This window comes from Nerophis lumbriciformis, linkage group LG05 (genome assembly GCF_033978685.3).
Source record: "Nerophis lumbriciformis linkage group LG05, RoL_Nlum_v2.1, whole genome shotgun sequence".
Classification (NCBI taxonomy): Eukaryota; Metazoa; Chordata; class Actinopteri; order Syngnathiformes; family Syngnathidae; genus Nerophis; species Nerophis lumbriciformis.
The window spans coordinates 18,964,820-19,036,908 of record NC_084552.2 but is presented as its reverse complement, the minus strand read 5'-3'; positions in this window follow the sequence as shown (position 1 = coordinate 19,036,908).

Sequence of the window (72,089 nt, the reverse complement as noted above, 5' to 3'; positions counted from 1 at the left end):
TGACTGTTGTTTGGCCTTACGCGCCAAACGGCAGCTCAGAGTACCCACCCTTTTTGGATTCACTCGAGGGAGTACTGGAAAGTGCTCCACCGGGTGATTCCCTCGTTCTACTGGGGGCCTTCAACGCTCATCTTGGCAACAACAGTGAAACCTGGAGAGGCGTGATTGGGAAGAATGGCCGCCCGGATCTGAACCCGAGTGGTGTTTTGTTATTGGACTTTTGTGCTCGTCACAGATTGTCAATAACAAACACCAAGTTCAAACATAAGGGTGTCCATATGTGCACTTGGCACCAGGACACCCTAGGCCGCAGTTCCATGATCGATTTTGTAGTTGTGTCATCGGATTTGCGGTCTCATGTTTTGGACACTCGGGTGAAGAGAGGGGCGGAGCTTTCTACCGATCACCACCTGGTGGTGAGTTGGCTGCGATGGTGGGGGAGGATGCCTGACAGACCTGGCAGGCCCAAACGCATTGTGAGGGTTTGCTGGGAACGCCTCCGGAAGAACTTTGAACATGTCACGAGGGAGGCGCTGGACATTGAGTCTGAGTGGACCATGTTCCGTGCCTCTCTTGTCGAGCCGGCTGTGGCCCCAAGGAGTTTGGTGCCTGTCGTGGCGGTAATCCTAGAACCCGCTGGTGGACACCAGCAGTGAGGGATGCCGTCAAGCTGAAGAAAGAGCCTATCGGGTCCTTTTGGCTCATGGGACTCCAGAGGCAGCCGACAGGCCAAGCGAAGTGCGGCTTCAGCGGTCGCAGAGGCAAAAACTCGGACATGGGAGGAGTTTGGAGAAGCCATGGAAAACGACTTCCAGACGGATTCGAAGCGATTCTGGACCACCATCCGCCGGCTCAAGGGGGGGGAGCAGTGCACTGCAACACCGTGTATGGTGAGGATGGTGCGCTGCTGACCTCTACTGCAGCTGTTATTGATCGGTGGAGGGAATACTTTGAAGACCTCCTTAATCCCACCAACATGTCTTCCTATGAGGAAGCAGTGCCTGGGGAATCTGTGGTGGGCTTTCCTATTTCTGGGGCTGAGGATGCCAAGGTAATTAAAAAGCTCCTCAATGGCAACGCCCTGGGGGTGGATGAGATCCGTCCGGAGTTCCTTAAGGCTCTGGATGCTGTGGGGCTGTCTTGGTTGACAAGACTCTGCAACATCGCGTGGACATCGGGGCCGGTACTTCTGGATTGGGAGGGGTGGTGGTTCCTCTCTTTAAGAAGGGGAACCAGAGGGTGTGTTTCAACTATCGTGAGATCACACTCCTCAGTCTTCCCGGTAAGGTCTATTCATGTGTACTGGAGAAGAGCCTACGCCGGATAGTCGAACCTCGGATTCAGGAGGAACAGTGTGGTTTACGTCCTGGTCGTGGAACTGCGGACCAGCTTTATACTCTCGGCAGGGTCCTTGAGGGTTCATGGGAGTTTGCCCAACCAGTCTACATGTGCTTTATGGACTTGGAGAAGGCATTCGACCATTTACCCCTGGAAGTCCTGTGGGGAGTGCTTAGAGAGTATGGGGTAACGGACTGTCTTATTGTGGCGGTTCGCTCCCTTTGCAAGAGTCAGAGCTTGGTCCGGCAATGCGGACCCGTTTCCAGTGAGGGTTGGACTCCGCCAAGTCTGCCCTTTGTCACCGATTCTTTTCATAACCTTTATGGACAGAATTTCTAGGCGCAGTCAGGGCGTTGAGGGGATCCGGTTTGGTGTCTGCAGGATTAGGTCTCTGCTATTTGCAGATGATGTGGTCCTGATGGCTTCATCTGGCCAAGATCTTCAGCCCTCACTGGATCGGTTCGCAGACGAGTGTGAAGTGACTGGGATGTGAATCAGCACCTCCAAGTCCGAGTCCATGGTTCTCGCCCGGAAAAGGGTGGAGTGCCATCTCCGGGTTGGGGAGGAGATCTTGCCCCAAGTGGAGGAGTTCAAGGACCTCAGAGTCTTGTTCACGAGTGAGGGAAGAGTGGATCGTGAGATCGACAGGCGAGGCGGAACGGTGCGGCGTCTTCAGTAATGCGGACGCTGTATTGATCCGTTGTGGTGAAGAAGGAGCTGAGCCGGAAGGCAAAGCTCTCGATTTACCGGTCGATCTACGTTCCCATCCTCACTTATGGTCATGAGCTTTGTGTCATGGCCGAAAGGACAACATCACGGGTACAAACGGCCGAAATTAGTTTCCTCCGCCGGGTGGCGGGGCTCTCCCTTAGAGATAGGGTGAGAAGCTCTGTCAACCGGGAGGAGCTCAAAGTAAAGCCATTGTTCCTCCATTTCGAGAGGAGCCAGATGAGGTGGTTCGGGCATCTGGTCAGGATGCCACCCGAACGCCTCCCTAGGGAGGTGTTTCGGGCACGTCCGACCGGTAGGAGGCCCAGGAAGACCCAGGAAACGGGAAGCTTATCTCTCCTGGCTGGCCTGGGAACGCCCGAGGATCCCCCGGGAGGAGCTGGACGAAGTGGCTGGGGAGAGGAAAGTATGGGCTTCCCTGCTTAGGCTGCAGCCCCCGCGACCCGACCTCGGATAAGCGGAAGAAAATGGATGGCTGGATGGATGGAGTTATGTTTATATAACTGTCATAAAGAGTAAAACCTCATTTTTGTATTTGTAAACCTTACCAAAACAACTGATTTTAGTAAAACTCACACAGATTCAATATTACAGGCATTTTTAGACATTTTGCTTATTTGGTGTAGGAATTATGATGGAATACATTGTTTTTGCTTATTTCGCATTATCTCAGGATTTTAAGAACTTTACTGTCATATTGAGGAAAACAAATACTTTTTGTGTTTGCAAGCCTTAAAAAAGCATATGTTTCGAGTAAAACTCACAAGAATGCCTTATTTCAGGCATTATTAGCCATTTTTTATGTGTAGTTTAGGCATACTTGCCAATACTCCTGGATTTTCCAGGAGACTCCCGAAATTCAGCGCCTCTCCCGAAAACCTCCCGGGACAAATTTTCTCCCGAAAATCTCCCGAAATTCAGGCTGATCTGAGTGAGGACAGCCTGTATTCACGTCTGCTTTCCCACGATAGAAACAGCATGCCTGCCCAATCACGTTATAACTGTAGAATGTTCGAGGGCGAGTTCTTGGTTTCTTATGTGGGTTTATTGTTAGGTAGTTTCATTAACGTCCTCCCAGCGCGGTAACAACACAAAACAACAGCAGTCACGTTTTCGTCTACCGTAAAGCAGTTTGTCTGCCGTAAACAGCAATGTTGTGACTCTCTTTAAACAGGGCAATACTGCCATCTACTGTACATGCATATGTGACAATAACATCCAGGGCTTTTAGAGAGTGCAGTGCACAACTGAGCACACAACAAGGAGACAAAGCAGAAGAACGCGGAAGATACAGCCATGGCAACGCCGACGACGAGTAAGATGAAGAAACACGCTTATAAGTTCCAAGCCGCAGCTGCGATTGGACCTGGATAGCCTCCGGGACGAAGTAGTGGAATACCAAGTGCTTGGCAGTGAAGATCTTCCTCAGGAAGCAAAGATTGACCGGTTTTTGGCCATGCTCGGGAGGGATGGAAAATTCCAGACTCTCGTGCATTTGATGAAAGCACTTTTGTGCGTGCCACACAGCAATGCATCATCAGAGAGGGTGTTCAGCATGGTTATAACAATAGTGACAGAGAATAGAACAAGGATGGACAATTCAACCCTTAACTCAACAATGAGTAGATGAGTGTTATGTGTGTGTATATGTGTAAATAAATGAAAACTGAAATTCAAGTATATATATATATATATATATATATATATATATATATATATATATATATATATATATATATATATATATATATATATATATATATAAATAGCTAGAATTCACTGAAAGTCAAGTTTTTCTTATATATGTGTGTGTATATATATATATATATATATATATATATATATACACACACATATATAAGAAAAACTTGACTTTCAGTGAATTCTAGCTATATATATATATATATATATATATATATATATATATATATATATATATATATATATATATATATATATATATATATATATATATATATGAAATAGTTGACTTGGTGAATTCTAGCTCTAAATATACTCCTCCCCTCTTAACCACACCCCCAACCACGCCCCCACCCCACCCCTGACCACGCCTTCCCCACCCCCACCTCTTGAAATCGGAGGTCTCAATGTTAGCAAGTATGAGTTCAGGAGTTATGTTTAAATAACTGTCATAGTGAGTGTGGCAGTTACACTGTCATATTGAGTAAAAAAAACTAACTTGTGTCTTTGCAAACCTCACAAAAGAAAATGTTTCTAATAAAAATCACAAAGATACATTTCTTCACGCATTATTAGACATTTTTCATGTGTGGTTTAGGAGTTATGTTTAAATAACTGTCATATTGAGTGTGACAGTTATACTGTCATTATGTGTAAAACCTAATTTTGTATATGCAAAGCTTATAAAAACAACTGATTCTAGTAAAACATAGATTCAATTTTACAGGCATTTTTAGACATTTTACATGTTTGGTTTAGGAGTTTTTTTTGAATACATTTTTTATTGCTATTTTCGTTAGGGCAAGGCCGACCGGCAGGAGGCCACGGGGAAGACCCAGGACACATTGGGAAGACTATCATTCAAGTACCTTGGGGTGTGGGTGGACAATAAGCTGGACTAGACTGTTAACACAGACCACTTGTACAGGAAAGGACAGAGCTGTACTTCCTGAGGCGGCTGTCCTTTGTCCCACACGCCATTAGACTGTACAACTCTTCTCTGGGGGGAGGGGGGCTACTAGGATGACAGGGGATGCAAATCAATAAGAGTGCAATATTTTTTCAAAACATGGTCACTACTGCCTAGTTTCTCTTGTTATATTCTTATTTTACTGTTATATTTTTATTCTCATTGTTGCTTTTTATTTTTATTCTATTGTAATTAGTTTCTATTTTGTTTCAATTTATACCCCCATTATTTACTTTTCACTTTTTACAATTTTGTACACTACTGCTGGAATTTAAATTTTCCTGAGGGAACTCTCCTAAAGGAATCAATAAAGTACTATCTATCTATCTATCTATCTATTTATGTCTCCTGGCTGGCCTGAAAATGCCTCGGGATCCCCCGAGAAGAGCTGGACGAAGTGGCTGGGGAGAGGAAAGTCTGGGCTTCTCTGCTTAGCCTGCTGCCCCCGCAACCTGACCTCGGATAAGCAGGAAGAAAATGGATGGATTTAGTATGACAGTTATACTGTCATATTAAGTAAAAAACTAACTTGTGTCTTTGCAAACATTACAAAATACATTTTTTCTATTAAAACTCACAAAGATACATAACTAAAGGCATTATTAGCCATTTTGCATGTGGTTTAGGACTTATGTTTAAATAACCGTCAGATTGAGTGTGACAGTATACTGTCATAGTGAGTAAAACCCATATTTTGTAATTGCAAACCTTATGAAAACAAATGATTCTAGCTATATATATATATATATATATATATATATATATATATATATATACTCACATGGATACAATATATATCTAGCTATATATATATATATATATATATATATGTACTCACATGGATACAATATTACAGGCATTTTTAGACATAATGCATGTTTGGTTTTGGAGTAATGTTTATATAACTTTCATATTTAGTATGACAATAATACTGTCATATTGAATAAAAAAAACTAACTTGTTTCTGTACAAACCTTAAAAAATATTTTTTTTCCAGTAAAACTCACAAAGAGACATTTCTCCAGGCATTATTAGCCATTGTGCACATGTGGTTTAGGAGTTATGTTTAAATAAATGTCAAATTGAACGTGGCAGTTATACTGTTATTATGAGTAAAACCTAATTTTTGTAAATGTTAACCATACCACAATTCCTGATTCTGGTAAAACTCACATAGATTCCATATTACAGGCATTTTTAGACATTTTACATGTTTGGTTTAGAGTTGTGTTTGAATACATTTTTATTGCTTTTTTCATTAGGGCAAGTCCGACGGGCAGGAGGCCGCGGGGAAGACCCAGGACACATTGTGAGTGAAACCTAATTTTTGTAATTGTAAACCTTACCAAAATACCTGATTCTGGTAAAACTCACATAGATTCAATATTACATGCATTTTTAGACGGATTGCATGTTTGGTTTTGGAGTTATGATTATACACCTTTCATATTTAGTATGACAGTTATACTGTATATTACCACTGAGTAAAAAAAACAACCTAACTTGTGTCTTTGCAAATCGTTATTCTAGTAAAGACTTAGACTTAGACTTAGACTTTCTTTTTATTGTCATTCAAATTTGAACTATACAGCACAGATAAGAACGAAATGTCGTAGTGCAGGATAAAAAAGCAATAAGGTGCATATTTCGATAAATAAAAATATAAATACTATATATATGTATATATATATATATATATATATATATATATATATATATATATATATATATATATATATATATATATATATATATGTATATATATATATATATATATATATATATATATATATATATATATATATATATAAATATAAAATAAATATATATAAATATATATAAATAGATAAATAGATTACTGTGCAGATAAATATATTGCACTTTTTCCACATGTGCCCACGTTTATGGGTGTATGTTATATTGTTTTTTTCATTCCAGCAAGTTAATTCATTTTGAGGGTAGTTGAGGAGATAATTTAATTATGATGCGTTCAAGAGTCTTACGGCCTGAGGGAAGAAGCTGTTACAGAAGCTGGAGGTTCTGCTTCGGAGTCTGCGGAACCTCTTTCTAAAGTCCAGCAGTGAAAACTGTCCTTGGTGGGGGTCGGAGGAGTCTTTGCAAATTTTCTGAGCCCTGGTCAGGCAGCACTTTTTGCGATCTCCTGGATAGGAGGAAGAGGAGTCCTGATGATCTTTTCTGCCGTCCTCACCACTCTCTGGAGATACTTCCAGTCTGAGGCACTGCAGGCTCCAGTCCAGACAGAGATGCTGTTGTTGGTCAGCAGGCTCGCTATAACAAAGATACATCTCTCCAAGCATTATTAGCTATTTTGCATTTGTTGTTTAGGAGTTATGTTCAAATAACTGTCATAGTGAGTAAAACCTAAATTTTGTATTTGCAAACCTTTCAAAAACAACTGATTCTAGTAAAACTCACACAGATACAATATTGCAGGCATTTTTAGACATAATGCATGTTTGGTTTTGGAGTTATGTTTCTATAACTTTCATATGTATGACAGCTATACTGTTATATTTATTAAAAAAACACTAACTTGTGTCTTTACAAACCTTACAAAATATTGTTTTCCCAGTAAAACTCACAAAGATACATTTCAACAGGCATTATTAGACATTTTGCATGTGTGGTTTAGAAGTTATGTTTAAATAATTGTCATATGGCGTGTGACCGTAAAGTCATAGTGAGTAAAACAAACTAACTTGTGTCTTTGCAAACTTTACAAAATATAATCATTCTAGTAAAACAAACAAAGAGACATTTCTCCAAGCATTATTAGCCATTTTGCATTTGTTGGTTAGGAGTTATGTTTAAATAACTGTCAAAGTAAAAAACACCTAATTTTGGTATTTGAAAACCTTACAAAAACAACTGATTCTAGTAAAACTCACACAGATACAATATTACAGGCATTTTTAGACATAATACATGTTTGGTTTTGGAGTAATGTTTGGCGCAGTGGAAGAATGGCCGTGCGCGACCCGAGGGTCCCTGGTTCAATCCCCACCTAGTGCCAACCTCGTCATGTCCGTTGTGTCCTGAGCAAGACACTTCACCCTTGCTCCTGATGGGTGCTGGTTAGCGCCTTGCATGGCAGCTCCCTCCATCAGTGTGTGAATGTGTGTGTGAATGGGTAAATGTGGAAGTAGTGTCAAAGCGCTTTGAGTACCTTGAAGGTAGAAAAGCGCTAAACAAGTACAACCCATTTCTTTATATATAGTAAGACTATACTGTTATATTAAGTAAAAAAAAAAATAACTTGTGTCTTTACAAACCTTACACAATATATTTTTTCAAGTAAATCTCACAAAGAGACATTTCCCCAGGTATTATTAGCCATTGTGCGTGTGTGGTTTAGGAGTTATGTTTAAATAAATGTCAAATTGAATGTGGCAGGTATACTGTCATGAGTAAAACCAAATTTTTGTAATTGTAAACCTTACCAAAATACCTGATTCTGGTAAAACTCCCATAGATTCAATATTACATGCATTTTTAGACGGATTGCTTGTTTGGTTTTGGAGTTATGTTTTTACAACTTTCATATTTAGTATGACAGTTATACTGTCATATTGAGTAATAAACAACAACTAACTTGCGTCTTTGCAAACCTTACAAAAGATCATTATTCTGGTAAAGACTTAGACTTTCTTTTTATTGTCATTCAAATTTGAACTTTACAGCACAGATAACACAATTTCGTTACATAAGCTCATGGTAGTGCAGGATAAAAAAAAGCAATAAGGTGCATGTATAAATAAATATAAATAATAAATAAATATATATATGAAATAAATAAATATACTTAAATATATATAAATAAATAAAAAGATTACTGTGCAGATAAATATATTGCACTTTTTCCACATGCACCCACGTTTATGGGTGTATGTTATATTGGGTTTTTTTTTTATTCCAGCGAGTTAATCCATTTTGAGGGGAGTTGAGGGGATAATTTAATTATAATGCGTTCAAAAGTCTTACGGCCTGAGGGAAGAAGCTGGAGGTTCTGCTTTGGAGGCTGCGGAACCTCTTTCTAGAGTCCAGCAGTGAAAACAGTCCTTGGTGGGGGTGGGAGGAGTCTTTGCAAATTTTCTGAGCCCTGGTCAGGCAGCACTTTTTGCGATCTCCTGGATAGGAGGAAGAAGATTCCTGAAGATCTTTTCCGCCGTCCTCACCACTCTCTGGAGAGACTTCCAGTCTGAGGCACTGCAGGCTCCAGTCCAGACAGAAATGCTGTTGGTCAGCAGGCTCTCTATAACAAAGATACAGTTCTCCAAGCATTATTAGCTATTTGCATTTGTGGTTTAGGATTTATGTTTAAATAACTGTCAAGTGAGTAAAACCTAAATTTTGTATTTGCAAACCTTACAAAAACAATTGATTCTAGTAAAACTCACAGATACAATATCACAGTCATTTTTAGACATAATGCATGTTTGGTTTTGGAGTTGTGTTTATATAACTTTCATTATTAGTATTACAGTAATACTGTCATATTGAGTAAAAAAAAAACAACGAACTTGTGTCTTTACAAACCTTACAAAATATTTTTCCCAGTAAAACTCAAAGATACATTTCTACAGGCATTATTAGCCATTTTGTATGTGCGGTTTAGGATTTGTGTTTAAATAACTGTCATATTGAGTGTGACAGTAAAGTCATAGTGAGTAAAACAAACTAACTTGTGTCTTTGCAATGCTTACAAAAGAAAATGTTACTAGTAAAACTCACAAAAGATACATTTCTTCATGCATTATTAGAAAATGTTCATGTGTAGTTTAGGAGTTATGTTTTAATAACTGTCAAAATGAGTGTGGCAGTTATACTGTCATTAAGTGTTAAACCTCATTTTTGTATTTGCAAACCTTACAAAAACAACTGATTCTAGTAAAACTCACATAGATTCAATATTGCAGGCATTTTAGACATTTCACATGTTTGGTTTAGGAGTTGTGTTTGAATACATTTTAATTGCTTTTTTCGTTAGGGCAAGTCCGACCGGCAGGAGGCCACGGGGAAGCCCCAGGACACATTGGGAAGACTATGTCAGCCGGCTGGCCTGGGAACGCTTCGGGATCTCCCGAGAAGAGCTGGACGAAGTGGCTGGGGAGAGGGAAGTCTGGGCTTCTCTGCTTAGGCTGCTGCCCCCGCAACCCGACCTCGGATAAGCGGAAGAAAATGGATACATTTAGTATGACAGTTATACTATTATATTGAGTAAAAAAAACAACTAACATGTGTCTTTAAAAACCTTACAAATTATATGTTTTCTAGTAAAACTCACAAAGATATATCTCCAGGCTTTATAAGCCATTTTGCATGTGGTTTAGGGGTTATGTTTAAATAACTGTCATATTGAATGTGGCAGTTATACTGTCATTATGAGTAAAACCTAATTTTTGTAATTGTAAACCTTACCAAAATACCTGATTCTGGTAAAACTCACATAGATTCAATATTACAGGCATTTTTAGACGGATTGCATGTGTAGTTTTGAAATTATGTTTATACAACTTTCTTATTTAGTATGACAGTGATACTATCATATTGAGTAAAAAAAACTAACTTGTGTCTTTGCAAACCTTACAAAAGAACATTTTAGTAAAACTCACAAAGATACATTTCTTCATGTGTAGTTTTGAAGTTATGTTTATATAACTTTCATATATAGTATGACAGTTATACTGTTATATTGAGTAAAAAAAAACTAACTTGTGTCTTTACAAACCTTACAAAATATTGTTTCCCAGTAAAACTCACAAAGATACATTTCTACAGGCATTATTAGCCATTTTGTATGTGTGGTTTAGGAGTTATGTTTAAATAACTGAAATTGAGTGTGACAGTATACTGTCAAAGTGAGTAGAAAAAAAACTAACTCGTGTCTTTGCAAACCTTACAAAAGAAAATGTTACTATTAAAACTCACAAAGATACCTTGCTAAGGGAGAGACCCGCCACCCGGCGGAGGAAACTCAATTTGGCCGCTTGTACCCGGGATCTTGTCTTTTCGGTCATAACCATGACCATGGGTGCAGGATGGGACTGTAGATCGACCGGTAAATTTAGAGCTTTTAATTCTGGCTCAGCTCCTTCTTCACCACAATGGATCGATATAGCGTCCTCATTACTGAAGACGCCGCACCGATCCGCCTGTGGATCTCATGTTCCACTCTTCCCTCACTCGTGAACAAGACTCCTAGGTACTTGAACTCCTCCACTTGGGGCCATCTAGTATGTGCCATCGCCTCCTCAACCTGGAAATGGCACCCCACCCTTTACCGGGCGAGAAACATGGACTCGGACTTGGAGGTGCTGATTCTCATCCCAGTCGCTTCATACTCGGCCATCCAATGAGAGCTGGAGATCCTGGCCAATTGAAGCCATCAGGACCACATCAACTGCAAAAAGCAGAGACCTAATCCTGCAACCACCAAACCGGATCCCCTCAACGCCATGACTGCAATTCTGTCCATAAAAGTTAACAACAGAATCGGTGACAAAGGGCAGCTGGTGGACCAAGGCTGCCATACACTGATCATACAGGGAGCGACCCGCCACAACCAGACAGTCCGATACCCCATACTCTTGTCTTTGAGCCGGGGGGACAACAAGAATTGCCACCCCAGCCTCTCATTGCTTGCAACGCCATAGTGGAAGAGAGTCCAGCCCCTCTCGAGAGAACAGGTTCCTGTGCGTCGAAGTGAGTCCAACTATATCTAGCCGGAACTTCTCCACCTCGCACACCAGCTCAGGCTCCTTCCCTCCCAGCGAGGTGACATTTCACGTCAGAAGAGCTAGCTTATGTAGCCGATGATCGGACCGCCAAGTGCCCTGCCTTCGGCTGCCGCTCAGCTCACACTGCACCCGACCTCTATAACCCAGCCCATGAGTGGTGAGCCCATTGGAGGAGGGAACCACGTTGCTTCATTGAGCTGAGCCAGCCAACAGGCGCTTGCCATCGTGCCCCACCTCTGGGCCTGGCTCCACAGGGGAGCCACGGTGACCCGCGTCCGGGCGAGGAAAAATCTAGGACCTCGATTTGTACTTTTCATGAAGGTCTTTGAGCTGCTCTTTGTCTGATCCCTCACCTAGGACCTATTTGTCTTGGGAGAGCCTACGATTGATTGATGCCTGAAATAATGCATCCTTGGGAGTTTTACTCAAAACATATGCTTTTTTAAATCTTGCAAACACAAAAAGTAGTTTTTTACTCAATATGACAGTAATGTTCTTAAAATCCTGAGATAATACGAAAAAAGCAAAAACAAATGTATTCCATTATAATTCCTAAACCAAACATGCAAAATGTGTAAAAATGCCTGTAATATTGAATCAATGTATGTTTTACTAGAATCAGTTGTGTTTGAAAGGTTTGCAATTAGAAAAATTGGGTTTTTTTCACCATGACAATGTACACTCATTATGACAGTAAATTAAACATAACTCCTAAACTACACATCAAAATGAGCTAATATTGCCTGAAATAATGCATTCTTGTGAGTTTTACTCGAAACATATGCTTTTTTAAGGCTTGCAAACACAAAAAGTAGTTTTTTACTCAATATGACAGTAATGTTCTTAAAATTCTGAGATAATGCGAAAAAAGCAATAAAAATGTATTCCAACATATTTCCTAAACCAACAATGCAAAATGTCTAAAAATGTCTGTAATACTATATCTATGTGAGTTTTAATAGAATCAGTTGTTTTAGTAAGGTTTGCAAAAACAAAAATTAGGTTTTACTCTTTATGAAAGTAAACTGTCACAATCAATATTACAGTTTTTTAATCATAACTCCTAAACTACTAATGCAAAATGGCTAAAAATGTTTGAAATAATGGATCCTTGGGAGTTTTCCTCGAAAAATATGCTTTCTTAAGGCTTGCAAACACAAAAAGTATTTTTTTTACTCAATATGACAGTAATGTTCTTAAAATCCTGAGATAATGCGAAAAAAGCAATAAAAATGTATTCAATCATAATTTCTAAACTAAACATGCAAAATGTGTAAAAATGCCTGTATTATTGAATCCATGTGAGTTTAACTAGAATAAATTGTTTTAGTAAGGTTTGCAAAAACAAAAATTAGGTTTTACTCTTTATGAAAGTAAACTGTCACACTCAATATGACATTTGTTTAATCATAACTCCTAAACTACACATGCAAAATGTCTAATGATGCCTCAAATAATGCATTCTACGGAGTTTTACTCGAAACATATGCTTTTTCAAATCTTGCAAACACAAAAAGTAGTTTTTTACTCAATATGACAGTAATATTCCTAAAATACTAAGATAATGCGAAAAAAGCAATGAAAATATATTCAATCATATTTCCTAAATCAAACATGCAAAATGTGTAAAAATGCCTGTAATATTGAATCCATGTGAGTTTTACTAGATTAGGTTGTGTTTGAAATATTTGCAAACACAAAAATTTGTTTTTTTTTCACCATGACAATGTACAATCAATATGACAGTAAATTAAACATAACTCCTAAACTACACTTAAAAATGAGCTAATATTGCCTGAATAATGCATTCTTGTGAGTTTTACTCGAACATATGCTTTTTTAAGGCTTGCAAACACAAAAAGTAGTTTTTATTCAATATGACAGTAATGTTCTTAAAATTCTGAGATAATGCGAAAAAAGCAATAAAATCTATTCCAACATTATTCCTAAACCAACAATGCAAAACGTCTAAAAATGCCTGTAATATTGAATCCATGTGAATTTTACTAGAATCAGTTGTTTTAGTAAGGTTTGCAAAAACAAAAATTAGGTTTTACTCTTTTTGAAAGTAAACTGTCACAATCAATATGACAGTTTTGTAATCATAACTCCTAACTACACATGCAAAATGGCTAATGATGCCTCAAATAATGCATTCTACGGAGTTTTACTCTAAACATATGCTTTTTTAAATCTTGCAAACACAAAAATTAGTTTTTTACTCAATATGACAGTTACATCCCTAAAATCCTGAGATATTGCGAAAAAAGCAATAAAAATGTATTCAATCATAATTTCTAAACTAAACATGCAAAATTTGAAAAATGCCTGTAGTATTGAATCCATGTGAGTTTTCCTAGAATCGGTTGTTTGAAATTTTTGCAAAAAAAAAATTAGGTTTTTTTCACCATGACAATGTACACTCAATATGACAGTAATTAAACATAACTCCTAAACTACACTTAAAAATGAGCTAATATTGCCTGAAATAATGCATTCTTGTGAGTTTTACTCGAAACATATGGTTTTTTAAGGCTTGCAAACACAAAAAGTAGTTTTTACTCAATATGACAGTAATGTTCTTAAAATTCTGAGATAATGCGAAAAAAGCAATAAAAATGTATTCCAACATAATTCCTAAACCAACAATACAAAATGTCTAAAAATGCCAGTAATATTAAATCCATGTGAGTTTTACTAGAATCAGTTGTTTTAGTAAGGTTTGCAAAAGCAAAAATTAGGTTTTACTCTTTATGAAAGTAAACTGTCACACTCAATATGACAGTTTTTTAATCATAACTTCTAAACTACTCATGCAAAATGGCTAATAATGTTTGAAATAATGGATCCCTGGGAGTTTTCCTCGAAACATATGCTTTCTTAAGGCTTGCAAACACAAAAAGTATTTTTTTTTACTCAATATGACAGTAATGTTCTTAAAATCCTGAGATAATGCGGAAAAAAAGCAATAAAAATGTATTCAATCATAATTTCTAAACTAAACATGCAAAATGTGTAAAAATGCCTGTATTATTGAATCCATGTGAGTTTAACTAGAATAAATTGTTTTAGTAAGGTTTGCAAAAACAAAAATTAGGTTTTACTCTTTATGAAAGTAAACTGTCACATTCAATATGACATTTATTTAATCATAACTCCTAAACTACACATGCAAAATGTCTAATGATGCCTCAAATAATGCATTCTACGGAGTTTTACTCGAAACATATGCTTTTTCAAATCTTGCAAACACAAAAAGTAGTTTTTACTCAATATGACAGTAATATTCCTAAAATACTGAGATAATGCAAAAAAAAGCATTGAAAATATATTCAATCATATTTCCTAAATCAAACATGCAAAATTTGTAAAAATGCCTGTAATATTGAATCCATGTGAGTTTTACTAGATTAGGTTGTGTTTGAAATATTTGCAAACTCAAAAATTAGGTTTTTTTCACCATGACAATGTACAATCAATATGACAGTAAATTAAACATAACTCCTAAACTACACTTAAAAATGAGCTAATATTGCCTGAATAATGCATTCTTGTGAGTTTTACTCGAACATATGCTTTTTTAAGGCTTGCAAACACAAAAAGTAGTTTTTATTCAATATGACAGTAATGTTCTTAAAATTCTGAGATAATGCGAAAAAAGCAATAAAAATGTATTCCAACATAATTTCTAAACCAACAATGCAAAACGTCTAAAAATGCCTGTAATATTAAATTCATGTGAGTTTTACTAGAATCAGTTGTTTTAGTAAGGTTTGCAAAAACAAAAATTAGGTTTTACTCTTTTTGAAAGTAAACTGTCACAATCAATATGACAGTTTTGTAATCATAACTCCTAACTACACATGCAAAATGGCTAATGATGCCTCAAATAATGCATTCTACGGAGTTTTACTCTGAACATATGCTTTTTTAAATCTTGCAAACACAAAAAGTAGTTTTTTACTCAATATGACAGTTATATCCCTAAAATCCTGAGATAATGCGAAAAAAGCAATAAAAATTTATTCAATCACAATTTCTAAACTAAACATGCAAAATTTGTAAAAATGCTGTAATATTGAATCCAAGTGAGTTTTCCTAGAATCGGTTGTTTGAAATTTTTGCAAAAAAAAAATTAGGTTTTTTTCATCATGACAAGTGCACTCAATATGACAGTAAATAAACATAACTCCTAAACTACACATAAAAAAATGAGCTAATATTGCCTGAACTAATGCATTATTGTGAGTTTTACTCGAAACATATGCTTTTTTAAGGCTTGCAAACACAAAAAGTAGTTTTTTACTCAATATGACAGTAATGTTCTTAAAATCCTGAGATAATGCGAAAAAAGCAATAAAAATGTATTCCAACTTAATTCCTAAACCAACAATGCAAAATGTCTAAAAATGCCTGTAATATTAAATCCATGTGAGTTTTACTAGAATCAGTTGTTTTTATAAGGTTTGCAAATACAGGAATTAAGTTTTACTCTATATGAGAGTATAATGTTACATTTAATATGACAGTTATTTAAACATAACTCCTAAACTACAAATGCTAAATGGCTAATGATGCCTGAAATAATGCATCCTTAGGAGTTTTACTCGAAAAATATGCTTTTTTTTAATCCTTGCAAACACAGAAAGTAGTTTTTACTCAATGTGACAGTAATATTCTTAAAATCCTGAGATAATGCGAAAAAAGCAATAAAAATGTGTGTAATATTCTTAAAATCCTGAGATAATGCGAAAAAAGCAATACAAATGTGTTCCATCATAATTTCTAAACCAAACATGCAAAATGTGTAAAAATGCCTGTAATATTGAATCCATGTGAGTTTTACTAGAATCATTTGTTTTTGTAAGGTTTTACTTACTATGACAGTTATTTAAACTCTATGTATCTTTGTGAGTTTTACTAGAAAAAATATATTTTGAATGTTTACAAAAACAAAAGTTAGTTTTTTTTTTACTCAATATGATAGTATAACTGTCATACTAAATCCATCCATTTTCTTCCGCTTATCCGAGGTCGTGTTGCGGGGGCTGCAGCCGAAGCAGAGAAGCCCAGCTACTTCGTCCAGCTATTCTCGGGGGATCCCGAGGCGTTCCCAGGCCAGCCAGCTGATATAATCTTCCCAATGTGTCCTGTGTCTTCCCCGTGGCTTCCTGCCGTTTGGACTTGCCTTAACGAAAAAAGCAATACTAATGGATTCAAACACAACTCCTAAACAAAACATGTAAAATGTCTAAAATGCCTTTATTATTGAATCTATGTGAGTTTTACAAGAATCAGTTGTTTTTGTAAGGTTTGCAAATACAAAAATTAGGTTTTACACTTAACTTTATAACTCAATATGTGTGGCAGTTATACTACCACACTCAAAATGACAGTTATTTAAACATAACTCCTAAACTACACATGACCATTTTCTAATAATGCATGAAGAAAGGTACCTTTGTGAGTTTTAATAGTAACATTTTCTTTTGTAAGGTTTGCAAAGACACGAGTTAGTTTTTTTTTACTCACTTTGACAGTATACTGTCACACTCAATTTCAGTTATTTAAACATAACTCCTAAACCACACATACAAAATGGCTAATAAAGCCTGTAGAAATGTATCTTTGTGAGTTTTACTGGGAAACAATATTTTGTAAGGTTTGTAAAGACACAAGTTAGTGTTTTTTTACTCAATATAACAGTATAACTGTCATACTATATATGAAAGTTATATAAACATAACTTCAAAACTACACATGAACATTTTCTAATAATGCATGAAGAAATGTATCTTTGTGAGTTTTACTTAAATGTTCTTTTGTAAGGTCCAGCTCTTCTCGGGAGATCCCGAAGCGTTTCCAGGCCAGCCGGCTGACATAGTCTTCCCAATGTGTCCTGGGGCTTCCCCGTGGCCTCCTGCCGGTCGGACTTGCCCTAACAAAAAAAGCAATTAAAATGTATTCAAACACAACTCCTAAACCAAACATGTGAAATGTCTAAAATGCCTGCAATATTGAATCTATGTGAGTTTTACTAGAATCCGTTGTTTTTGTAAGGTTTGCAAATACAAAAATTAGGTTTAACACTTAATGACAGTATAACTGCCACACTCAATTTGACAGTTATTAAAACATAACTCCTAAACTACACATGAACATTTTCTAATAATGCATGAAGAAATGTATCTTTTGTGAGTTTTACTAGTAACATTTTCTTTTGTAAGCATTGCAAAGACACAAGTTAGTTTGTTTTACTCACTATGACTTTACTGTCACACTCAATATGACAGTTATTTAAACATAAATCCTAAACTGCACATGCAAAATGGCTAATAATGCCTGTAGAAATGTATCTTTGAGTTTTACTGGGAAAAATATTTTGTAAGGTTTCTAAAGACACAAGTTAGTTGTTGTTTTTTTACTCAATATGACAGTATTACTGTAATACTAAATATGAAAGTTATATAAACACAACTCCAAAACCAAACATGCATTATGTCTAAAAATGACTGTGATATTGTATCTGTGAGTTTTACTAGAATCAATTGTTTTTGTAAGGTTTGCAAATACAAAATTTAGGTTTTACTCACATGACAGTTATTTAAACATAAATCCTAAACAACAAATGCAAATAGCTAATAATGCTTGGAGAACTGTATCTTTGTTATAGAGAGCCTGCTGACCAACAGCATCTCTGTCTGGACTGGAGCCTGCAGTGCCTCAGACTGGAAGTCTCTCCAGAGAGTGGTGAGGACGGCGGAAAAGATCTTCAGGAATCCTCTTCCTCCTATCCAGGAGATCGCAAAAAGCGCTGCCTGACCAGGGCTCAGAAAATTTGCAAAGACTCCTCCCACCCCCACCAAGGACTGTTTTCACTGCTGGACTCTAGAAAGAGGTTCCCCAGCCTCCGAAGCAGAACCTCCAGCTTCTTCCCTCTGTCCGTAAGAGGCTGTTCACCTTGGAGACCTGCTGCGGATACGGGTACGGCCTGGCGCGAGATTTACACCTTCTCTCTTATTGTCACATATACATGTACAATTATATTATCCCCTCAACTCCCCTCAAAATGGATTAACTCGCTGGAATAAAAAAAAACCCAATATAACATACACCCATAAACGTGGGCGCATGTGGAAAAAGTGCAATATATTTATCTGCACAGTAATCTTTTTATTTATTTATATATATTTAAGTATATTTATTTATTTTATATATATATTTATTTATTATTTATATTTATTTATATATGCACCTTATTGCTTTTTTATCCTGCACTACCATGAGCTTATGTAACGAAATTGTGTTATCTGTGCTGTAAAGTTCAAATTTGAATGACAATAAAAAGAAAGTCTAAGTCTTTACCAGAATAATGATATTTTGTAAGGTTTGCAAAGACGCAAGTTAGTTGTTTTTTTACTCTATATGACAGTATAACTGTCATACTAAATATGAAAGTTGTAAAAACATAACTCCAAAACCAAACAAGCAATCCGTCTAAAAATGCATGTAATATTGAATCTATGTGAGTTTTACCAGAATCAGGTATTTTGGTAAGGTTTACAATTACAAAAATTTGGTTTTACTCATGACAGTATACCTGCCACATTCAATTTGACATTTATTTAAACATAACTCCTAAACCACACATGCACAATGGCTAATAATACCTGGGGAAATGTCTCTTTGTGAGTTTTACTAGAAAAAAATATATTGTGTAAGGTTTGTAAAGACACAAGTTAGTTTTTTTTACTCAATATAACAGTATAGCTGTCTTACTATATATGAATAAATAAATAAATGGGTTGTCCTTTTATAGCGCTTTTCTACCTTCAAGGTACTCAAAGCGCTTTGACACTACTTCCACATTTACCCATTCACACACACATTCACACACTGATGGAGGGAGCTGCCATGCAAGGCACTAACCAGCACCCACCAGGAGCAAGGGTGAAGTGTCTTGCTCAGGACACAACGGACATGACGAGGTTGGCACTAGGTGGGGATTGAACCAGGGACCCTCGGGTCGCGCACGGCCATTCTTCCACTGCGCCAAACATTACTCCAAAACCAAACATGTATTATGTCTAAAAATGCCTGTAATATTGTATCTGTGTGAGTTTTACTAGAATCAGTTGTTTTTGTAAGGTTTTCAAATACCAAAATTAGGTTGTATTTACTTTGACAGTTATTTAAACATAACTCCTAACCAACAAATGCAAAATGGCTAATAATGCTTGGAGAAATGTATCTTTGTTTGTTTTACTAGAATGATTATATTTTGTAAAGTTTGCAAAGACACAAGTTAGTTTGTTTTACTCACTATGACTTTACGGTCACACTCCATATGACAGTTATTTAAACATAACTTCTAAACCACACATGCAAAATGTCTAATAATGACTGTTGAAATGTATCTTTGTGAGTTTTACTGGGAAAACAATATTTTGTAAGGTTTGTAAAGACACAAGTTAGTGTTTTTTTAATAAATATAACAGTATAGCTGTCATACATATGAAAGTTATAGAAACATAACTCCAAAACCAAACATGCATTATGTCTAAAAATGCCTGCAATATTGTATCTGTGTGAGTTTGACTAGAATCAGTCGTTTTTGAAAGGTTTGCAAATACACAATTTAGGTTTTACTCACTATGACAGTTATTTGAACATAACTCCTAAACAACAATTGCAAAATAGCTAATAATGCTTGGAGAGATGTATCTTTGTTATAGCGAGCCTGCTGACCAACAGCATCTCTGTCTAGGCTGGAGCCTGCAGTGCCTCAGACTGGAAGTATCTCCAGAGAGTGGTGAGGACGGCGGAAAAGATCATCAGGACTCCTCTTCCTCCTATCCAGGAGATCGCAAAAAGTGCTGCCTGACCAGGGCTCAGAAAATTTGCAAAGACTCCTCTCACCCCCACCAAGGACAGTTTTCACTGCTGGACTCTAGAAAGAGGTTCCGCAGCCTCCGAAGCAGAACCTCCAGCTTCTGTAACAGCTTCTTCCCTCAGGCCGTAAGACTCTTGAACACATCATAATTAAATTATCTCCTCAACTCCCCTCAAAATGAATTAACTCGCTGGAATGAAAAAAACAATATAACATACACCCATGAACGTGGGCGCATGTGGAAAAAGTGCAATATATTTATCTGCACAGTAATCTATTTATCTATTTTATATATATTTATATATATTTATTATATATATATAAATATATATATATATATATATATATATATATATATATATATATATATATATATATATATATATATATATATATAGATATATATATATATATATAGTATTTATATATTTATTTATCGAAATATGCACCTTATTGCTTTTTTATCCTGCACTACGACATTTCGTTCTTATCTGTGCTGTAAAGTTCAAATTTGAATGACAATAAAAAGAAAGTCTAAGTCTAAGTCTTTACTAGAATAACAATCTTTTGTAAGGTTTGCAAAGACACAAGTTAGGTTTTTTTTTACTCAATGGTCATATACAGTATAACTGCCATACTAAATATGAAAGGTGTATAATCATAACTCCAAAACCAAACATGCAATCCGTCTAAAAATGCATGTAATATTGAATCTATGTGAGTTTTACCAGAATCAGGTATTTTGGTAAGGTTTACAATTACAAAAATTAGGTTTCACTCACAATATGTCCTGGGTCTTCCCCGCGGCCTCCTGCCCGTCGGACTTGCCCTAATGAAAAAAGCAATAAAAATGTATTCAAACACAACTCTAAACCAAACATGTAAAATGTCTAAAAATGCCTGTAATATTGAATCTATGTGAGTTTTACCAGAATCAGGTATTGTGGTATGGTTAACATTTACAAAAATTAGGTTTTACTCATAATAACAGTATAACTGCCACATTCAATTTGACATTTATTTAAACATAACTCCTAAACCACATGTGCACAATGGCTAATAATGCCTGGAGAAATGTCTCTTTGTGAGTTTTACTCGGAAAAAAAAATATTTTTTAAGGTTTGTACAGATACAAGTTAGTTTTTTTTATTCAATATGACAGTATTATTGTCATACTAAATATGAAAGTTATATAAACATTACTCCAAAACCAAACATGCATTATGTCTAAAAATGCCTGTAATATTGTATCCATGTGAGTGTTAGTAGAATCATTTGTTTTCATAAGGTTTGCAATTACAAAATATGGGTTTTACTCACTATGACAGTATACTGTCACACTCAATCTGACGGTTATTTAAACATAAGTCCTAAACCACACATGCAAAATGGCTAATAATGCCTTTAGTTATGTATCTTTGTGAGTTTTACTAGAAAAAATATATTTTGTAATGTTTGCAAAGACACAAGTTAGTTTTTTACTTAATATGACAGTATAACTGTCATACTTAAATCCATCCATTTTCTTCCTGCTTATCCGAGATCAGGTTGCGGGGGCAGCAGGCTAAGCAGAGAAGCCCAGACTTTCCTCTCCCCAGCCTCTTCGTCCAGCTCTTCTCGGGGGATCCCGAGGCATTTTCAGGCCAGCCAGGAGACATAAATAGATAGATAGATAGATAGATAGATAGATAGATAGTACTTTATTGATTCCTTTGGAGAGTTCCCTCAGGAAAATTTAAATTCCAGCAGTAGTGTACAAAATTGTAAAAAGTGAAAAGTAAATAATGGGGGTATAAATTGAAAAAAAATAGAAACATATTACAATAGAATAAAAATAAAAAGCAACAATGAGAATAAAAATATAACAGTAAAATAAGAATATAACAAGAGAAACTAGGCAGTAGTGACCATGTTTTGAAAAAATATTGCACTCTTATTGATTTGCATCCCCTGTCATCCTAGTAGCCCCCCTCCCCCCAGAGAAGAGTTGTACAGTCTAATGGCGTGTGGGACAAAGGACAGCTCTGTCCTTTCCTGTACAAGTGGTATGTGTTAACAGTCTAGTCCAGCTTATTGTCCACCCACACCCCAAGGTACTTGAATGATAGTCTTCCCAATGTGTCCTGGGTCTTCCCCGTGGCCTCCTGCCGGTCGGCCTTGCCTAACGAAAATAGCAATAAAAAATGTATTCAAACACAACTCCTAAACCAAACATGTAAAATGTCTAAAAATGCCTGTAAAATTGAATCTATGTTTTACTAGAATCAGTTGTTTTTATAAGGTTTGCAAATACAAAATTAGGTTTTACACATAATGACAGTATAACTGCCACACTCAATATGACAGTTATTTAAACATAACTCCTAAACCACAGATGAAAAATGTCTAATAATGCGTGAAGAAATGTATCTTTGTGATTTTTATTAGAAACATTTTCTTTTGTGAGGTTTGCAAAGACACAAGTTAGTTTTTTTTACTCAATATGACAGTGTAACTGCCACACTCACTATGACCGTTATTTAAACATAACTCCTAAACTCATACTTGCTAACATTGAGACCTCCGATTTCAAGAGGTGGGGGTGGGGAAGGCGCGGTCAGGGGTGGGGTAGGAGCGTGGTTGGGGGTGTGGTTAAGAGGGGAGGAGTATATTTAGAGCTAGAATTCACCAAGTCAAGTATTTCATATATATATATATATATATATATATATATATATATATATATATATATATATATGTATGTGTGGGGAAAAAAATCACAAGACTACTTCATCTCTACAGGCCTGTTTCATGAGGGGTTCCCTCAATCATCAGGAAATATAAGACATATATATATATATATATATATATATATATATATATATATATATATATATATATATATATATATATATATATATATATATATATATATATAAAATAAATACTTGAATTTCAGTTTTCATTTATTTACACATATACACACACATAACACTCATCTACTCATTGTTGAGGTAAGGGTTGAATTGTCCATCCTTGTTCTATTCTCTGTCACTATTTTTATAACCATGCTGAACACCCTCTCTGATGATGCATTGCTGTGTGGCACGCACAAAAGTGCTTTCATCAAATGCACGAGAGTCTGGAATTTTCCATCCCTCCCGAGCATGGCCAAAAGCCGGTCAATCTTTGCTTCCTGAGGAAGATCTTCACTGCCAAGCACTTGGTATTCCACTACTTCGTCCCGGAGGCTATCCAAGTCCAATCGCAGCTGCGGCTTGGAACTTATAAGCGTGTTTCTTCATCTTACTCGTCGTCGGCGTCGCCATGGCTGTATCTTCCGCGTTCTTCTGCTTTGTCTCCTTGTTGTGTGCTCAGTTGTGCACTGCACTCTCTAAAAGCCCTGGATGTTATTGTCACATATGCATGTACAGTAGATGGCAGTATTGCCCTGTTTAAAGAGTGTCACAACATTGCTGTTTACGGCAGACAAACTGCTTTACGGTAGACGAAAACGTGACTGCTGTTGTTTTGTGTTGTTACCGCGCTGGGAGGACGTTAATGAAACTAACTAACAATAAACCCACATAAGAAACCAAGAACTCGCCCTCGATCATTCTACAGTTATAACGTGATTGGGCAGGCATGCTGTTTATATCGTGGGAAAGCAGACGTGAATACAGGCTGTCCTCACTCAGATCAGCCTGAATTTCGGGAGATTTTCGGGAGAAAATTTGTCCCGGGAGGTTTTCGGGAGAGGCGCTGAATTTCGGGAGTCTCCTGGAAAATCCAGGAGTATTGGCAAGTATGCCTAAACTACACATAAAAAATGGCTAATAATGCCTGAAATAAGTGAGTTGTGAGTTTTACTCGAAACATATGCTTTTTTTAAGGCTTGCAAACACAACAAGTATTTGGTTTCCTCTATATGACAGTAAAGTTCTTAAAATCCTGAGATAATGCGAAATAAGCAAAAACAATGTATTCCATCATAATTCCTACACCAAATAAGCAAAATGTCTAAAAATGCCTGTAATATTGAATCTGTGTGAGTTTTACTAAAATCAGTTGTTTTGGTAAGGTTTACAAATACAAAAATGAGGTTTTACTCTTTATGACAATTATTTAAACATAACTCTATCCATCCAGCCATCCATTTTCTTCCGCTTATCCGAGGTCGGGTCGCGGGGGCTGCAGCCTAAGCAGGGAAGCCCAGACTTTCCTCTCCCCAGCCACTTCGTCCAGCTCCTCCAGGGGGATCCTGGGGCGTTCCCAGGCCAGCCGGGAGAGATAAGCTTCCCGTTTCCTGGGTCTTCCTGGGCCTCCTACTGGTCGGACGTGCCCGAAACACCTCCCTAGGGAGGCGTTCGGGTGGCATCCTGACCAGATGCCCGAACCACCTCATCTGGCTCCTCTCGAAATGGAGGAGCAATGGCTTTACTTTGAGCTCCTCCCGGATGACAGAGCTTCTCACCCTATCTCTAAGGGAGAGCCCCGCCACACGGCGGAGGAATTTCATTTCGGCCGCTTGTACCCGTGATTTTGTCCTTTCGGCCATGACACATAGCTCATGACCATAGGTGAGGATGGGAACGTAGATCGACCGGTAAATCGAGAGCTTTGCCTTCCGGCTCAGCTCCTTCTTCACCACAACGGATCAATACAGCGTCCGCATTACTGAAGACGCCGCACCGTTCCGCCTGTCGATCTCACGATCCACTCTTCCCTCACTCGTGAACAAGACTCTGAGGTCCTTGAACTCCTCCACTTGGGGCAAGATCTCCTCCCCAACCCGGAGATGGCACTCCACCCTTTTCCGGGCGAGAACCATGGACTCGGACTTGGAGGTGCTGATTCACATCCCAGTCACTTCACACTTGTCTGCGAACCGATCCAGTGAGGGCTGAAGATCTTGGCCAGATGAAGCCATCAGGACCACATCATCTGCAAATAGCAGAGACCTAATCCTGCAGACACGAAACCGGATCCCCTCAACGCCCTGACTGCGCCTAGAAATTCTGTCCATAAAGGTTATGAACAGAATCGGTGACAAAGGGCAGCCTTGGCGGAGTCCAATCCTCACTGGAAACGGGTCCGCATTGCCGGACCAAGCTCTGACTCTTGCAAAGGGAGCGAACTGCCACAATAAGACAGTCCGTTACCCCATACTCTCTAAGCACTCCCCACAGGACTTCCAGGGGTAAATGGTCGAATGCCTTCTCCAAGTCCATAGGGCACATGTAGACTGGTTGGGAAAACTCCCATGCACCCTCAAGGACCCTGCCGAGAGTATAAAGCTGGTCCGCAGTTCCACGACCAGGACGTAAACCACACTGTTCCTCCTGAATCCGAGGTTCGACTATCCGGCGTAGCCTCTTCTCCAGTACACATGAATAGACCTTACCGGGAAGACTAAGGAGTGTGATCTCACGATAGTTGAAACACACCCTCTGGTTCCCCTTCTTAAAGAGAGGAACCACCACCCCGGTCTCCCAATCCAGAAGTACCGCCCCCGATGTCCACGCGATGTTGCAGAGTCTTGTCAACCAAGACAGCCCCACAGCATCCAGAGCCTTAAGGAACTCCGGACGGATCTCATCCACCCCTAGGGCGTTGCCATTGAGGAGCTTTTTAACTACCTTGGCATCCTCAGCCCCAGAAATAGGAGAGCCCACCACAGATTCCCCAGGCACTGCTTCCTCATAGGAAGACATGTTGGTGGGATTAAGGAGGTCTTCGAAGTATTCCCTCCACCGATCAATAACAGCTGCAGTAGAGGTCAGCAGCGCACCATCCTCACCATACACGGTGTTACAGTGCACTGCTCCCCCCCCTTGAGCCAGCGGATGGTGGTCCAGAATCGCTTCGAAACCGTCTGGAAGTCGTTTTCCATGGCTTCTCCAAACTCCTCCCATGTCCGAGTTTTTGCCTCTGCGACCGCTGAAGCCGCACTTCGCTTGGCCTGTCGGCTGCCTCTGGAGTCCCATGAGCCAAAAGGACCCAATAGGCTCTTTCTTCAGCTTGACGGCATCCCTCACTGCTGGTGTCCACCAGCGGGTTCTAGGATTACCGCCACGACAGGCACCAAACTCCTTGGGGCCACAGCCGGCTCGACAAGAGAGGCACGGAACATGGTCCACTCAGACTCAATGTCCAGCGCCTCCCTCGTGACATGTTCAAAGTTCTTCCGGAGGCGTTCCCAGCAAACCCTCACAATGCGTTTGGGCCTGCCAGGTCTGTCAGGCATCCTCCCCCACCATCGCAGCCAACTCACCACCAGGTGGTGATCGGTAGAAAGCTCCGCCCCTCTCTTCACCCGAGTGTCCAAAACATGAGACCGCAAATCCGATGACACAACTACAAAATCGATCATGGAACTGCGGCCTAGGGTGTCCTGGTGCCAAGTGCACATATGGACACCCTTATGTTTGAACTTGGTGTTTGTTATTGACAATCTGTGACGAGCACAAAAGTCCAATAACAAAACACCACTCGGTTTCAGATCCGGGCGGCCATTCTTCCCAATCACGCCTCTCCAGGTTTCACTGTTGTTGCCAAGATGAGCGTTGAAGGCCCCCAGTAGAACGAGGGAATCACCCGGTGGAGCACTTTCCAGTACTCCCTCGAGTGAATCCAAAAAGGGTGGGTACTCTGAGCTGCCGTTTGGCGCGTAAGGCCAAACAACAGTCAGGACCCTTCCCCCCACCCGAAGGCGGAGGAAAGCTATCCACTGGTCCACTGGGTTGAACTCCAACGTGCAGGCTTTGAGCCAGGGGGCAACAAGAATTGCCACCCGAGCCCGTCGCCTCTCAACTTAAGCATTATAACTCCAAAACAAAAAATGCTAATAATGCTTGGAAAAATGTATCTTTGTTAGTTTTACTAGAATAATAATCTTTTGTAAGGTTTGCAGACACAAGTTTTTTTTTTTTTTACTCAATATGACAGTATAACTGTCATACTAAATATGAAAGTTGTATAAACATATCTCCAAAACCAAACATGCAATCCATCTAAAGATGCCTGTCATATTGAATCTATGAAAAATTGTTTTTTTACTCAATATGACAGTATAACTGTCATACTAAATCCATCCATTTTCTTCCGCTTATCCGAGGTCGGGTTGTGGGGGCAGCAGCCTAAGCAGAGAAGCCCAGACTTCCCTCTCCCCAGCCACTTTTTACAGCTCTTCTCGGGGGATCCCGAGGCGTTCCCTGGCCAGCCTGAGACATAGTCTTCCCAATGTGTCCTGGGTCTTCCCCGTGGCCTCCTGCCGATCGGACTTGCCCTAACGAAAAAAAGCAATAAAAATGTATTCAAACATGTGAAATGTCTAAAAATGCCTGTAATATTGAATCTATGTGAGTTTTACTAGAATCAGTTGTTTTTGTAAGGTTTGCAAATACAAAAATTTGGTTTTACACATAATTACAGTATAACTGCCACATTCAATATGACAGTTATTTAAACATATTTCCTAAACCACACATGAAAAATGTCTAATAATGCCTGGAAAACATTATTTTTGTGAGTTTTACTGGAAAAACATAGTTTGTAATGTTTGTAAAGACACAAGTTAGTTTTACTCAAGATGACAGTATAACTGTCATAATACATATGAAAGTTATATAAACATAATTCCAAAACCAAACATGCATTATGTCTAAAAATACCTGTAAAATTGTATCCATGTGAGTTTTACTAGAATCATTTTTTGCGATGAGGTGGCGACTTGTCCGGGGAGTACCCCGCCTTCCGCCCGATTGTAGCTGAGATAGGCTCCAGCGCTCCCTGCCACCCCAAAAGGGAATTAGCGGTAGAAAATGGATGGATGGGCATTTTTTGTTGTCGTTACTAAATCCATCCATATTCTTCCGCTTAACCGAGGTCGGGTTGCGGGGACAGCAGCCTAAACAGAGAAGCCCAGACTTCCCTCTCCCCAGCCACTTCTTCCAGCTCTTCTCGGGGGATCCTGAGGCGTTCCCAGGCCAGCCGGGAGACATAATCTTCCCAATGTGTCCTGGGTCTTCCCCGTGGCCTCCTGCCGGTCGGACTTGCCCTAAACACCTCCCTCGGGAGGCGTTCGGGTGGCATCCTGAGCAGATGCCCGAACCACCTCATCTGGCTCCTCTCAATGTGGAGGAGCAGCGCTTTACTCTGAGTTCCTCCCGGATGACAGAGCTTCTTATCCTATCTCTAAGGGAGAGACCCGCCACCCGGCGGAGGAAACTCAATTTGGCCGCTTGTACCCGGGATCTTGTCTTTTCGGTCATAACCATGACCATGGGTGCAGGATGGGAATGTAGATCGACCGGTAAATTTAGAGCTTTTAATTCTGGCTCAGCTCCTTCTTCACCACAATGGATCGATATAGCGTCCTCATTACTGAAGACGCCGCACCGATCCGCCTGTGGATCTCATGTTCCACTCTTCCCTCACTCGTGAACAAGACTCCTAGGTACTTGAACTCCTCCACTTGGGGCCATCTAGTATGTGCCATCGCCTCCTCAACCTGGAAATGGCACCCCACCCTTTACCGGGCGAGAACCATGGACTCGGACTTGGAGGTGCTGATTCTCATCCCAGTCGCTTCATACTCGGCCATCTAATGAGAGCTGGAGATCCTGGCCAGTTGAAGCCATCAGGACCACATCAACTGCAAAAAGCAGAGACCTAATCCTGCAACCACCAAACCGGATCCCCTCAACGCCATGACTGCAATTCTGTCCATAAAAGTTAACAACAGAATCGGTGACAAAGGGCTGCCCTACACTGATCATACAGGGAGCGACCCGCCACAATCAGACAGTCCGATACCCCATACTCTTGTCTTTGAGCCGGGGGGACAACAAGAATTGCCACCCCAGCCTCTCATTGCTTGCAACGCCATAGTGGAAGAGAGTCCAGCCCCTCTCGAGAGAACAGGTTCCTGTGCGTCGAAGTGAGTCCAACTATATCTAGCCGGAACTTCTCCACCTCGCACACCAGCTCAGGCTCCTTCCCTCCCAGCGAGGTGACATTTCACGTCAGAAGAGCTAGCTTATGTAGCCGATGATCGGACCGCCAAGTGCCCTGCCTTCGGCTGCCGCTCAGCTCACACTGCACCCGACCTCTATAACCCAGCCCATGAGTGGTGAGCCCATTGGAGGAGGGAACCACGTTGCTTCATTGAGCTGAGCCAGCCAACAGGCGCTCGCCATCGTGCCCCACCTCTGGGCCTGGCTTCACAGGGGAGCCACGGTGACCCGCGTTTGGGCGAGGAAAAATTTAGGACCTCGATTTGTATTTTTCATAAAGGTATTTGAGCTGCTCTTTGTCTGATCCCTAAACCTAGGACCTATTTGTCTTGGGAGAGCCTACGAGGGGGCATAGAAGCCCACAGACAGCATAGCTCCTAGGATCAGTGGGACACGCAAACTCCTCTACCAGGATAAGGTGGCGGCTCAGAAAGGAGGTTATATAAACATAACTCCAAAACCAAACATGCATTATGTCTAAAAATGCCTAAAATATTGTATCTGTGTGACTTTTACCTGAATGGGTTGTTTTTGTAAGGTTTGTAAATACAAACATTTGGTTTTACTCACTATGGTAAATGGGCTATACTTGTATAGCGCTTTTCTACCTTCAAGGTACACAAAGCGCTTTGACACTATTTTTACATTCATCCATTCACACACTGATGGCGGAAGCTGGCATGCAAGGCCCTAACCACAACCCATCAGGAGCAAGGGTAAAGTGTCTCCCTCAAGGACACAACGGACATGACGAGGTTGGTAGAAGGTGGGGATCGAACCAAGAACCCTCAGGTTGCTGGAACGGCCACTCTCCCAACTGCGCCACGCCTTCCCCATGTATACTGTCTCTGTCTCTGTATCTGACAGTTATTTAAACATAATTCCGAAACCATCCATCCATCCATCCATCCATCTTCTTCCGCTTATCCGAGGTCGGGTCGCGGGGGCAGCAGCTTAAGCAGGGAAGCCCAGACTTCCCTCTCCCCAGGCACTTCGTCCAGCTCCTCCCGGGGGATCCCGAGGCGTTCCCAGGCCAGCCGGGAGAGATAGTCTTCTGTGTCCTGGGTCTTCCCCGTGGCCTCCTACCGGTCGGACGTGCCCGAAACACCTTCCTAGGGAGGAGTTCGGGTGGCATCCTGACCAGATGCCCGAACCACCTCATCTGGCTCCTCTCGATGTGGAGGGGCAGCGGCTTTACTTTGAGCTTCCCCCGAATGACAGAGCCACTCGGCGGAGGAAACTCATTTCGGCCGCTTGTACCCGCGATCTTGTCTTTTTGGTCATGACCCAAAGCTCATGACCATAGTTGAGGATGGGAATGTAGATCGACCGGTAAATCGAGAGCTTTGCCTTCCGGCTCAGCTCCTTCTTCACCACAACGGATCGATACAGCGTCCGCATTACTGAAGACGCCGCACCGATCCGCCTGTCGATCTCACGATCCACTCTTCCCCCACTCGTGAACAGGACTCCGAGGTACTTGAACTCCTCCACTTGGGGCAAGATCTCCTCCCCAACCGGAGATGGCACTCCACCCTTTTCCGGGAGAGAACCATGGACTCGGACTTGGAGGTGCTGATTCCCATCCCAGTCGCTTCACACTCGGCTGCGAACCGATCCAGTGAGAGCTGAAGATCTTGGCCGGAGGAAGCCATCAGGACCACATCATCTGCAAATAGCAGTGACCTAATCCTGCAGCCACCAAACCAGATCCCCTCAACGCCCTGACTGTGCCTAGGAATTCTGTCCATAAAGGTTATGAACAGAATCGGTGACAAAGGGCAGCCTTGGCGGAGTCCAACCCTCACTGGAAACGTGTCCGACTTACTGCCGGCAATGCAGACCAAGCTCTGACACTGATTAACAGGGAGCGAACTGCCACAATAAGACAGTCCGTTACCCCATACTCTCTGAGCACTCCCCACAGGACTTCCCGGGTACACGGTTGAATGCCTTCTCCAAGTCCACAAAGCACATGTAGACTGGTTGGGCAAACTCCCATGCACCCTCAAGGACCCTGCCGAGAGTATAGAGCTGGTCCACAGTTCCACGACCAGGACGAAAACCACACTGTTCCTCCTGAATCCGAGGTTCGACTATCCGGCGTAGCCTCCTCTCCAGTACACCTGAATAGACCTTACCGGGAAGGCTGAGGAGTGTGATCCCACGATAGTTGGAACACACCCTCCGGTTCCCCTTCTTAAAGAGAGGAACCACCGCCCCGGTCTGCCAATCCAGAGGTACCGCCCCCGATGTCCACGCGATGTTGCAGAGTCTTGTCAACCAAGACAGCCCCACAACATCCAGAGCCTTAAGGAACTCTGGGCGGATCTCATCCACCCCCGGGGCCTTGCCACCGAGGAGCTTTTTAACTACCTCGGCAACCTCAGCCCCAGAAATAGGAGAGCCCACCACAGATTCCCCAGGCCCTGCTTCCTTATAGGAAGACGTGCTGGTAGGATTGAGGAGGTCTTCGAAGTATTCCCTCCACCGATCCACAACATCCGCAGTCGAGGTCAGCAGAGCACCATCCCCACCATACACGGTGTTGACACTGCACTGCTTCCCCTTCCTGAGGCGGCGGATGGTGGTCCAGAATTGCTTCGAAGCCGTCCGGAAGTCTTTTTCCATGGCCTCCCCAAACTCCTCCCATGTCGGAGTTTTTGCCTCCGCGACCGCTGAAGCCGCACACCGCTTGGCCTGTCGGTACCTGTCTGCTGCCTCAGGAGTCCCATGAGCCAAAAGAACCCGATAGGACTCCTTCTTCAGTCTGACGGCATCCCTTACCGCCGGCGTCCACCAACGGGTTCTAGGATTACCGCCACGACAGGCACCAACCACTTTGCGGCCACAGCTCCAATCGGCCGCCTCGACAATAGAGATCTGGAACATTGTCCACTCGGACTCAATGTCCAACACCTCCCTCGTGACATGTTCAAAGTTCTTCCGGAGGTGGGAATTGAAACTCTCTCTGACAGGAGACTCTGCCAGGCGTTCCCAGCAAACCTTCACAATGCGTTTGGGCCTGCCAGGTCTGTCCGGCATCCTCCCCCACCATCGCAGCCAACTCACCACCAGGTGGTGATTGGTAGAAAGCTCCGCCCCTCTCTTCACCCATGGTGTCCAAAACATGAGGCCGCAAATCCGATGACACAATTACAAAGTCGATCATGGAACTGCGGCCTAGGGTGTCCTGGTGCCAAGTGCACATATGGACACCCTTATGTTTGAACATGGTGTTTGTTATCGACAATCTGTGACGAGCACAAAAGTCCAATAACAGAACACCACTCGGGTTCAGATCAAGGCGGCCATTCTTCCCAATCACACCTCTCCAGGTTTCACTGTCGCTGCCAACATGAGCGTTGAAGTCCCCCAGTAGAACGAGGGAATCACCCGGGGGAACACTCTCCAGTACTCCCTCGAGTGAATCCAAAAAGGGTGGGTACTCTGAGCTGCTGTTTGGCGCGTAAACGCAAACAACAGTCAGGACCCGTCCCCCCACCCGAAGGCGGAGGGAAGCTACCCTCTCGTCCACCGGGTTGAACTCCAACGTGCAGGCTTTGAGCCGAGGGGCAACAAGAACTGCCACCCCAGCCCGTCGCCTCTCACTGCCGGCAACGCCAGAGTGGAAGAGAGTCCAGCCCCTCTCAAGAGAAGTGGTTCCAGAGCCCTTGCTGTGCGTCGAAGTGAGTCCGACTATATCTAGCCGGAACTTCTCCACCTCACGCACTAGCTCAGGCTCCTTCCCCCCCAGCGAAGTGACGTTCCACGTCCCAAGAGCCAGCTTATGTAGCCGAGGATCGGACCGCCAAGTGCCCTGCCCTCGGCTGCCGCCCAGCTCACACTGCACCCGACCTCTATGGCCCCTGCTATGGGTGGTGAGCCCATTGGAGGGGGGACCCACGTTGCCTCTTCGGGCTGTGCCCGGCCGGGCCCCATGGGGACAGGCCCGGCCACCAGGCGCTCGCCATCGTGCCCCACCTCCGGGCCTGGCTCCAGAGGGGGGCCCCGGTGACCCGCGTCCGGGCGAGGGAAATCTGGGTCCTTGGTTTGTGTTCTTCATCGAGGTCTTCGAGCTGCTCTTTGTCTGATCCCTCACCTAGGACCAGTTTGCCTTGAGAGACCCAACCAGGGGGCATAAAAACCCCCGGACAACATAGCTCCTAGGATCATTGGGACACGCAAACTCCTCTACCACGGTAAGGTGGCAGCTCATAGAGGAGAAATTCCAAAATGGCTAATAAGAGAAATGTATCTTTGTGAGTTTTACTGGAAAAAAATATTTTGTAAGGTTTGCAAAGACACGTCTTTTTTTTTTTTTACTTAATATGACAGTATAACTGTCATGCTAAATATGAAAAGTTATAAACCTAACTCCAAAACCAAACCTGCATTATGTCTAAAAATGCCTGTAATATTGTATCTTTGTGAATTTTACTAGAATCAGGAGGTTTTAAGGTTTAAAAATACAAAAATTAGGTTTTACTCATAATGACAGTATAACTGCCACACGCAATATGACAGTTATTTAAAAACTCCTAATCCACACAAGCAAAATGGCTATTGATGCCTGAAATAATGCATCCTTAGGAGTTTTCCTCGAAACATATGCGTTTTTAAATCTTGCAAACACAAAAAGTAGTTTTTTACTCAATATGACAGTAATGTTCTTAAAATCCTGAGATAATACGAAAAAAGCAAAAAAAAAAAATGTATTCCATTATAATTCCTAAACCAAACATGAAAAATGTGTAGAAATGCCTGTAATATTGAATGAATGTATGTTTTACTAGAATCAGTTGTGTTTGAAAGGTTTGCAATTAGAAAAATTAGGTTTTTTTCACCATGACAATGTACACTCAATATGACAGTAAATTAAACATAACTCCTAAACTACACATAATATGCTAATATTGCCTAAAATAATGCATTCTTGTGAGTTTTACTCGAAACATATGCTTTTTTAAAGCTTGCAAACACAAAAAGTAGTTTTTTACTCAATATGACAGTAATGTTCTTAAAATTCTGAGATAATGCGAAAAAAGCAATAAATGTAATCCAACATAATTCCTAAACCAACAATGCGAAATGTCTAAAAATTTCTGTAATATTATATCCATGTGAGTTTTACTAGAATCAGTTGTTTTAGTAAGGTTTGCAAAAACAAAAATTACGTTTTACTCTTTAGGAAAGTAAACTGTCACACTCAATATGACAGTTTTTTAATCATAACTCCTAAACTATTAATGCAAAATGGCTAATAATGTTTGAAATAATGGATCCTTGGGAGTTTTCCTCGAAACATGTGCTTTTTTTTTTAAGGCTTGCAAACACAAAAAGTATTTTTTAACTCAATATGACAGTAATGTTCTTAAAATCCCGAGTAATGCGAAAAAAGCAATAAAAATGTATTCAATCATAATTTCTAAACTAAACATGCAAAATGTGTAAAAATGCCTGTAATATTGAATCCATGTGAGTTTTACTAGAATCAGTTGTTTTAGTAAGGTTTGCAAAAACAAAATTTAGGTTTTACTCTTTATGAAAGTAAACTGTCACACTCAACATGACATTTATTTAATCATAACACCTAAACTACACATGCAAAATGTCTAATGATGCCTCAAATAATGCATTCTACGGAGTTTTACTCGAAACATATGCTTTTTCAAATCTTGCAAACACAAAAAGTAGTTTTTTACTCAATATGACAGTAATATTCCTAAAATCCTGAGAAAATGCGAAAAAAGCAATGAAAATGTATTCAATCATATTTCCTAAATCAAACATGCAAAATGTGTAACAATGCCTGTAATATTGAATCCATGTGAGTTTTACTAGATTAGGTTGTGTTTGAAATTTTTGCAAATAAAAAATTATGTTTTTTTCACCATGACAATGTACACTCAATATGACAGTAAATTAAACATAACTCCTAAACTACACTTAAAAATGAGCTAATATTGCCTGAAATAATGCATTCTTGTGAGTTTTCCTCAAAACATATGCTTTTTCTAAGGCTTGCAAACACAAAAAGTAGTTTTTACTCAATATGACAGTAATGTTCTTAAATTTCTGAGATAATGCGAAAAAAGCAATAAAAATGTATTCCAACATAATTCCTAAACCAACATTGCAAAATGTCTAAAAATGCCTGTAATATTAAATCCATGTGAGTTTTACTAGAATCAGTTGTTTTAGTAAGGTTTGCAAAAACAAAAATTTGGTTTTACTCTTTATGAAACTTAACTGTCACACTCAATATGACAATTTTTTAATCATAACTCCTAAACTACTCATGCAAAATGGCTAATAATGTTTGAACTAATGGCTCCTTGGGAGTTTTCCTCGAAACATATGCTTTCTTAAGGCTTGCAAACACAAAAAGTATTTTTTTACTCAATATGACAGTAATGTTTTTAAATTCCTGAGATAATGCGAAAAAAGCAAAAAAAATGTATTCAATCATGATTTCTAAACCAAACATGCAAAATGTGTAAAAATGCCTGTATTATCTAATCCATGTGAGTTTTACTAGAATCAGTTGTTTTAGTAAGGTTTGCAAAAACAAAAATTTGGTTTTACTCTTTATGAATCTTAACTGTCACACTCAATATGACAATTTTTTAATCATAACTCCTAAACTACTCATGCAAAATGGCTAATAATGTTTGAACTAATGGATCCTTGGGAGTTTTCCTCGAAACATATGCTTTATTAAGGCTTGCAAACACAAAAAGTATTTTTTTACTCAATATGACAGTAATGTTTTTAAATTCCTGAGATAATGCGAAAAAAGCAAAAAAAATGTATTCAATCATGATTTCTAAACCAAACATGCAAAATGTGTAAAAATGCCTGTATTATCTACTCCATGTGAGTTTTACTAGAATCAGTTGTTTTAGTAAAGTTTGCAAAAACAAAAATTAGGTTTTACTCTTTATGAAAGTAAACGTCACACTCAATATGACAGTTTTTTAATCATAACTCTTAAACTACTCATGCAAAATGGCTAATAATGTTTGAAATAATGGATCCTTGGGAGTTTTCCTTAAAACATATGCTTTCTTAAGGCTTGCAAACACAAAAAGTATTTTTTTTACTCAATATGACTGTAATGTTCTTAAAATTCTGAGATAAAACGGAAAAAAGCAATAAAAATGTATTCCAACATAATTCCTAAACCAACAATGCAAAATGTCTAAAAATGCAAAAGCAAAAATTAGGTTTTACTCTTTATGAAAGTAAACTGTCACACTCAATATGACAATTTTTTAATCATAACTCCTAAACCACTCATGCAAAATGGCTAATAATGTTTGAAATAATGGATCCTTGGGAGTTTCCCTCGAAACAAATGCTTTCTTAAGGCTTGCAAACACAAAAAGTATTTTTTTACTCAATATGACAGTAATGTTGTTAAAATCCTGAGATAATGCGAAAAAAGCAATAAAAATGTATTCAATCATAATTTCTAAACTAAACATGCAAAATGTGTAAAAATGCCTGTATTATTGAATCCATGTGAGTTTCACTAGAATCAGTTTTTTTAGTGAAGTTTGCAAAAACAAAAATTAGGTTTTATGAAAGTAAACTGTCACACTCAATATGACAGTTTTTTAATCATAACTCCTAAACTACTGATGCAAAATGGCTAATAATGTTTGAAATAATGGATTCTTGGGAGTTTTCCTCGAAACAAATGCTTTCTTAAGGCTTGCAAACACAAAAAGTATTTTTTTTACTCAATATGACAGTATTGTTCTTAAAATTATGAGATAATGCGAAAAAAGCAATTAAAATGTATTCCAACATAATTCCTAAACCAACAATGCAAAATGTCTAAAAATGCCAATAATATTAAATCCATGTGAGTTTCACTAGAATCAATTGTTTTAGTAAGGTTTGCAAAAGCAAAAATTATGTTTTACTCTTTATGAAAGTAAACTGTCACACTCAATCTGACAATTTTTTAATCATAACTCCTAAACTACTCATGCAAAATGGCTAATAATGTTTGAAATAATGAATCCTTGGGAGTTTTTCTCAAAACATATGCTTTCTTAAGGCTTGCAAACACAAAAAGTATTTTTTTACTCAATATGACAGTAATGTTCTTAAAATTCTGAGATAATGCGAAAAAAAGCAATACAAATGTATTCAATCATAATTTCTAAACTAAACATGCAAAATGTGTAAAAATGCCTGTATTATTGAATCCATGTGAGGTTAACTAGAATCAGTTGTTTTAGTAAAGTTTGCAAAAACAAAAATTAGGTTTTTCTCTTTATGAAAGTAAACTGTCACACTCAATATGACAGTTTTTTAATCATAACTCCTAAACTACTCATGCAAAATAGCTATTAATGTTTGAAATAATGGATCCTTGGGAGTTTTCCTCGAAACATATGCTTTCTTAAGGCTTGCAAACACAAAAAGTATTTTTTTTACTCAATATGACAGTAATGTTCTTAAAATCCTGAGATAATGCGAAAAAAAGCAATACAAATGTATTCAATCATAATTTCTAAACTAAACATGCAAAATGTGTAAAAATGCCTGTATTATTGAATCTATGTGAGGTTAACTAGAATCAGTTGTTTTAGTAAGGTTTGCAAAAACAAAAATTAGGTTTTACTCTTTATGAAAGTAAACTGTCACACTCAATATGACATTTATTTAATCATAACTCCTAAACTACACATGCAAAATGTCTAATGATGCCTCAAATAATGCATTCTACGGAGTTTTACTCGAAACATATGCTTTTTCAAATCTTGCAAACACAAAAAGTAGTTTTTTACTCAATATGACAGTAATATTCCTAAAATACTGAGATAATGCAAAAAAAAGCAATGAAAATATATTCAATCATTTTTCCTAAATCAAACATGCAAAATTTGTAAAAATGCCTGTAATATTGAATCCATGTGAGTTTTACTAGATTAGGTTGTGTTTGGAATTTTTGCAAATACAAAAATTAGGTTTTTTCACCATGACAATGAACACTCAATATGACAGTAAATTAAACATAACTCCTAAACTACACTTAAAAATTAGCTAATGTTGCCTGAAATAATGCATTCTTGTGAGTTTTACTCGAAACATATGCTTTTTTTAAGGCTTGCAAACACAAAAAGTAGTTTTTATTCAATATGACAGTAATGTTCTTAAAATTCTGAGATAATGCGAAAAAAGCAATAAAAATGTATTCAATCATGATTTCTAAACCAAACATGCAACATGTGTAAAAATGCCTGTATTATCTACTCCATGTGAGTTTTACTAGAATCAGTTGTTGTAGTAAGGTTTGCAAAAACAAAAATTTGGTTTTACTTTTTATGAAAGTAAACTGTCACACTCAATATGACAGTTTTGTAATCATAACTCCTAAACTACTCATGCAAAATGGCTAATATTGTTTAAAATATTGGATCCTTGGGAGTTTTCCTCTAAACATATGCTTTCTTAAGGCTTGCAAACACAAAAAGTATTTTTTTTACTCAATATGACAGTAATGTTCTTAAAATCCTGAGATAATGCGAAAAAAGCAATAAAAATGTATTCAATCATAATTTCTAAACTAAACATGCAAAATTTGTAAAAATGCCAGTAATATTGAATCCATGTGAGTTTCACTAGAATCGGTTATGTTTGAAATTTTTGCAAATAAAAAAATTAGGTTTTTTTCACCATGACAAGTACACTCAATATAACAGTAAATAAACATTACTCCTAAACTACACATAAAAATGAGCTAATATTGCCTGAAATAATGCATTATTGTGAGTTTTACTCGAAACATATGCTTTTTTAAGGCTTGCAAACACAAAAAGTAGTTTTTTACTCAATATGACAGTAATGTTCTTAAAATCCTGAGATAATGCGAAAAAAGCAATAAAAATGTATTCCAACATAATTCCTGAACCAACAATGCAAAATGTCTAAAAATGCCTGTAATATTAAATCCATTTGAGTTTTACTAGAATCAGTTGTTTTTATAAGGTTTGCAAATACAAAAATTAACTTTTACTCACTATGACAGTATACTGTCACACTCAATATGACAGTTATTTAAAAATAACTCCTAACTACACATGCAAAATGGCTAATGATGCCTCAAATAATATTTCTACGGAGTTTTACTCGAAACGTATGCTTTTTCAAATCTTGCAAACACAAAAAGTAGTTTTTTACTCAATATGACAGTAATATTCCTAAAATCCTGAGATAATGCGAAAAAAGCAATGAAAATATATTCAATCATATTTCCTAAATCAAACATGCAAAATGTGTGAAAATGCCTGTAATATTGAATCCATGTGAGTTTTACTAGAATCGGTTGTGTTTGAAATTTTTGCAAATAAAAAAATTAGGGTTTTTTTCCACCATGACAATGTACACTCAATATGACAGTAAATAAACATAACTCCTAAACTACACATAAAAATTAGCCAATATTGCCTGAAATAATGCATTATTGTGAGTTTTACTCGAAACATATGCTTTTTTAAGGCTTGCAAACACAAAAAGTAGTTTTTTACTCAATATGACAGTAATGTTCTTAAAATCCTGAGATAATGCGAAAAAAGCAATAATAATGTATTCCAACATAATTCCTAAACCAAACAGGCAAAATGTCTAAAAATAACTGTAATATTGAATGCATGTGAGTTTTACTAGAATCAGTTGTTTTTGTAAGGTTTGCAAATACAGAAATTAGGTTTTACTCTATATGAGAGTATACTGTTACATTTAATATGACAGTTATTTAAACATAACTCCTAAACTACAAATGCTAAATGGCTAATGTTGCCTCAAATAATGCATCCTTAGGAGTTTTACTCGAAAAATAGGCTTTTTTTAATCCTTGCAAACACAGAAAGTAGTTTTTACTCAATGTGACAGTAATATTCTTAAAATCCTGAGATAATGCGAAAAAAGCAATAAAAATGTGTTCCATCATAATTTCTAAACCAAACATGCAAAATGTTTGCATGTTTGTAAATATTACATGCATTAAAATGCTTGTAATATTGAATCCATGTGAGTTTTACTAGAATCAGTTGTTTTTGTAAGGTTTTCAAAAACAAAAAATAGGTTTTACTTACTATGACAGTTATTTAAACTCCATGTATCTTTGTGAGTTTTACTAGAAAAAATATATTTTGAATGTTTACAAAAACAAAAGCTAGTTTTTTTTTTACTCAATATGATAGTATAACTGTCATACTAAATCCATCCATTTTCTTCTGCTTATCCGAGGTCGTGTTGCGGGGGCTGCAGCCTAAGCAGAGAAGCCCAGACTTCCCTATCCCCAGCTACTTCGTCCAGCTCTTCTCGGGGAATCCCGAGGCGTTCCCAGGCCAGCCAGCTGATATAATCTTCCCAATGTGTCCTGTGTCTTCCCAGTGGCCTCCTGCCGTTTGGACTTGCCTTAACGAAAAAAGCAATACTAATGTATTCAAACACAACTCCTAAACAAAACATGTAAAATGTCTAAAATGCCTTTAATATTGAATTTATGTGAGTTTTACAAGAATCAGTTGTTTTTGTAAGGTTTGCAAATACAAAAATTAGGTTTTACACTTAACTTTATAACTCAATATGTGTGGCAGTTATACTACCACACTCAAAATGACAGTTATTTAAACATAACTCCTAAACGACACATGACCATTTTCTAATAATGCATGAAGAAATGTATCTTTGTGAGTTTTACTAGTAACATTTTCTTTTGTAAGGTTTGCAAAGACACGAGTTATTTTTTTTTACTCACTTTGACAGTATACTGTCACACTCAATTTCAGTTATTTAAACATTACTCCTAAACCACACATACAAAATGGCTAATAATGTCTGTGGAAATGTATCTTTGTGAGTTTTCCTTGGAAACAATATTTTGTAAGGTTTGTAAAGACACAAGTTAGTTTTTTTTTACTCAATATAACAGTATAACTGTCATACTATATATGAAAGTTATATAAACATAACTTCAAAACTACACATGAACATTTTCTAATAATGCATGAAGAAATGTATCTTTGTGAGTTTTACTAGTAACATTTTCTTTTGTAAGGTTTGCAAAGACACAAGTTAGTTTTTTTTACTCGATATAACAGTATAACTGTCATACTATAAACACAAGTTATATAAACATAACTCCAAAACCAAACATGCATTATGTCTAAAAATTCAGCACTTCAACTACACATGCACCGGATTTAAACTAAATGTCCCTGCTGCTGAGATCCGAGTTGCAGGGCTGGCCACCACGCCAACATCATCCAGGGCTCCAGAAACATTTGTAGGTCAATGCCCCACAATACAAGTAGATGTTGGAGGCACTATTCTGCCAGGACTTTTAGACACCGGGTCCCAAGTGACGCTAATGTCCGAAAGCCTATTTAATGCTCACTTTACCGAAGCTTAGCTCGAAAGGACCCCTACCCTTTTTCGTCTAAGAGCAGCTAATGGCCTGGAAATCCCCTATATCGGCTATGCGGTTCTTGATTTTGAGGTAGAGGGTGTTAAAGTTCCCGAAAAAGGAGTAGTAATTGTTGCGGATCAAAACTGTACACACCCCTTCATAATAGGTATGAATCTAATCGTGGGTTGTTGGGATGCCGTTTTTAAATGTCCTAAGACCTCTACTCTTCGGCATCTTCAAAAGCAAAAGGTGTGGAGGGAAGCTTTTGCTACATGTTCCCGTATAGAAGCTCTTGCTGCTGAAGATGGCTTGCTAGGCCACGTGAGATTGGCCTCGAAGACTAGTATTACATATCCCCCAAAGGAGATGTTGGTGCGGGGCTAACTACTGCGCCCTGCCACGCCAACTGCCGGTGCAGTTGGCGTGGCAAAATCACTGGTCGTGGTGAACAGAGGTAGGCTGCCCCTCCGTGTTTATAACCCCCATTCCTACAGTATTTCCTTAAAACGATTTGAGAAGCTAGGGCAGCTGTTCTGTGTTGATGATAGTGATGTGCATGGAGCTGAGGATCTGTGTTTATCTCTAGTAGAGGAGGGTGTGGTAGAAGTGTCACTCATTGATGCCACAGCCCAAACCAATCCAGAACTGTCCCCAGATGTTAGGGATTTGAGTGATAAGCCGGATCTGTTTGAGCAGCAACAGGTGCAGTTACGCGCCCTGCTGGCGAAGTGGGAGAAGGTGTTTGCACAACATGAGGACTTTGGAAGGACCAGTGTTGTGCAACACAGGATACTGACTGGAGATTCTGCCCCTACCAGGGAGAGATACCGACCCATCCCGCCTCTGTTGCATAAGGAAGTGAAGACACTGCATGCTTTCAGGTATGCTTGAACAGAGAGTGATAAAGGTAAGCTGCAGTCCCTGGGCAGCGCCTATAGTGTTAGTCCGCAAAAAGGATGGGAGTTGGTGTTTTTGTGTAGACTACCGGAGGTTAAACTCAGTTACACATAAAGACGCCTTTCCGTTCCCCTGAATCGAAGAGACCCTAACTGGTTTGAGCAAATCTGAATGGTTTTCGACCTTAGACCTCGCTAGTGGGTATTGGCAAGTGGAGGTGCACCCGGACGATCGTGAAAAGACTGCATTTACAACTCCCCTCGGACTGTTCGAGTTTGAACGCATGCCATTTGGTCTATGCAATGCACCTGCCACTTTCCAACGGCTTATACTTCATTGTTTGAATGGTCAAATAGCGGAATCATTGTTGGTTTATCTTGATGACATAATATTTTTTTCTGTTGATTTCACTGCCCATCTACAGCACCTGGACCAGGTGTTTGAACGGTTGCAGCGACATGGACTTAAACTCAAGACCTCTAAGTGCAAGCTCTTTCAGCGTGAGGTGAAATTCTTGGGACACGTGGTGGATCGGGATGGAGTGAGACCGGACCCAGGTAAAATTAAGGCAGTACAGGACTGGGCCGCTCCGACCACTGTCAAGGAAGTGAGAGCGTTTCTTGGATTGGCAGGCTATTATCAACGTTTTGTGGCTGGGTTTGCTAAAATAGCCCGTCCCCTAAATAAAGAAGGCACAGGCCCACAAAATAGTGTGGACACCAGAGTGTCAGACGTCCTTTAAAGAGCTAAAAAAAGGCTTTGACCGACAGTTGCCTGCCCGCTATGCAGACGAGAGTTCCCCCCGTTGCAGGGACTGACAACGATAATGTATGGGGGGGATGTGATGGGACACAAGTAGGGGATTTTATTTTTTTTGTTTCATTGTCATGCATGTCTGAGTGTTTTTATTGTTGTAGATTTTAATTGCATGTTTTTACATTTTACAATTTGATTGCATGTTTTTACACTTTGAGGACTTTGACTGTATTTTTAATTGCATAAGTTTATTCCTTGTGAACTTTGCTGGCATTTTAAGACGTTGCCCCTTTTAGCTTGTTGCCCCTGACAACCAAAGTGCCCAATCGAACGGCACCTGAAATCAGACGCACCTGTGGAGCATTAGGGCTGCACACATTTAAAAAGGAGCGACCAGGAAGATCGTCAGGCTTGACAAGGAGGACCGGGTGAACGCGCGCAGGTTGAGAAGGAATCCCCAAGACTACCCAGCAGACCCGCAGGCTACCGAAAAGAACCCCCAGAATCCCACAATACGCAGGGGCAGAGGAAACTCTGACTCCAAAGTAAGTGTCGTGCCTTGAGGATTTGCAGGGGTATTTAACTGCCTTGGGCTGTGGGCTTGTGGCTCGTGTGTTGTGCGCTGGCTGTGTGGTTCTGTGAGCAGGAGCAATCGAACACGATTCATAAACCAAAGATGTATTATGTCTAAAAATGCCTGTAATAGTTTATCCATGTGAGTATTACTAGAATCAGTTGTTTTTGTAAGGTTTGCAAATACAAAAATTAGGTTTTACTCACTATGCCAGTTATTTAAACAGAACTCCTAAACAACAAATGCAAAATGGCTAATGCCTGGAGATGTATCTTTGAGTTTTACTAAAATGTTCTTTTGTAAGGTTTGCAAAGACACAAGTTAGTTTTTTTTACTCAATATGATAGTATCACTGTCATACTAAATAAGAAAGTTGTATAAACATAATTTCAAAACTACACATGCAATCCGTCTAAAAATGCCTGTAATATTGAATCTATGTGAGTTTTACCAGAATCAGGTATTTTGGTAAGGTTTACAATTACAAAAATTAGGTTTTACTCATAATGACAGTATAACTGCCACTTTCAATATGGCAGTTATTTAAACATAACCCCTAAACCACATGCAAAATGACTTATAATGCCTGGAGATGTATCTTTGTGAGTTTTACTAGAAAACGTATAATTTGTAAGGTTTTTTTTAAAGACACAAGTTAGTTTTTTTTACTCAATATAATAGTATAACTGTCATACTAAATGTATCCATTTTCTTCCGCTTATCCGAGGTCGGGTTGCGGGGGCAGCAGCCTAAGCAGAGAAGCCCAGACTTCCCTCTCCCCAGCCACTTCGTCCAGCTCTTCTCAGGGGATCCCGAAGCGTTCCCAGGCCAGCCGGCTGGCAACCGTCTTCCCAATGTGTCCTGGGGCTTCCCCATGGCCTCCTGCCGGTCGGACTTGCCCTAACGAAAAAAGCAATTAAAATGTATTCAAACACAACTCCTAAACCACACATGTGAAATGTCTAAAATGCCTGCAATATTGAATCTATGTGAGTTTTACTAGAATCAGTTTTTGTAAGGTTTGCAAATACAAAAATTAGGTTTAACACTTAATGACAGTATAACTGCCACACTCAATTTGACAGTTATTAAAACATAACTCCTAAACTACACATGAACATTTTCTAATAATGCATGAAGAAATGTATCTTTTGTGAGTTTTACTAGTAACATTTTCTTTTGTAAGCATTGCAAAGACACAAGTTAGTTTGTTTTACTCACTATGACTTTACTGTCACACTCAATATGACAGTTATTTAAACATAAATCCTAAACCGCACATGCAAAATGGCTAATAATGCCTGTAGAAATGTATCTTTGAGTTTTACTGGGAAAAATATTTTGTAAGGTTTGTAAAGACAAGTTTTTTTTTTTTACTCAATATGACAGTATTACTGTAATACTAAATATGAAAGTTATATAAACACAACTCCAAAACCAAACATGCATTATGTCTAAAAATGCCTGTGATATTGTATCTGTGTGAGTTTTACTAGAATCAATTGTTTTTGTAAGGTTTGCAAATATAAAATTTAGGTTTTACTCACTATGACAGTTATTTAAACATAAATCCTAAACAACAAATGCAAATAGCTAATAATGCTTGGAGAACTGTATCTTTGTTATAGAGAGCCTGCTGACCAACAGCATCTCTGTCTGGACGGGAGCCTGCAGTGCCTCAGACTGGAAGTCTCTCCAGAGAGTGGCGAGGACGGCGGAAAAGATCTTCAGGAATCCTCTTCCTCCTATCCAGGAGATCGCAAAAAGCGCTGCCTGACCAGGGCTCAGAAAATTTGCAAAGACTCCTCCCACCCCCACCAAGGACTGTTTTCACTGCTGGACTCTAGAAAGAGGTTCTGCAGCCTCCGAAGCAGAACGACAGGTTCTTCTCTCAGGCCGTAAGACTCTTGTACGCATTATAATTAAATTATCCCCTCAACTCCCCTCAAAATGGATTAAGTCGCTGGAATAAACAAAAAACAATATAACATACACCCATAAACGTGGGCGCATGTGGAAAAAGAACAATATATTTATCTGCACAGTAATCTTTTTATTTATTTAAATATATTTAAGTATATTTTATATGTATATTTATATATTATTTATATTTATTTATTTATATATGCACCTTATTGCTTTTTTATCCTGCACTACCATGAGCTTATGTAACGAAATTGTGTTATCTGTGCTGTAAAGTTCAAATTTGAATGACAATGAAAAGAAAGTCTAAGTCTTTACCAGAATAATGATCTTTTGTAAGGTTTGCAAAGACGCAAGTTGTTTTTTTAACTCAATATGACAGTATAACTGTCATACTAAATATGAAAGTTGTAAAAACATAACTCCAAAACCAAACAAGCAATCCGTCTAAAAATGCATGTAATATTCAATCTATGTGAGTTTTACCAGAATCAGGTATTTTGGTAAGGTTTACAATTACAAAAATTAGATTTTACTCATGACCGTATACCTGCCACATTCAATTTGACATTTATTTAAACATAACTCCTAAACCACACATGCACAATGGCTAATAATACCTGGGGAAATGTCTCTTTGTGAGTTTTACTAGAAAAAATATATTGTGTAAGGTTTGTAAAGACACAAGTTAGTTTTTTTTACTCAATATAACAGTATAGCTGTCATACTATATATAAATAAATAGGTTGTACTTGTATAGCGCTTTTCTACCTTCAAGGTACTCAAAGCGCTTTGACACTACTTCCACATTTACCCATTCACACACTGATGGAGGGAGCTGCCATGCAAGGCGCTAACCAGCACCCATCAGGAGCAAGGGTGAAGTGTCTTGCTCAGGACACAACGGACATGACGAGGTTAGTACTAGGTGGGGATTGAACCAGGGACCCTCGGGTCGCGCACGGCCATTCTTCCACTGCGCCAAACATTACTCCAAAACCAAACATATATTATGTCTAAAAATGCCTGTAATATTGTATCTGTGTGAGTTTTACTAGAATCAATTGTTTTTGTAAGGTTTGCAAATACCAAAATTAGGTTTTATTTACTTTGACAGTTATTTAAACATAACTCCTAAACAACAAATGCAAAATAGCTAATAATGCTTGGAGAGATGTATCGTTGTTATAGCGAGCCTGCTGACCAACAGCATCTCTGTCTGGACTGGAGCCTGCAGTGCCTCAGACTGGAAATATCTCCAGAGAGTGGTGAGGACGGCGGAAAAGATCATCAGGACTCCTCTTCCTCCTATCCAGGAGATCGCAAAAAGTGCTGCCTGACCAGGGCTCAGAAAATTTGCAAAGACTCCTCCCACCCCCACCAAGGACAGTTTTCACTGCTGGACTCTAGAAAGAGGTTCCGCAGCCTCCGAAACAGAACCTCCAGCTTCTGTAGCAGCTTCTTCCCTCAGGCCGTAAGACTCTTGAACGCATCATAATTAAATTATCTCCTCAACTTCCCTCAAAATAAATTAACTCGCTGGAATGAAATAAACAATATAACATACACCCATAAACGTGGGCGCATGTGGAAAAAGTGCAATATATTTATCTGCACAGTAATCTATCTATTTATATATATTTATATATATTTATTTATTATATATATATATATATATATATATATGTATATATATATTTATGTATGTATATATATATATATATATATATATATAGTATTTATATATTCCATCCATCCATCCATCTTCTTCCGCTTATCCGAGGTCGGGTCGCGGGGGCAGCAGCCTAAGCAGGGAAGCCCAGACATAGTCTTCCCAACGTGTCCTGGGTCTTCCGCGTGGCCTCCTACCGGTCGGACGTGCCCTAAACAACTCCCTAGGGAGGCGCTCGGGTGGCATCCTGACTAGATGCCCGAACCACCTCATCTGGCTCCTCTCGATGTGGAGGAGCAGCGGCTTTACTTTGAGCTCTCCCCGGATGACAGAGCTTCTCACCCTATCTCTAAGGGAGAGCCCCGCCACCCGGCGGAGGAAACTCATTTCGGCCGCTTGTACCCGTGATCTTGTCCTTTCGGTCATAACCCAAAGCTCATGACCATAGGTGAGGATGGGAACGTAGATCGACCGGTAAATTGAGAGCTTTGCCTTCCGGCTCAGCTCCTTCTTCACCACAACGGTATCGAAATATGCACCTTATTGCTTTTTTATCCTGCACTACGACATTTCGTTCTTATCTGTGCTGTAAAGTTCAAATTTGAATGACAATAAAAAGAAAGTCTAAGTCTAAGTCTAAGTCTTTACTAGAATAACGATCTTTTGTAAGGTTTGCAAAGACACAAGTTAGGTTTTTTTTTTACTCAATGGTAATATACAGTATAACTGTCATACTAAATATGAAAGTTGTATAATCAAAACTCCAAAACCAAACATGCAATCCGTCTAAAAATGCATGTAATATTGAATCTATGTGAGTTTTACCAGAATCAGGTATTTTGGTAAGGTTTACAATTACAAAAATTAGATTTCACTCATAATGACGGTATAACTGCCACATTCAATTTGACATCTATTTAAACATAACTCCTAAACCACACATGCACGATGGCTATTAATGCCTGGAGAAATGTCTCTTTGTGAGTTTTACTGGGAAAAAAAATATTTCGTAATGTTTGTACCGACACAAGTTAGTTTTTTTTTACTCAATATGACAGTGTTACTGTCATACTAAATATGAAAGTTATATAAACACAACTCCAAAATCAATCATGCATCATGTCTAAAAATGCCTGCAATATTGCATCCATGTGAGTTTAACTAGAATCAGTTGTTTTTGTAAGGTTTTTGCAAATACAAAAATTAGGTTTTACTCACTATGACAGTTATTTAAACATAACTCCTAAACAACAAATGCAAAATGACTAATAATGCTTGGAGAAATGTATCTTTGTTAGATTAACTAAAAAAATGATCTTTTGTATGGTTTGCAAAGACACAAGTTTGTTTTTTGTACTCAATATGATAGTATTACTGTTATACCAAATATAAATGATAAATGGGTTGTACTTGTATAGCGCTTTTCTACCTTCAAGGTACTCAAAGCGCTTTGACACTACTTCCACATTTACCCATTCACACACACATTCACACACTGATGGAGGGAGCTGCCATGCAAAGCGCTAACCAGCACCCATCAGGAGCAAGGGTGAAGTGTCTTGCTCAGGACACAACGGACATGACGAGGTTGGTACTAGGTGGGGATCGAACCAGGGACCCTTGGGTTGCGCACGGCCACTCTACCACTGCGCCACGCCGTCATCCGGGGAGAGCTCAAAGTAAAGCCGCTGCTCCTCCACATCGAGAGGAGCCAGATGAGGTGGTTCGGGCATCTAGTCAGGATGCCACCCGAGCGCCTCCCTAGGGAGTTGTTTAGGGCACGTCCGACCGGTAGGAGGCCACGCGGAAGACCCAGGACACGTTGGGAAGACTATGTCTCCCGGCTGGCCTGGGAACGCCTCGGGATCCCCCGGGAGGAGCTGGACGAAGTGGCTGGGGAGAGGGAGGTCTGGGCTTCCCTGCTTAGGCTGCTGCCCCCGCGACCCGACCTCGGATAAGCGGAAGAAGATGGATGGATGGATGGAATATATAAATACTATATATATATATATATATATATACATATATATATATATATACATACATATATATATATATATATATATATATATATAATAAATAAATATATATAAATATATATAAATAGATAAATAGATTACTGTGCAGATAAATATATTGCACTTTTTCCACATGCGCCCACGTTTATGGGTGTATGTTATATTGTTTATTTCATTCCAGCGAGTTAATTTATTTTGAGGGGAGTTGAGGAGATAATTTAATTATGATGCGTTCAAGAGTCTTACGGCCTGAGGGAAGAAGCTGCTACAGAAGCTGGTGGTTCTGTTTCGGAGGCTGCGGAACCTCTTTCTAGAGTCCAGCAGTGAAAACTGTCCTTGGTGGGGGTGGGAGGAGTCTTTGCAAATTTTCTGAGCCCTGGTCAGGCAGCACTTTTTGCGATCTCCTGGATAGGAGGAAGAGGAGTCCTGATGATCTTTTCCGCCGTCCTCACCACTCTCTGGAGATATTTCCAGTCTGAGGCACTGCAGGCTCCAGTCCAGACAGAGATGCTGTTGGTCAGCAGGCTCGCTATAACAACGATACATCTCTCCAAGCATTATTAGCTGTTTTGCATTTGTTGTTTAGGAGTTATGTTTAAATAACTGTCAAAGTAAATAAAACCTAATTTTGGTATTTGCAAACCTTACAAAAACAATTGATTCTAGTAAAACTCACACAGATACAATATTACAGGCATTTTTAGACATAATACATGTTTGGTTTTGGAGTAATGTTTGGCGCAGTGGAAGAATGGCCGTGCACGACCCGAGGGTCCCTGGTTCAATCCCCACCTAGTACCAACCTCGTCATGTCCGTTGTGTCCTGAGCAAGACACTTCACCCTTGCTCCTGATGGGTGCTGGTTAGCGCCTTGCATGGCAGCTCCCTCCATCAGTGTGTGTGAATGGGTAAATGTGGAAGTAGTGTCAAAGCGCTTTGAGTACCTTGAAGGTAGAAAAGCGCTATACAAGTACAACCTATTTATTTATATATAGTATGACAGCTATACTGTTATATTGAGTAAAAAAAACTAACTTGTGTCTTTACAAACCTTACACAATATATTTTTTCTAGTAAAACTCACAAAGAGACATTTCCCCAGGTATTATTAGCCATTGTGCATGTGTGGTTTAGGAGTTATGTTTAAATAAATGTCAAATTGAATGTGGCAGGTATACTGTCATGAGTAAAACCAAATTTTTGTAATTGTAAACCTTACCAAAATACCTGATTCTGGTAAAACTCACATAGATTGAATATTACATGCATTTTTAGACGGATTGCTTGTTTGGTTTTGGAGTTATGTTTTTACAACTTTCATATTTAGTATGACAGTTATACTGTCATATTGAGTTAAAAAAACAAACTTGCGTCTTTGCAAACCTTACAAAAGATCATTATTCTGGTAAAGACTTAGACTTTCTTTTTATTGTCATTCAAATTTGAACTTTACAGCATAGATAACACAATTTCGTTACATAAGCTCATGGTAGTGCAGGATAAAAAAGCAATAAGGTGCATATATAAATAAATAAATATAAATAATATATAAATATACATATAAAATAATATATATATACTTAAATATATTTAAATAAATAAAAATATTACTGTGCAGATAAATATATTGCACTTTTTCCACATGCGCCCACGTTTATGGGTGTATGTTATATTGTTTTTTGTTTATTCCAATTACTTAATCCATTTTGAGGGGAGTTGAGGGGATAATTTAATTATAATAGGTTCAAGAGTCTTACGGCCTGAGAGAAGAACCTGGAGGTTCTGCTTCGGAGGCTGCAGAACCTCTTTCTAGAGTCCAGCAGTGAAAACAGTCCTTGGTGGGGGTGGGAGGAGTCTTTGCAAATTTTCTGAGCCCTGGTCAGGCAGCGCTTTTTGCGATCTCCTGGATAGGAGGAAGAGGATTCCTGAATATCTTTTCCGCCGTCCTCGCCACTCTCTGGAGAGACTTCCAGTCTGAGGCACTGCAGGCTCCCGTCCAGACAGAGATGCTGTTGGTCATTAGGCTCTCTATAACAAAGATACAGTTCTCCAAGCATTATTAGCTTTTGTTGTTTAGGATTTATGTTTAAATAACTGTCATAGTGAGTAAAACCTAAATTTTGTATTTGCAAACCTTACAAAAACAATTGATTCTAGTAAAACTCAGATACAATATCACAGGCATTTTTAGACATAATGCATGTTTGGTTTTGGAGTTGTGTTTATATAACTTTCATATTTAGTATTACAGTAATACTGTCATATTGAGTAAAAAAAAAAAAAACAACTTGTCTTTACAAACCTTACAAAATATTTTTCCCAGTAAAACTCAAAGATACATTTCTACAGGCATTATTAGCCATTTTGCATGTGCGGTTTAGGATTTATGTTTAAATAACTGTCATATTGAGTGTGACAGTAAAGTCATAGTGAGTAAAACAAACTAACTTGTGTCTTTGCAATGCTTACAAAAGAAAATGTTACTAGTAAAACTCACAAAAGATACATTTCTTCATGCATTATTAGAAAATGTTCATGTGTAGTTTAGGAATTATGTTTTAATAACTGTCAAATTGAGTGTGGCAGTTATACTGTCATTAAGTGTTAAACCTAATTTTTGTATTTGCAAACCTTACAAAAACTGATTCTAGTAAAACTCACATAGATTCAATATTGCAGGCATTTTAGACATTTCACATGTGTGGTTTAGGAGTTGTGTTTGAATACATTTTAATTGCTTTTTTCGTTAGGGCAAGTCCGACCGGCAGGAGGCCACGGGGAAGCCCCAGGACACATTGGGAAGACGGTTGCCAGCCGGCTGGCCTGGGAACGCTTCGGGATCCCCTGAGAAGAGCTGGACGAAGTGGCTGGGGAGAGGGAAGTCTGGGCTTCTCTGCTTAGGCTGCTGCCCCCGCAACCCGACCTCGGATAAGTGGAAGAAAATGGATACATTTAGTATGACAGTTATACTATTATATTGAGTAAAAAAAACTAACTTGTGTCTTTAAAAAAACCTTACAAATTATATGTTTTCTAGTAAAACTCACAAAGATACATCTCCAGGCATTATAAGTTATTTTGCATGTGGTTTAGGGATTATGTTTAAATAACTGCCATATTGAAAGTGGCAGTTATACTGTCATTATGAGTAAAACCTAATTTTTGTAATTGTAAACCTTACCAAAATACCTGATTCTGGTAAAACTCACATAGATTCAATATTACAGGCATTTTTAGACTGATTGCATGTGTAGTTTTGAAATTATGTTTATACAACTTTCTTATTTAGTATGACTATCATATTGAGTAAAAAAAACTAACTTGTGTCTTTGCAAACCTTACAAAAGAACATTTTAGTAAAACTCAAAGATACATCTCCAGGCATTATTAGCCATTTTGCATTTGTTGTTTAGGAGTTCTGTTTAAATAACTGGCATAGTGAGTAAAACCTAATTTTTGTATTTGCAAACCTTACAAAAACAACTGATTCTAGTAATACTCACATGGATACAATATTACAGGCATTTTTAGACATAATGCATGTTTGGTTTTAGAGTTATGTTTATATAACTTTCATATTTAGTATGACAGTAAAACTGTCATATTGAGTAAAAAAAACTAACTTGTGTCTTTGCAATCCTTACAAAAGATCATTATTCTAGTAAAACTCACAAATATACATTCCTCCAGGCATTATTAGCCACTTTGCATGTGTGGTTTAGGAGATATGTTTTAAACAACTGTCATATTTAGGTGGCAGTTATATGTCTATGCGTAAAACCTAATTTTTGTATTTGCAAATCTTTCAAAAACAACTGATTACAGTAATTGTCACATAGTTTTAATATTACAGGTATTTTTAGACATTTTGCATTGTTGGTTTAGGAATTATGTTGCAATACATTTTTATTACTTTTTTTGCATTATCTCAGGATTGTAAAAATATTAGTCATATTGAGTAAAAAACTACTGATTGGGTGTGGCAGTTATACTGTCATTATGTGTAAAACCTAATTGTTGTATTTGCAAACCTTACAAAAACAACTGATTGTCGTAAAATTCACATGGATAAACTATTACAGGCATTTTTAGACATAATACATCTTTGGTTTATGAATCGTGTTCGATTGCTCCTGCTCACAGAACCACACAGCCAGCGCACAACACACGAGCCACAAGCCCACAGCCCAAGGCAGTTAAATACCCCTGCAAGTCCTCAAGGCACGACACTTACTTTGGAGTCAGAGTTTCCTCTGCCCCTGCGTATTGTGGGATTCTGGGGGTTCTTTTCGGTAGCCTGCGGGTCTGCTGGGTAGTCTTGGGGATTCCTTCTCAACCTGCGCGCGTTCACCCGGTCCTCCTTGTCAAGCCTGACGATCCTCCTGGTCGCTCCTTTTTAAATGTGTGCAGCCCTAATGCTCCACAGGTGCGTCTGATTTCAGGTGCCGTTCGATTGGGCACTTTGGTTGTCAGGGGCAACAAGCTAAAAGGGGCAACGTCTTAAAATGCCAGCAAAGTCCACAAGGAATAAACTTATGCAATTAAAAATACAGTCAAAGTCCTCAAAGTGTAAAAACATGCAATCAAATTGTAAAATGTAAAAACATGCAATTAAAATCTACAACAATAAAAACACTCAGACATGCATGACAATGAAACAAAAACAAAAAAATCCCCTACTTGTGTCCCATCACATCCCCCCCATACATTATCGTTGTCAGTCCCTGCAACGGGGGGAACTCTCGTCTGCATAGCGGGCAGGCAACTGTCGGTCAAAGCCTTTTTTTTAGCTCTTTAAAGGACGTCTGACACTCTGGTGTCCACACTATTTTGTGGGCCTGTGCCTTCTTTATTTAGGGGACGGGCTATTTTAGCAAACCCAGCCACAAAACGTTGATAATAGCCTGCCAATCCAAGAAACGCTCTCACTTCCTTGACAGTGGTCGGAGCGGCCCAGTCCTGTACTGCCTTAATTTTACCTGGGTCCGGTCTCACTCCATCCCGATCCACCACGTGTCCCAAGAATTTCACCTCACGCTGAAAGAGCTTGCACTTAGAGGTCTTGAGTTTAAGTCCATGTCGCTGCAACCGTTCAAACACCTGGTCCAGGTGCTGTAGATGGGCAGTGAAATCAACAGAAAAAAATATTATGTCATCAAGACAAACCAACAATGATTCCGCTATTTGACCATTCAAACAATGATGTATAAGCCGTTGGAAAGTGGCAGGTGCATTGCATAGACCAAATGGCATGCGTTCAAACTCGAACAGTCCGAGGGGAGTTGTAAATGCAGTCTTTTCACGATCGTCCGGGTGCACCTCCACTTGCCAATACCCACTAGCGAGGTCTAAAGTCGAAAACCATTCAGATTTGCTCAAACCAGTTAGGGTCTCTTCGATTCAGGGGAACGGAAAGGCGTCTTTATGTGTAACTGAGTTTAACCTCCGGTAGTCTACACAAAAACACCAACTCCCATCCTTTTTGCGGACTAACACTATAGGCGCTGCCCAGGGACTGCAGCTTACCTTTATCACTCACTGTTCAAGCATACCTGACAGCATGCAGTGTCTTCACTTCCTTATGCAACAGAGGCGGGATGGGTCGGTATCTCTCCCTGGTAGGGGCGGAATCTCCAGTCAGTATCCTGTGTTGCACAACACTGGTCCTTCCAAAGTCCTCATGTTGTGCAAACACCTTCTCCCACTTCGCCAGCAGGGCGCGTAACTGCACCTGTTGCTGCTCAAACAGATCCGGCTTATCACTCAAATCCCTAACATCTGGGGACAGTTCTGGATTGGTTTGGGCTGTGGCATCAATGAGTGACACTTCTACCACACCCTCCTCTACTAGAGATAAAAACAAATCCCTAACATCTGGGGACAGTTCTGGATTGGTTTGGGCTGTGGCATCAATGAGTGACACTTCTACCACACCCTCCTCTACTATAGATAAACACAGATCCTCAGCTCCAAGCACATCACTATCATCAACACAGAACAGCTGCCCTAGCTTCTCAAATCGTTTTAAGGAAATACTGTAGGAATGGGGGTTATAAACACGGAGGGGCAGCCTACCTCTGTTCACCACGACCAGTGATTTTGCCACGCCAACTGCACCGGCAGTTGGCGTGGCAGGGCGCAGTAGTTAGCCCCGCACCAACATCTCCTTTGGGGGATATGTAATACTAGTCTTCGAGGCCAATCTCACGTGGCCTAGCAAGCCATCTTCAGCAGCAAGAGCTTCTATACGGGAACATGTAGCAAAAGCTTCCCTCCACACCTTTTGCTTTTGAAGATGCCGAAGAGTAGAGGTCTTAGGACATTTAAAAACGGCATCCCAACAACCCACGATTAGATTCATACCTATTATGAAGGGGTGTGTACAGTTTTGATCCACAACAATTACTACTCCTTTTTCGGGAACTTTAACACCCTCTACCTCAAAATCAAGAACCGCATAGCCGATATAGGGGAATTCCAGGCCATTAGCTGCTCTTAGACGAAAAAGGGTAGGGGTCCTTTCGAGCTTAGCTTCGGTAAAGTGAGCATTAAATAGGCTTTCGGACATTAGCGTCACTTGGGACCCGGTGTCTAAAAGTCCTGGCAGAATAGTGCCTCCAACATCTACTTGTATTGTGGGGCATTGACCTACAAATGTTTCTGGAGCCCTGGATGATGTTGGCGTGGTGGCCAGCCCTGCAACGCGGATCTCAGCAGCAGGGACATTTAGTTTAAATCCGGTGCATGTGTAGTTGCAGTGCTGAATTTTTAGACATAATGCATGTTTGGTTTTGGAGTTATGTTTATATAACTTGTGTTTATAGTATGACAGTTATACTGTTATATCGAGTAAAAAAAACTAACTTGTGTCTTTGCAAACCTTACAAAAGAAAATGTTGCTAGTAAAACTCACAAAGATACATTTCTTCATGCATTATTAGAAAATGTTCATGTGTAGTTTTGAAGTTATGTTTATATAACTTTCATATATAGTATGACAGTTATACTGTTATATTGAGTAAAAAAAACTAACTTGTGTCTTTACAAACCTTACAAAATATTGTTTCCCAGGAAAACTCACAAAGATACATTTCCACAGACATTATTAGCCATTTTGTATGTGTGGTTTAGGAGTTATGTTTAAAAAACTGAAATTGAGTGTGACAGTATACTGTCAAAGTGAGTAAAAAAAAATTAACTCGTGTCTTTGCAAACCTTACAAAAGAAAATGTTACTAGTAAAACTCACAAAGATACATTTCTTCATGCATTATTAGAAAATGGTCATGTGTCGTTTAGGAGTTATGTTTAAATAACTGTCATTTTGAGTGTGGTAGTATAACTGCCACACATATTGAGTTATAAAGTTAAGTGTAAAACCTAATTTTTGTATTTGCAAACCTTACAAAAACAACTGATTCTTGTAAAACTCACATAGATTCAATATTAAAGGCATTTTGGACATTTTACATGTTTTGCTAAGGAGTTGTGTTTGAATACATTAGTATTGCTTTTTTCGTTAAGGCAAGTCCAAACGGCAGGAGGCCACTGGGAAGACACAGGACACATTGGGAAGATTATATCAGCTGGCTGGCCTGGGAACGCCTCGGGATTCCCCGAGAAGAGCTGGACGAAGTAGCTGGGGATAGGGAAGTCTGGGCTTCTCTGCTTAGGCTGCAGCCACCGCAACACGACCTCGGATAAGCAGAAGAAAATGGATGGATTTAGTATGACAGTTATACTATCATATTGAGTAAAAAAAAAAATAGCTTTTGTTTTTGTAAACATTCAAAATATATTTTTTCTAGTAAAACTCACAAAGATACATGGAGTTTAAATAACTGTCATAGTAAGTAAAACCTATTTTTTGTTTTTGAAAACCTTACAAAAACAACTGATTCTAGTAAAACTCACATGGATTCAATATTACAAGCATTTTTACACATTTTGCATGTTTGGTTTAGAAATTATGATGGAACACATTTTTATTGCTTTTTTCGCATTATCTCAGGATTTTAAGAATATTACTGTCACATTGAGTAAAAACTACTTTCTGTGTTTGCAAGGATTTAAAAAAACCGTCCTAAGGATGCATTATTTGAGGCAACATTAGCCATTTAGCATTTGTAGTTTAGGAGTTATGTTTAAATAACTGTCATATAAATGTAACAGTATACTCTCATATAGAGTAAAACCTAATATTTGTATTTGCAAACCTTACAAAAACAACTGATTCTAGTAAAACTCACATGCATTCAATATTACAGTTATTTTTAGACATTTTGCCTGTTTGGTTTAGGATTTATGTTGGAATACATTATTATTGCTTTTTTCGCATTATCTCAGGATTTTAAGAATATTACTGTCATATTGAGTAAAAAACTACTTTTTGTGTTTGCAAGCCTTAAAAAAGCATATGTTTCGAGTAAAACTCACAATAATGCATTATTTCAGGCAATATTGGCTAATTTTTATGTGTAGTTTAGGAGTTATGTTTATTTACTGTCATATTGAGTGTACATTGTCATGGTGAAAAAAAACCCAATTTTTTTATTTGCAAAAATTTCAAAAACAACCGATTCTAGTAAAACTCACATGGATTCAATATTACAGGCATTTTCACACATTTTGCATGTTTGATTTAGGAAATATGATTGAATATATTTTCATTGCTTTTTTCGCATTATCTCAGGATTTTAGGAATATTACTGTCATATTGAGTAAAAAACTACTTTTTGTGTTTGCAAGATTTGAAAAAGCATACGTTTCGAGTAAAACTCCGTAGAATGCATTATTTGAGGCATCATTAGCCATTTTGCATGTGTAGTTAGGAGTTATTTTTAAATAACTGTCATATTGAGTGTGACAGTATACTGTCATAGTGAGTAAAACTTAATTTTTGTATTTGCAAACCTTATAAAAAAACTGATTCTAGTAAAACTCAAATGGATTTATTTTACAGGCATTTTTAGACATTTTGCATTGTTGGTTCAGGAATTATGTTGGAATACATTTTTATTGCTTTTTTCGCATTATCTCAGGATTTTAAGAACATTACTGTCATACTGAGTAAAAAACTACTTTTTGTGTTTGCAAGCCTTAAAAAAGCATATGTTTCGAGTAAAACTCACAAGAATGCATTATTTCAGGCAACATTAGCTAATTTTTAAGTGTAGTTTAGGAGTTATGTTTAATTTACTGTCATATTGAGTGTTCATTGTCATGGTGAAAAAACCTAATTTTTGTATTTGCAAAATTTCCAAACACAACCTAATCTAGGAAAACTCACATGGATTCAATATTACAGGCATTTTTACAAATTTTGCATGTTTGATTTAGGAAATATGATTGAATATATTTTCATTGCTTTTTTTGCATTATCTCAGTATTTTAGGAATATTACTGTCATATTGAGTAAAAAACTACTTTTTGTGTTTGCAAGATTTGAAAAAGCATATGTTTCGAGTAAAACTCCGTAGAATGCATTATTTGAGGCATCATTAGACATTTTGCATGTGTAGTTTAGGAGTTATGATTAAATAAATGTCATATTGAGTGTGACAGTTTACTTTCATAAAGAGTAAAACCTAATTTTTGTTTTTGCAAACCATACTAAAACAACTGATTCTATTTAAACTCACATGGATTCAATAATACAGGCATTTTTACACATTTTGCACGTTTAGTTTAGAAATTATGATTGAATACATTTGTATTGCTTTTTTCGCATTATCTCAGGATTTTAAGAACATTACTGTCATATTGAGTAAAAAAAATACTTTTTGTGTTTGCAAGCCTTAAGAAAGCATATGTTTCGAGGAAAACTCCCAAGGATCCATTATTTCAAACATTAATAGCTATTTTGCATGAGTAGTTTAGGAGTTATGATTAAAAAACTGTCATATTGAGTGTGACAGTTTACTTTCATAAAGAGAAAAACCTAATTTTTGTTTTTGCAAACTTTACTAAAACAACTGATTCTAGTAAAACTCACATGGATTTAATATTACTGGCATTTTTAGACATTTTGCATTGTTGGTTTAGGAATTATGTTGGAATACATTTTTATTGCTTTTTTCGCATTATCTCATAATTTTAAGAACAATACTGTCATATTGAGTAAAAAAAATACTTTTTGTGTTTGCAAGCCTTAAGAAAGCATTTGTTTCGAGGAAAACTCCCAAGAATCCATTATTTCAAACATTATTAGCCATTTTGCATCAGTAGTTTAGGAGTTTAAAAAACTGTCATATTGAGTGTGACAGTTTACTTTCATAAAGAGTAAAACCTAATTTTTGTTTTTGCAAACTTCACTAAAAAAACTGATTCTAGTGAAACTCACATGGATTCAATAATACAGGCATTTTTACACATTTTGCATGTTTAGTTTAGAAATTATGATTGAATACATTTTTATTGCTTTTTTCGCATTATCTCAGGATTTTAAGAACATTACTGTCATATTGAGTAAAAAAATACTTTTTGTGTTTGCAAGCCTTAAGAAAGCATTTGTTTCGAGGGAAACTCCCAAGGATCCATTATTTCAAACATTATTAGCCATTTTGCATGAGTGGTTTAGGAGTTATGATTAAAAAATTGTCATATTGAGTGTGACAGTTTACTTTCATAAAGAGTAAAACCTAATTTTTGCTTTTGCATTTTTAGACATTTTGCATTGTTGGTTTAGGAATTATGTTGGAATACATTTTTATTGCTTTTTTCCGCATTATCTCAGAATTTTAAGAACATTACTGTCATATTGAGTAAAAAAAATACTTTTGGTGTTTGCAAGCCTTAAGAAAGCATATGTTTTAAGGAAAACTCCCAAGAATCCATTATTTCAAACATTATTAGCCATTTTACATGAGAAGTTTAGGAGTTATGATTAAAAAACTGTTATATTGAGTGTGACGTTTACTTTCATAAAGAGTAAAACCTAATTTTTGTTTTTGCAAACTTTACTAAAACAACTGATTCTAGTAAAACTCACATGGAGTAGATAATACAGGCATTTTTACACATTTTGCATGTTTGGTTTAGAAATCATGATTGAATAAATTTTTTTGCTTTTTTCGCATTATCTCAGGAATTTAAAAACATTACTGTCATATTGAGTAAAAAAATACTTTTTGTGTTTGCAAGCCTTAAGAAAGCATATGTTTCGAGGAAAACTCCCAAGGATCCATTAGTTCAAACATTATTAGCCATTTTGCATGAGTAGTTTAGGAGTTATGATTAAAAAATTGTCATATTGAGTGTGACAGTTAAGTTTCATAAAGAGTAAAACCAAATTTTTGTTTTTGCAAACCTTACTAAAACAACTGATTCTAGTAAAACTCACATGGATTAGATAATACAGGCATTTTTACACATTTTGCATGTTTGGTTTAGAAATCATGATTGAATACATTTTTATTGCTTTTTTCGCATTATCTCAGAATTTTAAGAACATTACTGTCATATTGAGTAAAAAAAATACTTTTTGTGTTTGCAAGCCTTAAGAAAGCATATGTTTTGAGGAAAACTCCCAAGGATCCATTATTTCAAACATTATTAGCCATTTTGCATGAGTGGTTTAGGAGTCATGATTAAAAAATTGTCAGATTGAGTGTGACAGTTTACTTTCATAAAGAGTAAAACATAATTTTTGCTTTTGCAAACCTTACTAAAACAATTGATTCTAGTGAAACTCACATGGATTTAATATTACTGGCATTTTTAGACATTTTGCATTGTTGGTTTAGGAATTATGTTGGAATACATTTTTATTGCTTTTTTCGCGTTATTTCATAGTTTTAAGAACAATACTGTCATATTGAGTAAAAAAAATACTTTTTGTGTTTGCAAGCCTTAAGAAAGCATTTGTTTCGAGGAAAACTCCCAAGAATCCATTATTTCAAACATTATTAGCCATTTTGCATCAGTAGTTTAGGAGTTATGATTAAAAAACTGTCATATTGAGTGTGACAGTTTACTTTCATAAAGAGTAAAACCTAATTTTTGTTTTTGCAAACTTCACTAAAAAAACTGATTCTAGTGAAACTCACATGGATTCAATAATACAGGCATTTTTACACATTTTGCATGTTTAGTTTAGAAATTATGATTGAATACATTTTTATTGCTTTTTTCGCATTATCTCAGGATTTTAAGAACATTACTGTCATATTGAGTAAAAAAATACTTTTTGTGTTTGCAAGCCTTAAGAAAGCATTTGTTTCGAGGGAAACTCCCAAGGATCCATTATTTCAAACATTATTAGCCATTTTGCATGAGTGGTTTAGGAGTTATGATTAAAAAATTGTCATATTGAGTGTGACAGTTTACTTTCATAAAGAGTAAAACCTAATTTTTGCTTTTGCATTTTTAGACATTTTGCATTGTTGGTTTAGGAATTATGTTGGAATACATTTTTATTGCTTTTTTCCGCATTATCTCAGAATTTTAAGAACATTACTGTCATATTGAGTAAAAAAAATACTTTTTGTGTTTGCAAGCCTTAAGAAAGCATATGTTTTAAGGAAAACTCCCAAGGATCCATTATTTCAAACATTATTAGCCATTTTGCATGAGTAGTTTAGGAGTTATGATTAAAAAACTGTCATATTGAGTGTGACGTTTACTTTCATAAAGAGTAAAACCTAATTTTTGTTTTTGCAAACTTTACTAAAACAACTGATTCTAGTAAAACTCACATGGAGTAGATAATACAGGCATTTTTACACATTTTGCATGTTTGGTTTAGAAATCATGATTGAATACATTTTTTTTGCTTTTTTCGCATTATCTCAGGAATTTAAAAACATTACTGTCATATTGAGTAAAAAAATACTTTTTGTGTTTGCAAGCCTTAAGAAAGCATACGTTTCGAGGAAAACTCCCAAGGATCCATTAGTTCAAACATTATTAGCCATTTTGCATGAGTAGTTTAGGAGTTATCATTAAAAAATTGTCATATTGAGTGTGACAGTTAAGTTTCATAAAGAGTAAAACCAAATTTTTGTTTTTGCAAACCTTACTAAAACAACTGATTCTAGTTAAACTCACATGGATTTAATATTACAGGCATTTTTAGACATTTTGCAATGTTGGTTTAGGAATTATGTTGGAATACATTTTTATTGCTTTTTTCGCATTATCTCAGAAATTTAAGAACATTACTGTCATATTGAGTAAAAACTACTTTTTGTGTTTCCAAGCCTTAGAAAAAGCATATGTTTTGAGGAAAACTCACCAGAATGCATTATTTCAGGCAATATTAGCTCATTTTTAAGTGTAGTTTAGGAGTTATGTTTAATTTACTGTCATATTGAGTGTACATTGTCATGGTGAAAAAAACCTAATTTTTGTATTTGCAAAAATTTCAAACACAACCTAATCTAGTAAAACTCACATGGATTCAATATTACAGGCATTGTTACACATTTTGCATGTTTGATTTAGGAAATATGATTGAATACATTTTCATTGCTTTTTTCGCATTATCTCAGGATTTTAGGAATATTACTGTCATATTGAGTAAAAAACTACTTTTTGTGTTTGCAAGATTTGAAAAAGCATATGTTTCGAGTAAAACTCCGTAGAATGCATTATTTGAGGCATCATTAGACATTTTGCATGTGTAGTTTAGGTGTTATGATTAAATAAATGTCATATTGAGTGTGACAGTTTACTTTCATAAAGAGTAAAACCTAAATTTTGTTTTTGCAAACCTTACTAAAACAACTGATTCTAGTAAAACTCACATGGATTCAATATTACAGGCATTTTTTTACACATTTTGCATGTTTAGTTTAGAAATTATGATTGAATACATTTTTATTGCTTTTTTCGCATTACTCGGGATTTTAAGAACATTACTGTCATATTGAGTTTAAAAATACTTTTTGTGTTTGCAAGCCTTAAAAAAAAAAGCACATGTTTCGAGGAAAACTCCCAAGGATCCATTATTTCAAACATTATTAGCCATTTTGCATTAATAGTTTAGGAGTTATGATTAAAAAACTGTCATATTGAGTGTGACAGTTTACTTTCCTAAAGAGTAAAACGTAATTTTTGTTTTTGCAAACCTTACTAAAACAACTGATTCTAGTAAAACTCACATGGATATAATATTACAGAAATTTTTAGACATTTTGCATTGTTGGTTTAGGAATTATGTTGGATTACATTTATTGCTTTTTTCGCATTATCTCAGAATTTTAAGAACATTACTGTCATATTGAGTAAAAAACTACTTTTTGTGTTTGCAAGCCTTAAAAAAGCATATGTTTCGAGTAAAACTCACAAGAATGCACTATTTTAGGCAATATTAGCATATTGTTATGTGTTGTTTAGGAGTTATGTTTAATTTACTGTCATATTGAGTGTACATTGTCATGGTGAAAAAAACCTAATTTTTCTAATTGCAAACCTTTCAAACACAACTGATTCTAGTAAAACATACATTCATTAAATATTACAGGCATTTCTACACATTTTTCATGTTTGGTTTAGGAATTATAATGGAATACATTTTTTTTTTTGCTTTTTTCGTATTATCTCAGGATTTTAAGAACATTACTGTCATATTGAGTAAAAAACTACTTTTTGTGTTTGCAAGATTTAAAAACGCATATGTTTCGAGGAAAACTCCTAAGGATGCATTATTTCAGGCATCAATAGCCATTTTGCTTGTGTGGATTAGGAGTTTTTAAATAACTGTCATATTGCGTGTGGCAGTTATACTGTCATTATGAGTAAAACCTAATTTTTGTATTTTTAAACCTTAAAACCTCCTGATTCTAGTAAAATTCACAAAGATACAATATTACAGGCATTTTTAGACATAATGCAGGTTTGGTTTTGGAGTTAGGTTTATAACTTTTCATATTTAGCATGACAGTTATATTGTCATATTAAGTAAAAAAAAAAAAAGACGTGTCTTTGCAAACCTTACAAAATATTTTTTTCCAGTAAAACTCACAAAGATACATTTCTCTTATTAGCCATTTTGCATGTGTGGTTTCGGAATTACTCCTCTCTGAGCTGCCACCTTACCGTGGTAGAGGAGTTTGCGTGTCCCAATGATCCTAGGAGCTATGTTGTCCGGGGGTTTTTATGCCCCCTGGTTGGGTCTCCCAAGGCAAACTGGTCCTAGGTGAGGGATCAGACAAAGAGCAGCTCGAAGACCTCGATGAAGAACACAAACCAAGGACCCAGATTTCCCTCGTCCGGACGCGGGTCACCGGGGCCCCCCTCTGGAGCCAGGCCCGGAGGTGGGGCACGATGGCGAGCGCCTGGTGGCCGGGCCTGTCCCCATGGGGCCCGGCCGGGCACAGCCCGAAGAGGCAACGTGGGTCCCCCCTCCAACGGGCTCACCACCCATAGCAGGGGCCATAGAGGTCGGGTGCAGTGTGAGCTGGGCGGCAGCCGAGGGCAGGGCACTTGGCGGTCCGATCCTCGGCTACATAAGCTGGCTCTTGGGACGTGGAACGTCACTTCGCTGGGGGGGAAGGAGCCTGAGCTAGTGCGTGAGGTGGAGAAGTTCCGGCTAGATATAGTCGGACTCACTTCGACGCACAGCAAGGGCTCTGGAACCACTTCTCTTGAGAGGGGCTGGACTCTCTTCCACTCTGGCGTTGCCGGCAGTGAGAGGCGACGGGCTGGGGTGGCAATTCTTGTTGCCCCTCGGCTCAAAGCCTGCACGTTGGAGTTCAACCCGGTGGACGAGAGGGTAGCTTCCCTCCGCCTTCGGGTGGGGGGACGGGTCCTGACTGTTGTTTGCGTTTACGCGCCAAACAGCAGCTCAGAGTACCCACCCTTTTTGGATTCACTCGAGGGAGTACTGGAGAGTGCTCCCCCGGGTGATTCCCTCGTTCTACTGGGGGACTTCAACGCTCATGTTGGCAGCGACAGTGAAACCTGGAGAGGTGTGATTGGGAAGAATGGCCGCCTTGATCTGAACCCGAGTGGTGTTCTGTTATTGGACTTTTGTGCTCGTCACAGATTGTCGATAACAAACACCATAAGGGTGTCCATATGTGCACTTGGCACCAGGACACCCTAGGCCGCAGTTCCATGATCGACTTTGTAGTTGTGTCATCGGATTTGCGGCCTCATGTTTTGGACACTCGGATGAAGAGAGGGGCGGAGCTTTCTACCGATCACCACCTGGTGGTGAGTTGGCTGCGATGGTGGGGGAGGATGCCGGACAGACCTGGCAGGCCCAAACGCATTGTGAGGGTTTGCTGCGAACGCCTGGCAGAGTCTCCTGTCAGAGAGAGTTTCAATTCCCACCTCCGGACGAACTTTGAACATGTCACGAGGGAGGTGCTGGACATTGAGTCCGAGTGGACAATGTTCCGGATCTCTATTGTCGAGGCGGCCGATTGGAGCTGTGGCCGCAAGGTGGTTGGTGCCTGTCGTGGCGGTAATCCTAGAACCCGTTGATGGACGCCGGCGGTGAGGGATGCCGTCAGGCTGAAGAAGGAGTCCTATCGGGTTCTTTTGGCTCATGGGACTCCTGAGGCAGCAGACAGGTACCGACAGGGCAAGCGGTGTGCGGCTTCAGCGGTCGCGGAGGCAAAAACTCGGACATGGGAGGAGTTAGGGGAGGCCATGGAAAAAGACTTCCGGACGGCTTCGAAGCAATTCTGGACCACCATCCGCCGCCTCAGGAAGGGGAAGCAGTGCAGTGTCAACACCGTGTATGGTGGGGATGGTGCTCTGCTGACCTCGACTGCGGATGTTGTGGATCGGTGGAGGGAATACTTCGAAGACCTCCTCAATCCTACCAGCACGTCTTCCTATAAGGAAGCAGGGCCTGGGGAATCTGTGGTGGGCTCTCCTATTTCTGGGGCTGAGGTTGCCGAGGTAGTTAAAAAGCTCCTCGGTGGCAAGGCCCCGGGGGTGGATGAGATCCGCCCAGAGTTCCTTAAGGCTCTGGATGTTGTGGGGCTGTCTTGGTTGACAAGACTCTGCAACATCGCGTGGACATCGGGGGCGGTACCTCTGGATTGGCAGACCGGGGCGGTGGTTCCTCTCTTTAAGAAGGGGAACCGGAGGGTGTGTTCCAACTATCGTGGGATCACACTCCTCAGCCTTCCCGGTAAGGTCTATTCAGGTGTACTGGAGAGGAGGCTACGCCGGATAGTCGAACCTCGGATTCAGGAGGAACAGTGTGGTTTTCGTCCTGGTCGTGGAACTGTGGACCAGCTCTATACTCTCGGCAGGGTCCTTGAGGGTGCATGGGAGTTTGCCCAACCAGTCTACATGTGCTTTGTGGACTTGGAGAAGGCATTCAACCGTGTACCCCGGGAAGTCCTGTGGGGAGTGCTCAGAGAGTATGGGGTAACGGACTGTCTTATTGTGGCAGTTCGCTCCCTGTATAATCAGTGTCAGAGCTTGGTCCGCATTGCCGGCAGTAAGTCGGACACGTTTCCAGTGAGGGTTGGACTCCGCCAAGGCTGCCCTTTGTCACCGATTCTGTTCATAACCTTTATGGACAGAATTTCTAGGCGCAGTCAGGGCGTTGAGGGGATCTGGTTTGGTGGCTGCAGGATTAGGTCACTGCTATTTGCAGATGATGTGGTCCTGATGGCTTCCTCCGGCCAAGATCTTCAGCTCTCACTGGATCGGTTCGCAGCCGAGTGTGAAGCGACTGGGATGGGAATCAGCACCTCCAAGTCCGAGTCCATGGTTCTCTCCCGGAAAAGGGTGGAGTGCCATCTCCGGTTGGGGAGGAGATCTTGCCCCAAGTGGAGGAGTTCAAGTACCTCGGAGTCCTGTTCACGAGTGGGGGAAGAGTGGATCGTGAGATCGACAGGCGGATCGGTGCGGCGTCTTCAGTAATGCAGACGCTGTATCGATCCGTTGTGGTGAAGAAGGAGCTGAGCCGGAAGGCAAAGCTCTCGATTTACCGGTCGATCTACATTCCCATCCTCAACTATGGTCATGAGCTTTGGGTCATGACCGAAAAGTCAAGATCACGGGTACAAGCGGCCGAAATGAGTTTCCTCCGCCGAGTGGCGGGGCTCTCCCTTAGAGATAGGGTGAGAAGCTCTGTCATTCGGGGGGAGCTCAAAGTAAAGCCGCTGCTCCTCCACATCGAGAGGAGCCAGATGAGGTGGTTCGGGCATCTGGTCAGGATGCCACCCGAACTCCTCCCTAGGAAGGTGTTTCGGGCACGTCCGACCGGTAGGAGGCCACGGGGAAGACCCAGGACACGCTGGGAAGACTATCTCTCCCGGCTGGCCTGGGAACGCCTCGGGATCCCCCGGGAGGAGCTGGACGAAGTGCCTGGGGAGAGGGAAGTCTGGGCTTCCCTGCTTAAGCTGCTGCCCCCGCGACCCGACCTCAGATAAGCGGAAGAAGATGGATGGATGGATAAATGGATGGTTTCGGAAATATGTTTAAATAACTGTCAGATACAGAGACAGAGACAGTATACATGGGGAAGGCGTGGCGCAGTTGGGAGAGTGGCCGTTCCAGCAACCTGAGGGTTCTTGGTTCGATCCCCACCTTCTACCAACCTCGTCATGTCCGTTGTGTCCTTGAGGGAGACACTTTACCCTTGCTCCTGATGGGTTGTGGTTAGGGCCTTGCATGCCAGCTTCCGCCATCAGTGTGTGAATGTGTGTGTGAATGGATGAATGTAAAAATAGTGTCAAAGCGCTTTGTGTACCTTGAAGGTAGAAAAGCGCTATACAAGTATAGCCCATTTACCATAGTGAGTAAAACCAAATGTTTGTATTTACAAACCTTACAAAAACAACCCATTCTAGTAAAAGTCACACAGATACAATATTTTAGGCATTTTTAGACATAATGCATGTTTGGTTTTGGAGTTATGTTTATATAACCTCCTTTCTGAGCCGCCACCTTATCCTGGTAGAGGAGTTTGCGTGTCCCACTGATCCTAGGAGCTATGCTGTCTGTGGGCTTCTATGCCCCCTCGTAGGCTCTCCCAAGACAAATAGGTCCTAGGTGAGGGATCAGACAAAGAGCAGCTCAAATACCTTTATGAAAAATACAAATCGAGGTCCTAAATTTTTCCTCGCCCAAACGCGGGTCACCGTGGCTCCCCTGTGGAGCCAGGCCCAGAGGTGGGGCACGATGGCGAGCGCCTGTTGGCTGGCTCAGCTCAATGAAGCAACGTGGTTCCCTCCTCCAATGGGCTCACCACTCATGGGCTGGGTTATAGAGGTCGGGTGCAGTGTGAGCTGAGCGGCAGCCGAAGGCAGGGCACTTGGCGGTCCGATCATCGGCTACATAAGCTAGCTCTTCTGACGTGAAATGTCACCTCGCTGGGAGGGAAGGAGCCTGAGCTGGTGTGCGAGGTGGAGAAGTTCCGGCTAGATATAGTTGGACTCACTTCGACGCACAGGAACCTGTTCTCTCGAGAGGGGCTGGACTCTCTTCCACTATGGCGTTGCAAGCAATGAGAGGCTGGGGTGGCAATTCTTGTTGTCCCCCCGGCTCAAAGACAAGAGTATGGGGTATCGGACTGTCTGATTGTGGCGGGTCGCTCCCTGTATGATCAGTGTAGGGCAGCCTTGGTCCGCCAAGGCTGCCCTTTGTCACCGATTCTGTTGTTAACTTTTATGGACAGAATTGCAGTCATGGCGTTGAGGGGATCCGGTTTGGTGGTTGCAGGATTAGGTCTCTGCTTTTTGCAGTTGATGTGGTCCTGATGGCTTCAACTGGCCAGGATCTCCAGCTCTCATTAGATGGCCGAGTATGAAGCGACTGGGATGAGAATCAGCACCTCCAAGTCCGAGTCCATGGTTCTCGCCCGGTAAAGGGTGGGGTGCCATTTCCAGGTTGAGGAGGCGATGGCACATACTAGATGGCCCCAAGTGGAGGAGTTCAAGTACCTAGGAGTCTTGTTCACGAGTGAGGGAAGAGTGGAACATGAGATCCACAGGCGGATCGGTGCGGCATCTTCAGTAATGAGGACGCTATATCGATCCATTGTGGTGAAGAAGGAGCTGAGCCAGAATTAAAAGCTCTAAATTTACCGGTCGATCTACATTCCCATCCTGCACCCATGGTCATGGTTATGACCGAAAAGACAAGATCCCGGGTACAAGCGGCCAAATTGAGTTTCCTCCGCCGGGTGGCGGGTCTCTCCCTTAGAGATAGGATAAGAAGCTCTGTCATCCGGGAGGAACTCAGAGTAAAGCGCTGCTCCTCCACATTGAGAGGAGCCAGATGAGGTTGTTCGGGCATCTGCTCAGGATGCCACCCGAACTCCTCCCGAGGGAGGTGTTTAGGGCAAGTCCGACCGGCAGGAGGCCACGGGGAAGACCCAGGACACATTGGGAAGATTATGTCTCCCGGCTGGCCTGGGAACGCCTCAGGATCCCCCGAGAAGAGCTGGAAGAAGTGGCTGGGGAGAGGGAAGTCTGGGCTTCTCTGTTTAGGCTGCTGCCCCCGCAACCCGACCTCGGTTAAGCGGAAGAATATGGATGGATTTAGTAACGACAACAAAAAATGCCCATCCATCCATTTTCTACCGCTTATTCCCTTTTGGGGTGGCAGGGAGCGCTGGAGCCTATCTCAGCTACAATCGGGCGGAAGGCGGGGTACTCCCCGGACAAGTCGCCACCTCATCGCAAAAAATGATTCTAGTAAAACTCACATGGATACAATTTTACAGGTATTTTTAGACATAATGCATGTTTGGTTTTGGAATTATGTTTATATAACTTTCATATGTATTATGACAGTTATACTGTCATCTTGAGTAAAACATAACTTGTGTCTTTACAAACTATGTTTTTCCAGTAAAACTCACAAAAATAATGTTTTCCAGGCATTATTAGACATTTTTCATGTGTGGTTTAGGAAATATGTTTAAATAACTGTCATATTGAATGTGGCAGTTGTACTGTAATTATGTGTAAAACCAAATGTTTGTATTTGCAAACCTTACAAAAACAACTGATTCTAGTAAAACTCACATAGATTCAATATTACAGGCATTTTTAGACATTTCACATGTTTGAATACATTTTTATTGCTTTTTTCGTTAGGGCAAGTCCGATCGGCAGGAGGCCACGGGGAAGACCCAGGACACATTGGGAAGACTATGTCTCAGGCTGGCCAGGGAACGCCTCGGGATCCCCCGAGAAGAGCTGTAAAAAGTGGCTGGGGAGAGGGAAGTCTGGGCTTCTCTGCTTAGGCTGCTGCCCCCGCAACCCGACCTCGGATAAGCGGAAGAAAATGGATGGATTTAGTATGACAGTTATACTGTCATATTGAGTAAAAAAACTATTTTTCATAGATTCAATATTACAGGCATCTTTAGATGGATTGCATGTTTGGTTTTGGAGATATGTTTATACAACTTTCATATTTAGTATGACAGTTATACTGTCATATTGAGTAAAAAAAAAAAACAACTTGTGTCTGCAAACCTTACAAAAGATTATTATTCTAGTAAAACTAACAAAGATACATTTTTCCAAGCATTATTAGCATTTTTTGTTTTGGAGTTATAATGCTTGCGTTGAGAGGCGACGGGCTCGGGCGGCAATTCTTGTTGCCCCCTGGCTCAAAGCCTGCACGTTGAAGTTCAACCCAGTGGACCAGTGGATAGCTTTCCTCCGCCTTCGGGTGGGGGGACGGGTCCTGACTGTTGTTTGGCCTTACGCGCCAAACGGCAGCTCAGAGTACCCACCCTTTTTGGATTCACTCGAGGGAGTACTGGAAAGTGCTCCACCGGGTGATTCCCTCGTTCTACTGGGGGCCTTCAACGCTCATCTTGGCAACAACAGTGAAACCTGGAGAGGCGTGATTGGGAAGAATGGCCGCCCGGATCTGAAACCGAGTGGTGTTTTGTTATTGGACTTTTGTGCTCGTCACAGATTGTCAATAACAAACACCAAGTTCAAACATAAGGGTGTCCATATGTGCACTTGGCACCAGGACACCCTAGGCCGCAGTTCCATGATCGATTTTGTAGTTGTGTCATCGGATTTGCGGTCTCATGTTTTGGACACTCGGGTGAGGAGAGGGGCGGAGCTTTCTACCGATCACCACCTGGCGGTGAGTTGGCTGCGATGGTGGGGGAGGATGCCTGACAGACCTGGCAGGCCCAAACGCATTGTGAGGGTTTGCTGGGAACGCCTCCGGAAGAACTTTGAACATGTCACGAGGGAGGCGCTGGACATTGAGTCTGAGTGGACCATGTTCCGTGCCTCTCTTGTCGAGCCAGCTGTGGCCCCAAGGAGTTTGGTGCCTGTCGTGGCGGTAATCCTAGAACCCGCTGGTGGACACCAGCAGTGAGGGATGCCGTCAAGCTGAAGAAAGAGCCTATCGGGTCCTTTTGGCTCATGGGACTCCAGAGGCAGCCGACAGGCCAAGCGAAGTGCGGCTTCAGCGGTCGCAGAGGCAAAAACTCGGACATGGGAGGAGTTTGGAGAAGCCATGGAAAACGACTTCCAGA